Source organism: Tiliqua scincoides, chromosome 4 (assembly GCF_035046505.1).
Source record: "Tiliqua scincoides isolate rTilSci1 chromosome 4, rTilSci1.hap2, whole genome shotgun sequence".
Taxonomy (NCBI): Eukaryota; Metazoa; Chordata; class Lepidosauria; order Squamata; family Scincidae; genus Tiliqua; species Tiliqua scincoides.
The window spans coordinates 8160109-8232197 of NC_089824.1; the positions used below are offsets into that span (position 1 = coordinate 8160109).

Below are 72089 nucleotides of genomic sequence, written 5' to 3' on the forward strand. Positions count from 1 at the left end.
AAGTGATACGCCCGTCGTCCCCCCACCATGGAGACAGTTCACACCTGCAGCAGGGAGTAAGCAAGTATGACGGAATCGAGAAACAAAACCGCATGATGTACATGCATGTGAGAATGCTGGAGAAAGGATGGAGAAGATCTGAAAATGAACCTGGCTTCCTGAATTGGATGTACAATCAGACACGGGAGCAAAGAATGGCAAACATCAATGGTCGCAAAAAGCAGTTATACAATTAAAGTAGTACAGGTGAAAAAAGGTGAGCCAAACAGGCAAATTCAGGGAGACTTTTACCCCACCCACCTCAACCTTTGAGCCAGAATGAACACTGCACTTAGGCTCAAATTCCAACTGGCAGGGACGGGTCTTTTTGTTGATCTTACTCTGCATATGTCGTGCACATCAATGGTGTGAGATAAATAATATATAACACTTCAACTTGCTAAGCAAAACACTCAAGCCAGCTAGAACCTTTTAAATCATGAAACAAATGTCTTCCTGGAACAGTTGTGGTGGTAAAGAATTTATCATGTTTCAAAACAAAATGTGGTGCATTTATAATGATTACCCTTGACAGGGGTTCCCCGGTGATCTTCCCTCAGCTATTCTGCACCCTCGATGGCTTTGATCTAATTATCTGATCTGGTTGTGGATATCTCTGGATTTGCACATGAAGGCTGCAGTCCTAGCCATACATACATGGGAGTAAAGCCAGCTTAACTCAACGGTACTTACTTCTGAGTAGACATGACTAGGACTGTGCTGTAAGAAAGCATGACATTACCTGCTCCAGGAGCCCAATCTGATGCATGTCTACTCGAAAGTGAGTCAATGGGGCTTACTCCCACATTTATGTGGATAAAGATTGCAGCCTAGAGAGGTGGTTCCCAAATTGGTGAGTTGTGACCCACCAGGGGAACCGGAAATCAGTAGGAACCCAGAAATTGGCATCAATGCGATCGCCAGCTCATACTGCTGCCAGGCAGGGAAGGGATTTTTTCACTTACATGGGGGTCGCTATGGCTTTCTGGAAAGTCTGCAACCCCCTCTCCCAAGGCTTGAAAATGTTGAATAAAGGGAAAACCCCATTTCTTGTTTTCATCCTGAAGCAGGAAGTGGGTTTCCCCCCCTAAATTTTCAAGCGTTGTGAAGGGCTGCAGAGGGGGTCGCAGGCTCCCCAGACCCCCTGGAGAGCCATAATGACCCACTGGTAAGTGAAAAAAACCTTCCCCTGCCTGGCAGGGGAAGCAATATCATAACAATCATGTTGCTGCCCCCTCCTGCCCCCCATACAAAGACTTATAGCAGTGGTTCTCTGGGAGAGTTTGAGAGCCAGTAAGTCCTTGCAGGGGCGGGGGCAGGAGGCAGCGGGGGCGGGGGGAAGAGAGCGGCGTGATCCCCAGGATCGCGCCGCTCAGGGGGCTGCAGGGACTTGGGTGCACTTACCTAAGACTCCTGCAGCCTCCTGGGGGTGCGGGGAGCCCGGCGCGACTTCTGGCAGAGCTCCCCACATCAGGGAAAGTGGATGCAGAGCGACTGCGCCCCACCCCCGCTAAAGTGGAAGTGGAGCGTGATCGCTCCGTATTCACTTTCCCTGCTGCGGGGAGCCCTGCCAGAAGTCGCGCTGGGCTCCCCGCACTCCAGGGAGGCTGCAGGAGGCTTCGGTAAGTGCACCCAAGCCCAGGCAGCTCCCTGAGCAGCACAATCCTGGGGATTGCGCCGCTGCCTTCCCCCCGCCTCTAGGCTGCCCCCGCCCCTTAAGGGGGCAGAGACCAGTGTCCTCAGGCTGGGGTGTCGCGACACCCCAGTTTGAATAGCATTGACTTATAGAATTCCCAAAGTCTGAGTAGGACTTTGGAAACCACTAGCCTAGAGAGATCTGAAGGAGGATGCACAGATTTTGTTGAGTACACAGAAGCGCCACTGGTCCAGAGAACCAAAGTCATGCAGTTACTCCCGGAAAATAACGAGGCACAGACACAGCAGTGTACTGCCACCACCAGATGTCCTTTTACTGAAAGTATGTACAATATGCCCAGTGCTAAGGCAGCACAGCAAAGCAAAACAGCAAACACAGAACTTACCACAATCTCTGATCACGAACTCCACCGACATAGCTTCCCGCAGACACTCCACTTAACATCTCCCACACAGCAGCTGGTACAGGCCCAAATATATACTGGCACTGGCCAACGGGAATTGGGTTACAGTCTGGTGACACGATGAGTCATAGTCTCGTGACATGGTATTGCAGGCTATTGCATCATCCACACTATGCCCTGTTGCGTCAGCCAGTTCCATGATGCAACAGGGCTACACTGCATGCACTCAGGCCAAGGCATCAGGGCCTATCCAGCCTTGCCCTATCAAGCCTGTAAATTCACATAGGCCTGGGGCATATAAACAGATTTTGTATGTTGTGAGATAATTGCTGGCTGCTATTAGGCTGTAGAAATGTACACCAAGTTCACTTCTAAGAAGTTGCAAAAGGGCACGAGGGTTTGCTAAGTGCTCCAAAACTACCCCAAATGCACTTTTTGGCCTGATCCTATGATTTAGTTGTTGGTTCACCACATCTTCCACGGGCTCATGCTGGCACAAAAGCACCGCAAAGCACTTTGGGATAGCACAAGGCCTAGTGCTGCCTTGGGAAGACATGGAGCATCACCCAATGGCATTAGTAGTGTAGAGCAGGGGTGCCCAAACCCCGGCCCTGGGGCCACATGCGGCCCTCGAGGCCTCTCAATGCGGCCCTCAGAAAGCCCCCAGTCTCCAATGAGCCTCTGACCCGCCAGAGATTTGTTGGAGCCCGTACTGGCGCGACGCAATTGCTCTCAGCATGAGGGCGACTGTTTGACCTCTCACATGAGCTATGAGATGAGGGCTCCCTCCACTTCTTGCTGTTTCACGTCTGTGATGCAGTAGTAGCAGCAAAGGAAAGGCCAGCCTTGCTTTGTGCAAGGCCTTTTTATAGGCCTTGAGCTATTGCAAGACCTTCATTCATTCATAGAAGTTCATCTTTAATATATTCATTTATGTACACTTATGTAAATTTATTCAAATTTTAAATGTAAATTAATTCTTCCCCCCCCCCCCGGCCCCTGACACAGTGTTAGAGAACTGATGTGGCCCTCCTGCCAAAAACTTTGGACACCCCTGGTGTAGAGCATTGGTCTCTCCAGGGAGCCACATCATAGTTCTAGGGAGCCATGGGAAAAATAGAACATTAGGGAGCCACAGTAAATTTCTAGGCAGCCACCCAAGCTTAACCACTAAGCAGCATCACAAAAATGGGGCAGCCTGCCTATTTTAGATCAGCTTTTTAGAACAGCGTCAGTCACCTGACCTAGTACGTATGGTCAACCATAATTTGCAGGTAGCCCTGAAATATTCCCTTTTATTCTACTACAATTCTTCATTCCTGAGAACCACTAAACAAATATAAAGTCACAGTTTGTATACTCTTAAATGGCCCCGACTGGTGGGTATCTTTCTCCCTCCTGCAATTATTTTGGTAAGAGAATGTTTAGCCTCTGGATTTGGATCTTTACAAATAAATGGCGTATCAGTTTTCTGTCTTCACTTGGGGCTTTATGTGTAGATGACTGGAATGATAATGCAATAATTTACACTCACATTATCTTTATGGCTGTATATTATAATAATTTAATGGAGCGGAAAGGCATCACAGATGGACAGATGAGGGCTGCCTGTGAAAATTAGAAGGGGGGGAAAAAGTCCAATCTCTGAGAAGGAAGAATGTGCCAGGCTAGAAATGGTTCACTTTGGAAGATGATCTGATCACAGAAGCTCAGATTTTTTTCCCACGTCCCCTTTTATACCCTGAGAGTGGGTTCACACATGCCCTGAAATCAGTGGCATTTGTGGGTGAACGGGTCACTGCGGTTTAGCACTGCAAACCAGTAGTGTAGCTAGAGGGGGTGCAAAGCATTAAATTTTGCTGGGAGCCTCACCCATGGCTTGCAAGCAGCCAGCACAAACAGAAAGTGGCTTTTGGTTGCTCTTTGGAGGCCTTCGGAGGAGGCCAGGAGGCTAGCACAACCTCCCAAGGGCCTAGTGCATCATCCTGGTAGGTTAATACTGCACCACGCCCCTCTAGAATTAACTAGCAGTTGAAATGCACCTTCCATGATTTTTTTATTATATATTTTTTCACATTTTTATACCACTCTTCCTTAAAGGAACTCAGGGTGGTGTATATAATTCCCCCCCTTGCTTTTGTCCTCATAAAACCCTGTGAGGTCGACAAGGCTGAGAGGTGGTGACTGGCCCAAAGACACCCAGGAAGCTTCATGACTGAACAGGAATTTGAACTTGGATCTTCCAGATCTTAAGTCCAGCTCCCAAACCACTACATTATCCTGGCCTAAATATTGATTTTATCTAAATTCATTTACCTAAATATCAGTCAGTCCATCCTATTTCTATCCCACCTTTCTCCACTGGAGGGGACCCACCATTTTTTGAAAGGGTTAGTAAAAGTCAAAAGTTAGGTCTATCATGCCCGATCTTGTCTGATTCTCAGACAGGGTCAGGCCTTGTTAGTACTTGGATGGGAGACCGCCTGGGAATACTAGGTGCTGTAGGCTTATACCATAGTCTTTCAAGACTGAAGGTTGCCAACTACTACTAATGGCTACTAATGGTGACTGGAATCACTATGTATATAGTAGCACTTTTGCTGCAAGCTGCAGGAGTTGAACAATGAAATATAGTCTTTACTTTTCCTTTTCCTTTAACTATGAATTTCCCAGGGACATCCAGTTGACTGTTATTAAAGTCAGAATTTTGAACTACAATGGACCATTACCCTTATTTAATATATATATATATATATATATATATATATATATATATATATATATATATATATATATATATAATTTATTTATTTATTTATTTTTCACATTTTTATACCGCCCTTCCTCCAAAGAGCTCAGGGGCAGTGTACACAGTTGCTCCCCTGTCTTCACAACAACCCTGTGAGGTAGGTGAAGCTGAGAGAAAGCGACTGGCCGAAGGTCACCCAGGAAGCTTCATGGCTGAGGGGGGATTTGAATCTTCCAGGTCTACATCCACCTCCCAAGGACTTCATTTATCTTGGTTCATTAAAACATGCACATAGAGTTGTCCACCTGTGGACACTTCACACAGAATATCTTTCCACTATATATGATGATTATGAGCAATAAACATCATATGGGGAAAACACACTCTCACACACATGTACACCATCCTCTCTGAAGTGGATTGAATTATTTATTTTGCTGTTACCAATCCACAGCCCAATCCTAGGCATGTCTACTTAGAAGTAAGTCCCACTCAATGGGACTTACTCCCAGGAAAGTGTGGATAGGATTGGGCTGTCAGGCATTAGAGAATCCGATCCCTGTTTTCTGCACCAGACTCCTGCAATCCCAAGGAAGCGGTCTCTCTTACACATGCAAAAACTCCTAAAATGAAACAGTTCCTTAAGAATCTCGAAATAAATAGCTTTGTTTAGTGGCTGCTAAGAGGGTGGATTGCCAAATGTCCTTCATATGCTTTGTGATGGGCTTTTTATGTTACCATTAGTGACCATACTGGGCTTTCAAGCCCAATGAAGTAGCATTTAGTGGGTGTATTAATTATTTGTAGTTGAATGCAAAGTGGAGAACATGAGTATGTAGGGGGCTAATTTGGAAAGCAGAGTGAATAAATATTGGGCTTAGGAAAACAGCTGGGCTAGTCAGCTGCAACGCCGAGTTCATTATTAATTTATTTCCTGCTCACTTAGTAGCACCTGGGGATGGATGCGAGCCTGGAAGTATTGGATGCAGTTTCCAAGCCGAGAGAAAGAGCGATGCGGGGAGAGCAGATTTCTTCCCAAGGATTTTCCAGCTCAAGAGGAAAAGTGGACCCCAGTCAGGCTGATGAAGCACCTGCGTCTTGGAACGGCAATTCCTTCTCAGGCGTCTTCAATGCAATTTCTTTTTTTCTGAGCATGCGAAGGCCGTGACCATCTGGGAATCAGCTGCCCTGTTTCTGTTTCAGCATCTGAGCACCCCGCAATGGCAAAATTAGACCAGGTTTCTGCAAGAATAATTCATATTAAGTGCAACTCTCACTTCCCTAAACTCATATTTATTTCTGGTCTTTCTACCACTGCATAATATTCAAGTATGGTGCTTCTTAAGGACATTAGCATCTGTTTGCTCATTGCTTACTGTTGGCAGTGGCTTGTTCTGAATAGCCAGCAGACCCTACCCTCTAAATGGCAGGACCAAAGAGCATCTCCCACTTGGCATCTGTTAGTGACTGCGTGGGACCCCGGCTGACACAGAGGTTGAGCAATGTTGCCCTACAACAGTGGTTTCAAACCTTTCTAGCACCTGGACCCACTTTTTAGAATGACAAGCTGTTCGGAACTCACTGGAAGTGATGTCATTAACCTGAAGTGATGTCATGGCCGGAAGTGACATCTGTTTATGTTTCAGAGCTGAGCCGCAATCAGCCAAATGTCACATGACACAGCTTACTCTTACTCTTATTTTCCATAGCTCAGAATTCAAACAGTCCAGTGTGGAAGTCAAAGCAGAAGGCAGACTTAGATCCTTCTCCAACCACCCAGAACTCCTTTCCTTTCCAGCATTCCCTCTTCCCACCTTTTCAGGGCAAAGCACCAGGCCTCTCTCCCACTGGGAGCTCACCCTGTCCATCAGCTCTGTACCCTGAATTTTCAGCTCTGTATTTTCAATGGCGGCTGAGCTCAGTGCTATGCGACCCACCTGATATTGGCTCACAACCCATTTACTGGGTCCTAACCCACAGTTTGAGAAATGCTGCACTACAATATAAAGAGGAGCCTGTTAACCACACATATGTATACACACACATTCTTTTGTGCCTCTCTGTCCCGTCTCAGTCCAGGAAGCAGGCTGCAGATATGGAGGGAAGAGGTTATAAACTTCCTATAATCCCCCTTTATTAGGGAAAAATAATCTCCTTTCCATCTTGGTACTCACAGTTGTGGGCATGAATATCCATCAGGAGTGGACCTGGTTACTATTTCACTGCTAGATCGCCCAGGAATGATGAAGGGAAAGCTCAGGAGTCCATCTGAGGCCCTCTTCCTTTCGTCTTCAGCATTTAAGGAATACTGTAGCTCTCACTCTTTTTTAAAGCAAGGCTCTTTCTGCTTTCACACCTAACATCTCAATTCTATCCTCCTCGCTCCCTGGCTGGTGCAGCCATGCCATTCTATCAGGGGACAGGTGTATTTCAGGAGGTTTCAGAGGCGAAAAGGAATTTAAATCCTTTTGTCTAAGCTGCCCACTGCAATGAGTCTTCTCAGACCTGCACCATATGGAATCCCTTATCCCAGTGGTGTAGCTAAAGATCATGTAGCCCCGTGCTAAGCTCAAAATGTTGCCCCAGAAGTGATGTCACAACCAAAAGTGACATCATCCCCGGGCTTTTTAAAAAGTGAAAATTGGGAGGAAACCACCTGCTCCCCCCAGTAGCTCACCACCCACTTGTTCTGCTGTCTCCCCCAGTCAGCGGCGTAGCTAAGGCATCTATCTGCTACCCGGGGTCAAAGAAGATTTTGTAGAGCTCCTGCATGATAAAAATCAAATTTAATTAAGTAAATGAATAAAAAGTTATTAATTCCATGCCGTATCATAATAACATCTCACTGGCACTCAGAACAGTCTCATCGGTCAGTTTGGAGTTAAGCAAATCCACTTTTTGTTCCACAAGGCAGTTGTGTTTTCATTTTCTGGTTAATTGGCCATAACTTTTGATCGAATGCAGATATTCCAATGCAGTCTATTTCATTGCATTCTGCATTAAATTACCTTTCCAATGATATATAACATGTTACTATTATTCATACATACCAAGATATTCACAAGTTTGGTCACTAGTGTCAAGCTCAGCTTGGTTGGCAACCTTCAGTCTCGAAAGACTATGGTATAGGCCTACAGCACCTGGTATTCCCAGGCGGTCTCCCATCCAAGTACTAACCAGGCCTGCCCCTGCTTAGCTTCCAAGATCAGACAAGATCAGGGATGTGCAGGGTAACAGTTGCAAGCTCAGCTTGTTGCCCCCCTAAAGCTTGATTCCCGGTGCAACCGCTACCCCCTGCACCCCATTAGCTACGCCACTGCCTTATCCCATATTTTCTGAAGTCTTTATATACATCAGTGGATCATAATATGAACTATGAAGACTGTCTTCCTGAACTCAGGTCCAACCCTCAAAACTCCATCTTGACTTCTTGCCACTAAGATGCCAACTCATGCAGGTCACATACTCTGGGGAAAAGGGAGGAGGTTGCAAGTTCCTGCCTCATTGTTTTGTGAATACCTCCATTTCCTGTTGGTACCTGTTTGACTTCTGCCTGTATTTGCATTTCGGCTGAACTTGTTTGTATTTGTTCAGTCTTTGTTTGAACTCTGACCATACACCAAATCACGCAGTAACAAACGAAAGATGGGACCCCTGACAGTTAACCCACAGTAAGAAGATGACCCCCGGAGCTGCATGGATGCAGCATCTCCAATAAATGTGGAGATCTTTTGGCCAGTTAGGTATGCCCTACATTATCATTTTTATAATTGCTACTTTTAGTTCTGCAGGCCACCTTGATTGCCCTCACCAGGAGAAAGGCGGGATATCAATCAATCAATCAATCAATCAATCAATCAATCAATCAATCAATCAATCATGTTACAGCTCCATTGTGGGTTGTTGTGTGAAGTCAAAGTACTCACAAAGGGTAGAGGTAGAGTTTCCGGAGAATGTTGATATGCGCTGGGGATCAAGGCCTTGCGTTTAACTCTTCCCCCCTCCCAAAAAGTAGACTGTGTTCACATGCTGTCTAATTCTTGAAGGTACCTATTCTGCAAGCAGTTGCAGGTGCAGTGTCCTCCCATCTCCACCTGAGGGGAAAAGAACAAGCCTGTCTGTCCACAGGGCCGACATCCAGGAGCGCACGTGCTGTGCCCCATTATTGAATAACCACAGGGCAGGCTTCACACCACCAAAAGATCAATCCACACACACACACACACACACACACACACACACACACACACACACCCACTCCTCTTGATATTGCAAATCTGCCCACTGCAAGATGGGGCAGCTGGAAATATCAGTAATTACACACAGCATCTTCTTCTCCCCAGCCCAAGTGAACTTTTAATCCCACCTCTGACGAATATTTTTGAGTGTCTTTCTTCAGAATGGCTGATCTGGAGCCTTCACGCAGGGGGAAATAATGGAAAGAAAGGAGGCTGACTCCAAAGGAACCCTGGGCCCCGGAGGCAGGATTGCCACATTATCATATGTGCTAGAGTCCACATTTTCTTCTTCTGCTTCCTGCCACCGTTTGCATTCAGGGGAGAGAAACAGGAGGGCAGCTGCTTTAAAAGCCATAACCTTCGGAATTAAAACACGGCTTCACAGCACAAACTGAGCAATAAAAAAAAAGCAATCATATTGCCAAACCAGTGGACCTTATTATTTTAACATCAGCGTGATGGCGCTTTAAAAGCCTCCTGGCGTGCTGAGAAACTTAAATACACATGTTCTGGTTATTTTTTTTCCCCTTTGTTAAAAAAAAAAAAAAAAAACTTCTAACCTGCATTTAAATTGCAGAGCTACCTGTCTCCATGGAGTAAAAGGCGATGGCTCTTTTACAAATGGCGTAAAAAAACTTGCTAGGATGGCACAAAATCTGGGTGGTATTAGTGTCCCACTGTTCATCATGTGCTTGATGTATTGTATTGTATTGGCAACCTTCAGTCTCGAAAGACTATGGTATCGCGCTCTGAAAGGTGGTTCTGGCACAGCGTCTAGTGTGCCTGGAAAGGCCAATCCTTGATGTAACGGCCTTGCAAATTAGAGATGGGCAAGCCATTGTTGGCTCTGCTGGCCCTGTGGTGCTGCGGCTCTTGAAGGCAGAAGTTTGGGAACAAAACTTTTTCATCCTTTGTCTCACAGGTGGAAGGGAAAGGAGAAGCATGGAGCAGTGTTTCTTTAGAATGAACATTTAATATTTGAATAGCACTCATGGGGCCTCACATACATAATCTCTACAACAACCCTTTAAGGTAGTTCAATAGAATTATCATGGCTGAGGAAAGGGGTGGAGAAAGTGGTTTACTGAAGACCATCTGTTGGTGGAGAAGAGATTTGGACTTTTTGACTTCTAACTCACAGTCGAATCCTAACCTGCGCTGACACCAGTGGTGTAGCTAGATGGGGTGCAAAGCACTAAGTTTTTTCAGAGAACCTTACCATAGCATGCAACAGCCCCTACTTCTTCCCTTCGGAGCCATTCCAAGCGCAGGGAGCAAAACGGAGGCATTCGCCTCTCTGCCTCCCTGCATCTGCCTCCAGTTTGCTTCCCCCACCTGGAATGGCTCCAAAGGAGAGTGGGAGGGGCTGCTTGCACGCCATGGCGAGGGCTCCCTGCAAAACTTAGTGCCCCCTCCTGCTATGCCACTGTTTACACCTTCCGGACTTTGTAAGGATTCCATCAAGGCAATGCATGTGAAGTGCTTTAAACACTCAAAAAGGCTTCTTTTTCCCAAGCACTGACAGTCTCACTGCCAATAACTTGGAAATCTTTAGCAAATGCTTAGAAAATTAGTGAAGAATTGGTCTATTAGTGGCCATTCATCCTGATTACTCTGCGGATTTCCACTGCAGAGATAAGATGTGGTTGAATACCAGTTGCTTGGAAACAACAATTAGGGGGCTCTTGTGTTCACCCTCATGGCTACAGCGAAATTTGAACTATTAAAATATTATTATTAAGCATATTTATATACCGGTTTTCAACCAAAAGTAGTTCACAAAGCAGTTTCTGCAGTTAAACAAATCAATAAATGGCTCCTTGACACTTTGCCAACAGTCTGAGGCTAAGAGGCAAAGAAGGAAGGCCCATAGCCAGGGAGACAGACCAGGGACAGACTGCACTTGCTCCCGGTGTGGAAGGGATTGTCACTCCCGGATTGGCCTTTTCAGCCACACTAGACACTGTGCCAGAACCACCTTTCAGAGCGCGATACCATAGTCTTTCGAGACTGAAGGTTGCCAATACAATACACCTAAAGGGCTCACCATCTAAAAAGATACAGCTGAAGAAGCACCACCAACAGTCACTGGAAAAGGTGTCATACTGGGCTGAAGAGGGACAGTTGCTCTCCCCTGCTAAATAAGAGGACATCACTTTAAAAGGTGCCCCTTTGCCCAGTGAACTAGGGACCTTATGGGCACACTCACTTGTCTGCATCACACCAGATCTCAGGGATGAAGCGAACCAAGTCTTCAAAACTCTAAGCCAGGGGTGTCCAAACTTTTTGGCAGGAGGGCCACATCATCTCTCTGAAACTGTGTTGGGGGCTGAATTAATTTACATTTCAAATTTGAATAAATTTACATAAATGAATATATTAGAGATGGAACTTGTATGAATGATTGAAGGTCTTGCAATAGCTCAAGGCCTATTAAAGTTCTTGCACAAAGCAAGGCCAGCCTTTCTTTCACTGCCACTGCTGTATCACAGATGTGAAACAGCAAGCAGTGGAGGAACCCTTGTCCCACAGCTCACGCCAGAGGTCAGCCATCTTCACACTGAGAGCAATTGCGTCGGGCAAGTCTGCAGAGGGCCAGGTGCTCATTGAAGACTGGGGGCTCCCCGCGGGCCGGATTGTGAGTCCCTGAGGGCTGCAAGTGGCCCCAGGGCCGGGGTTTGGGCACCCCTGCTCTAAGCCTATATCTACATCCCAGTGGTCTGTCCTATCCTTCACAAACCCTGGGAATGATACTTCTGTGAGTACCTTTGCCAAACTACAGCCCCCATGATTCTTGGAGGGTACAGGAATTAAACGGGTACCCAAGCTCTATAAGTGTGTAGGGTTGATGCTCTGCATGAATCTTGTTCTCTCCTGAGCTACCCTCCTACAGCTGAGAAGGGTACACCAGTCCCACACTTTTCCCAAGCGCACCAGAACACTTTGCTTCATGGTTAGCAGCCCACAATCCTTTAACCAAGAACCCTGTTACTGTTGCTCCACAATCACATTTGACTGGGGGAAGGGGTGGGGGTGGAATTTAGCCTTCCAAGCATTGAGGCTGCAGACAAAGGCACCACTTACTCAGACTCTTATCAGCACCCCTCCCTCCACTTCTGCTTCATGAAATTGCAGGCAAAGGAGATCCAAGTGCCATCCCCCAAATGCTCTCCTTTCATCTGCTGAATCTGTCTCTTTTGTGCGCTCCCCACACAGCTGTGCTGGCAGCTTCTCAATGCCTCCTCTCCATTCACAAGGGCAGGGACTGTGCCCAGCGCCCAACAAAGGCAATGAGAGCAGTTTTGTAATCTGTTGCATGAGAGCCAGGATATCCTTTGCCACCCTCCCCGATTTCCTTGTCTTTGCAATCACCTTTTATGTTGGTTGCTTTCAGGAAGGAGCGGAGAGGACTTGCATTCATACATTCTCTCTCTCCCAAAGAGGCTGAAGGCACTCAAGACTCTCAGCTGCCTGTTCTAATTGCAGGGAAGGGATTAGAGTTCCCCCTTCTGCACATAAATGGATGCAAAGTGGTGTAAAATATTTCCACTGCTGCTGGGCAAGGATTCCTTTTCATAGTCCTGGATGGTGATTTTGAAAGAGATTCCTACCTGAGCTGGTAGCACCCATCCATCTGAAGTGTATGGGAGGGGGAGAGAGAGACTAAAACCCACGGTCTGCAAGGCACAAGGGAAAAGGAACTGTGTGGAGGGCACACGGGCATATCTAAAGTGTGGCATGATAGGGCATTTGTTCTGGGTACCACTTGGGTGGAACCGGGTGCAGAGATACTGGGTGTTGAGCAGTGGCAGAGATGCACCCCCTGTCCATGGTGCTCTGGGTGGTTCCCTGGTGGGGGGCATGTTCATGATCTGTATTTGGCTTCTGCCAAGTTGTGGCAAAACTCTACGAGCAACACTGCCCTTGGAAGTCTGGCACAGCTGGGCAGAAGACGAGAGTTGGCTGGGAAGCTTCCTGGCTGACTCTTGTCCTCTGCCCAGTCACGTGACGTCACAATGTTGCGTGACTCTGTGATGTCAACACCCTGTGCACCGCTGCCCCTAGGTATGCCACTGAGGGACTTCTCACTGATGATCTGATATGGGGTGATTGGATTTTAGCCCTGGTAGTGCCTCTTTGCCTCTTCATATGGAAATAAGCAAATACCGCAGGTAACCAAAGTTGTTGGCGTTCACTTATCCAGACAAAACCAAAGCTTCCTTGCACAAATAGTTCTTATTGCTTGCAGACATGGAAGACGTGCAACAAAAAGTTGAACGTCTTTCCCTGTGAAAGGTTGCATGTTTACTGGCTTCTCCTAGTGTTTTTGCAAGTGGCTTGATCTGTTACCCTGTACATGCCCGATCTTGTCTGATCTTGGAAGCTAAGCAGGGTCAGGCCTGGTTAGTACTTGGATGGGAGACCACCTGAGAATACCGGGTGCTGTAGGCTTATACCATAATCTTTTGAGACTGAAGGTTGCCAACCATTTTTTGATCTGTAGGTATAGCATATGGTTAATTGCTTATTTCATTGGCTTCACCTGCTGATTGCGACATACCAAAGTGCTGTTGAAGCCAAGCTTGGGGTGGGGGTTTCTGACCAGTTGGAAATGCTAAACTCAGACCACTCCTCATACCGTATAGTCTCTTGGAACCAAAAGGGCAGAAGGAAGCACTTTTTAAAGGATGTGACAAGCCTGTGCTGGAGCTTTGCCTGCCAAGCCAAGATTCCTACTGTTGCTTGTCGTGTTGTCTTGCTGGTCTTAGTGTCAGGCAACAGGGGGTCCCTTTCGGACCACCAGATACCACCTCATACCAGAGGTGTAAGTACCATTGATTGAGAAACACTGAATTAGATCATTAGATAGCAAAGGAACAAAAGGGAAGATTTAAGAAGCCAGGGAAATTGCAGAGAAACAATGAGTTCTTTTAATCTGTCTTCGCTGTAGGTCCTGAACTTAGATCAGCGTTTTTCAACCACTGTGCCGCAGCACTTGGTGTGCTGGGAATGGTCTGCACTTGTGCCTCAGGAGCTTGGGGGAGGGTCATATATTATAGGGCTATTGGAAGATATGAGCCCCCAGCCAGCAGTGCATTGTTCCTTGTTAATTTTCAAAAAGCTGATGGTGCACCTTGACAATTTTAGCACCTTGTCAGTGTGCCATGAGTTGAAAAAGTTTGAAAATTGCTGACTTAGGGCCCAATCCTATTCAATTTTTCAGTGCTGGTGCCATTCAGCTAGTGGAGTGTGCACTACAATCTATGGTGGAGGGGGAGTCACTGGGGCCTTCTCAAGGTATGGAAACATAGAAGTTGAAAGAGAAGATGTTTCAGAACTCATTGTAGTCCTAATTGGATTGATGGATGTAAAGAAGGGTCAACACTGGGTCAATACTGGATAAAAATGATATTATAGCACTCCCTGCTGGCTTTTGAAAACTTTGTAATTCAATATGTTTAATTGTTTAATTTTACCTTTTATGGGAACTATAACCTGAAACAAGCCTATCAGGTATCTCTAAAGTTATCTATAGCCTATTAAGCGTCAGCCCCATCTATGATGTCAAACTTCAGCCAATGGGAAGTCTAAATTTTCCAACAAAGAACTCAGAATGCTATAAAGGGTCCAGTTAATATTGGGAAATTGCTCTCAATGCTTTGGACATGAGTCCCATGAGATGCCCATTGCTTGCAATGAAATAAAGCCTGCAAACTTTCACTCCTGAGTACCGAGATTTCTTGAGTTGCCTTCTTTCTACCCTGCAACAACACCATATCTCCGAATAGAGGATGTTGTGGACAAACCACACCTTCATGCAGTGGCACAGCGAATGATTGTGTAGCCCGGAGCCAAATTCAGAATGCTGCCCCGGGGGTGATGTCACAACCGGAAATGACGTCACGCCCGGGCTTTTTAAAAAAGTCAAAGTTGGGAGGAACCCACCTCCTCCCCCCAGCAGTTCACCACCCACTTGCTCTGCTGCCTCCCCCCAGTCAGTGGCATAGCTAAGGCATCTATCTGCTACCTGGGGTCAAACCAGATTTTGCAGCCCCCTCCCCGCATGACAAAATCAAATCTAGTTAAGTAAATAAATAAAAAGATATTTGTTCCATGCTGTATTATAATAACATCTTATTGGCACTCAGAACAGTCTCATAGGTCATTTTGGAGTAAAGCAAATCCACTTTTTGTTCCACAAGGCAGATGTGTTTTCATTTTCTGGTTAATTGGTCATAACCTTTGATAGAATACAGATATTCCAGTGCGGTTTGTTGCATAGCATTCTGCATTAAATTACCTTTCCAATGATATATAGCATGGTGGTATTAGTCATACATACCAAGATTTTCACAATCTTGGTCACTTAGAGTCAAGCTCAGCTTGTTGCCCCCCTAAAGCTTGATGCCCAGTGCAACTGCTACCCCCTGCACCCCCTTAGCTACGCCACTGCCTTCATGCATTCTAGAGCATTGTGGTGTGGCAGAGAATGCTGAACTCAGTGACCTTTATTGATACATGCAAGTAATTGCTTTTAAGACTGAGACAACACCTCTTAGCTGAGAACTTTTGGTTCCAATTTTTGGGGGAGATCCTCCAGGCAAGGGGAAGGGAAGTCATACTGTTCCCTAGTTCACTCCCCGCCCACCCCCACTGCTGCCAGCGACATTGTGTTGCTCCCATGGGTGACAGGCAACTGCCATTTTTATTTTCCATAAGTCGTTTGCTCATCACACTACAGGATGATGTAGCACTGCTCCCAGAAAAATTCTGGGAAATATAAGTAGCAGTCACCAGGAAGAGAAGCACTGCCGGTGAGTCTCTCCCTTGCCTGCCCCCAGTTATCAAAATGCCCCCTTTATTTTTTCCCTCCTGTGAATGAAGCAGATAAACCATGCTCAAAATCGAGTTTGATGTGTATGAAGCAGGTGGGCACTAGACAGAAAGGGATTCGACGTTGGAGTATTTAGTTCTTGTTTTTCAGTCTAGCACTGAAATATTGTTGAAAAACCAATTAGATTTGAAAGCCAGAAGTGATTAGAGAGGAACGCAAGCATGGACATTGTCCTCAGTATACGTATATTCAGCGTAGTGATGTCATCCGTCAATGGACATAATTATTTGGTTTACTGTACTATACAAATTTCTCCAGCTGGTCATGCTCAGCTGTCACATAAACTGAGTGCTATTTCCCCCAGAAGATTCTGGTTTGGGATGTCAAATGAGGTGCTGCCCATGCACCACTGGCTTCACTAGAGGGGGTTGAAAAGCACTAAGTTTTGCAGGGAACCACCCCACGGCGTGCAAGTGGCCCCTCCCCTTTGGAGCTATTCCAGGCAGTGGGAGCAAAATGGAGGCCCTCTGATTCTGCCACTCCGCTTGGCCATGACTGTTGTTTCGGCACAGATTAATAAACATATGAGCCACTTTTTAAAACGCATCTTCACAAAGCAGCAAATGCAGTTAAAACATTTTTCTAAAGAAATATAATAACTTTTTAAAAGAGAAAAATCAGTGTGTACTGAAACTTTGGTGGACCTCAACAGGTGGGAAACCCTGGCCTCTGAGCGGCCCGCTTGGAGGCAGGCTGTGCAGCATGGCCTTTCCCAGTTTGAAGAGACACTTGGCCAACAGTCTGAGGCAAGGAGGCAAAGAAGGAAGGCCCATAGCCAGGGAGACAGACCAGGGACAGACTGCACTTGCTCCCGGTGTGGAAGGGATTGTCACTCCCGAGTCGGCCTTTTCAGCCACACTAGACGCTGTTCCAGAACCACCATTCAGAGCACAATACCAGAGTCTTTCGAGACTGAAAGTTGCCGACACATAGACACACCAGAAGCCACATTTCTCGCCATGCTTATTTATACCCTGCCTTTCAGCAACAACAACAATCTTATAGTTTTGAACCACATTATTTGAACCACACAATTCCATCTTCAGCCCTCAATTATTTATTAACCCTCGTTTAATCCCACCTTTCTCCCCCTAAGGGACCCAAAGCGGATCCAACATCAGTCTCGACCTCATGATCTCTGACTCCAACATAAGCCTTGTGAATTCCCTCTAGAAACAAAATGTGGCAGTATTTTTGTACAGCACGTTCGCAGAGTTACTTTTTCTTAAATTGCTTTAAAAAAATGTGGTTCTCATCTATAGATGGGAGGGGGACTCTCTGTGCATGCTCAAATGCACTCATGTACGGGTACCAAGGATTTTGGGAAGCCTGGGTCACACTTCCTCTATGCACACATCCTCTACCCCACCATTGCCCTTCTGGAGAGCATCAGACGCTTCCCAACTCTCTCTACCTAGGATGTGCTGAAATGGAAAAATGTGAGGTTTCTGCAAAGCAACATGCTACCTGCTTGAAAATTGCTTTCAAAAAGGTTGTTTGTTTCAAAGGAAGGAGAGAGGTGGGGGAATTTCCCCCTGTTTTTATTGTCCCTCTCTACAGCAGTGTGATATTTTTCTTCTTATCTCCCCTTCTTTCTAACCTTGAAAGCAACTCTGTCTAAATGCTGTGAGTCATACCTGTATGTGCTGGGGGTGTGCGGAGGCTGTAGCATTGAGAGAGTTCCTAAATGCTTATGTACTTGTTGACAAGAGGATGGGGGTTTGGCTGCCTTCATTTTTAGGCAAACCAAACCTTCTCGTCACTGAAGGGATGTTGGCCGAAAGCAAAGTTGGCTGAAAGTGAGACAGTCAAAAGGAACCATAATGGCCTTGGATACCAAAGTATTCAGAAGAAAAGAGCTTGTATGTTAGATTACACAGGCCTACAAAATTGAGGGTCAGAAAAGTTTTCCCCAAACTTTATGGTGGTTTGATATGAATTTGGGGTGCCGATTCCAAAAATGGCATCCGTTTTGCCCTATCATGTCCAGTTTTGGAGATATAGTATAGCCTCATTAGTTAATGGTTCAAGCAGTTTCCTCATGAGGAAGCAATGGTGTAGGCTTCCTCATGAGGAAGCTGCTTGAACCATTCACTAAAGAGGCTATGCAGTGTCTCCAAAACTAGACGTGATAGGGCAAAACGGATGCCATTTTTGGAATCAGCACCCCAAATATACCCAGGAATTGGTGTAACGTTTAAGGAAGCAAAATGTGTGTTGGCCTGTGTTGTTATTTTTTTTTTTTCATCCTTGTGCCTAACCTGACTTCTTCAAGCCCACTTATTATTTTGTATACAGCCTTGCCTCTGGATTTGCATTTCTTACCATTGGTGCTCAAATTTTTTAGTTGGGGAATTAAGGAATGCCAAGGCAGTATGAAGATGACTAGGTGGCTAAACCCACTCCAGCCTCAACCTTTCCTGCAAAGACACCCAGTAGAACAAAAAGATCTTTGTCTAAGCTGCAAGATCTAAGCTTAGATCTTTGTCTAAGCTACAAAGACCAGTGTTGTCAAAGACTGATTCAACTGACTGAGAAGGGAGTATCATAAAAATAGAGGAAAAGAAACGTTTATTATCAAAAATGTAATAACACAGAAAGTAATTTAGGCTGCAATCCTAAACACACTTTCCTGGGAGTATTCTCCATTGATTAGCATAGAACAGGGGTGCCCAAACCCCGGTCCTGGGGCCACTTGCGGCCCTCAAGAACTCCCAATGTGGCCCTCAAGGAGCCCCCAGTATCCAATGAGCCTCTGGCCCTCTGGAGACTTGCTGGAGCCCATACTGGCCCGATGCAATTGTTTGACCTCTCTTGAGAGCTGTGCGATGAGGGTTCCCTCCACTGCTTGCTGTTTCATGTCTGTGATGCAGCAGCAGCAGCAAAGGAAAGGCCAGCCTTGTTTTGTGCAAGGCCTTTTATAGGCCTGGAGCTATTGCAAGACCTTAATTCACTCATTCATATAAGTTCATCTTTAATATATTCTTTTATGTAAACTTATGTAAATTTATTCAAATTTTAAATGTAAATTAATTCTTCCCCCCCGCCCCCAAAACAGTGTCAGAGAGATGATGTGGCCCTCCTGCCAAAAACTTTGGACACCCCTGGCATAGAACATAATTCGGAATGGACATGAGTAGGATTGTGCTGTCAATAAAGCATCTGCAAATCCTAACCAGAAATGTGTGAATGTGCTTATTTTGTGGTAGGTCATGTTGGAAGAATGACAGCATGTGAGCTAAATCTGCACAGTGATAACGGATGTGGGGATATGTGTTTCTCCCCAGCAGCAGGGGAAGCTATTACCTATTCAGTTCCTAGTTTAAAGGCTTCTGTGTTGCACTTTCTTACTTTGATTAGGTTTAACATAAGAACATAAGAACAGCTCTGCTGGATCCGGCCAAAGGCCCATCTAGTGCACTTCCTGTATCTCACAGTGGCCCATCAAATGCTTCAGGGAGCACACAAGACAACAAGACGCAACCTGCATCCTGGTTCCCACCCCTGCACCTGGCACTCTGAGGTAACCTACTTCTAAAATCAGGAGCTTGCACATACCTATCATGACTTGTAACCTGTGATGGGCTTTTCCTCCAGAAATTTTTCCAGTCCCCTCTTAAAGGCATCACCACTTCCTGTGGCAAGGAGTTCCACATGTTTCTAATGCTCTTCTTTTCCTGGCTTGTTGTTTTATGTCTTCCTGTCTAAGCAGCCATGACCATGCACTTCCCTTGTTTTGTTTTCCAGTGGAAAGATGCTTTGCGTAACTCAGTCCCACCATGCATAAGTTGTTTTTCTGCACAGCTCTGCTAACAGATTATGGGCCCATGCACAATGCAGACTGTGAAACAGAGAGCGAAGGGCAAACTTTTGAGAAGCTGGGACCAAGCAAAAGGGGCAGGACATGCCCAAGACTCCACAGAAGAAAAATGACTAGTAGTTCAGAGGCTAACAGCCCAACCCTAAACCCCACCATGCTGGAGCATAGGAGCATGTGCTGCATGTATGGTGGTGGTGGGTGATCAAGAGGCCTGCGAGAAGTAAGGAGGCATATTTTCCCTTACCTCTGCATAGGTTCCCTACTAGCCTCCTGGGACCTGCACTAGAGATATAGCTGGAGTAAGTCTGAGTTGAAAGAAGGGGAGGGACTGAGCAATGAGAAGGGGATAAGGCAGTACACCAGCATAGCTGAAGGGGGAGGGGTCACAAGACCCTGGGAGAAACTCTTCCAGTAGTGGAATGCGACCCCTGCCATGGCTGCCAAGGACCTGCCCCCCCATGCACCCCTACGCTTCCTCTAAATGTGACCGGATCACAGCTCTGATGTTGTTCAGAGGCAGTGCTGGGGCGAATGGGGGGTGGCCCTGGAAGGTGTGCCCCAGAGCAGCACTCCTTCTAGCTATGCAACTGTGGCAGTGCAACCACAATCCACCCCTCCCCTGCCTATCGTCCTCCCCCCCACCACTAACGTACTGAGGATGATACAGCCCCGGGTACATAGCAGCAGACTCTGTTGCTGCCACTGCTCTGCAGAGCCAGCATAGACTGGCCCGGCTGCACTGCACTCCATGTGCCATGACTGGTTGTTTTACATCAGTGAGACACAGATCCCACTGTCGCAAGGGGCGATAGGATTCGACCATATGTTTGCAATAGCCTGAGACCCTCTGAATGCAAAGGAGGTATTCTACAACTGACTGAGCTAGGGCTCTGCTTCAAACTGCAGGTGGGAGATTGCACGTTCAAAGGTGCTGTCCCTCGGACCATGTTCTGTTGCCCTTCCACAGAAAGCTGCACTTGGACCGGGCCACCTCAGCCTCTAGAACAGGCTTAGGAGTTGGCAGGCATCATGCCAACATCTGTGCATGGTGTTCAAATAGAATGGGTCATTATGCTGTTAGTATTCTGTGCTCTAATGGTTGGCAACCTTCAGTCTTGAAAAACTATGGTATAAGCCTACAGCACCCGGCATTCCCAGGTGGTCTCCCATCCAAGTACTAACCAGGCCTGACCCTGCTTAGCTTCTGAGATCAGACAAGATCTGGAGAGAGTGTTCAGTATAGGGAGATGGTTGGCAACCTTCAGTCTCGAAAGACTATGGTATAAGCCTACAGCACCCGGTATTCCCAAGCGGTCTCCCATCCAAGAACTAACCAGGCCTGACCCTGCTTAGCTTAGCTTCCGTGATCAGACAAGATCGGGCATGTGCAGGCAATATATGGGCCCTGCATATGACTGTTCAGTGATGGAGTGGGCTGAAGACAGGTTCATTCTCTAATGGCATCATATTTGATATTTAAGCCAGAAACTTTGCAATTCTCCTTCTGGAACTTTTTTTTTGGTAATACTTATCTCTAATCTAGTTGCTCATGGGGAATAATGTAAATTGAATTTTTTTATATGATTGGAGCTGTTCAATGAATTACTTAAACCTTAAAACAAATCTTCTTTGCAATCAGATGGTTGGAGGATTACTTTAGCAAAGTAGTTAGGAAATGAGCAAAAAAGAATATAGATCTATATATTTGCCAACGTGAATTATTTATCCAAGAATGCAATTTCTAAATGTACAGTTATGTTCCCAAAGCAATACCACTTATGTAAGTGGCATATTCAGGGACAGTATTTTTATTTTTATTTCCAAATTATGCAGTCTAAATTATGCATTCATTCAAATGCCGCACTTCAAAAGACAGATTGTCACTGCAGACAATAAAGCTTTGCAAGGAACACAGAGCAAAAAAAAATAAAAACGTATAGCCTTTTTTTTGTTGATGGTATATTTAAATATAGATTTTATATTCATGCACACATTTTTGCATACTTGTAAAAATTCACATAGCAGAAGTATGACAGAGAAGCTCACGCTATTTCACACATGAGCGAAATTTAGTCTAGGTCAAACTGTCCTGAGATAAAGTAAAACAAACAATACCTAGAGTTATTTATTCATTCTGGGACATGCAAAACTTTCCTTAGATAATGCTTGGTTTCCATCAAAATTCTCTTATATTCCCCCCCCCCAAAAAAAAACAACCTCTGAAAGTTTATTTAAAATACTATAACCAGCATTCAACCAAGATTGTCTCCCAAGAGTGGCTTACTAATAAAATCCACCCAAATGTATATTAGGGATACCTGAGCATAATCTCTCTCTCTCTCTCTCTCTCTCTCTCTCTCTCTCTCTCTCTCTCTCTCTATGTGTGTGTGTGTGTGTGAATCTCTTCCAGTTCTTGGAAGTCACTGACATGATCCAGGTCCCAGGCTTTTCTCTACTAAGCAAGAGGGCAGGAGAACCTGTAATAGACTCTGGGTTGACAACCCATAGAAGCACCCCGCAGAATCTCCTGGTCCCTGGTGTTGACTGTTTATATGAAAAGTGCAGAAGGAGTTTTGTTTTAGATGATGTCTTGTGGCAACCCAGGTGCATAGAGACTCCCCTGCAGAATTCCATAAACCTTCTTGAAACTCTGTCAACTTTCCTCAACATTTCACAGTTGTTTTGTGTGAAAAGAACTCTCCCAAATAAATTTCATTTTAGATAGAAACCAGTTGATCAATTTTCTCTATAAAAGGCTTTGTGAACTTTTTCTGTTGAAAAGCAGTATATAAATATTCAATGATGATGACAGCACTCCTTTTCATTTGGTCAATCAATGAATTTGCTAAACAGCTCTGAGATACAGCAAGAGACCCTGGCTTGCAGAGTTCACCGTGTCCATTTTTATTCAGAAAACTGACCCCTTCATAATTGCTCCCACTTCTTTTCACTAACGAATCTGCAATCTCTAATGGAATTATTGTGTATTATTTGGGCAGCCCACATGCCAGGCCCATTTTGTTCACACAGAAGTCTTGGGTCTCTTGTTGTCTGGTGTGCTCCCTGGGGCATTTGGTGGGCCGCTGTGAGATACAGGAAGCTGGACTAGATGGGCCTATGGCCTGATCCAGTGGGGCTGTTCTTAAGTCTGTATAGAGTTCTGGAGTGATCATTTGCCCAGCAAACACAACTCAGCTTACTATTGCCCATCATTAGTGTTAATCAGCTTCCCTCCACTCCATGACTGCCACTGGCTGCTCAGCATCAATGCAGTCATGGCAAGATGGACTTATCTTCTACCCAGAACATAGCAAGGGAAAAAAATATATATTTGATCCAGGTTGAGTTTAATCAAGAAAAAGAGGAGGAAAAATGTGGTAGCAGCAGCATCTATGTAGTCTGTCCACAGAATGAGCACAAAATGCTGGAGAAAAAGCAACAATAGGCCATCATCTTTGTAGTTTATCATCTTTATAGTTTGCTTCTGGCTTCCCCAGGCATCTGGCTGGTCATTATTGAAAATGGAACGCTGGGCCGCGTGGACATTCAATCTCATTCAGCAAGGCAATTCTTCACCAATGCCAAGCTCTCAATGAACTTCACAGACAAGCCCTGTTCAGGCATCCTCCCCAATGTGTTCAGTGAATGCATGTGGGGGAGGGTTAGATAGTCCTCTTCTAGGCCCAGGGATTTGGAAGGCTCTTCCTAGGCCCTGTCCTTATCCCAGGGATTTGGAAGCTCAAGCGTTCCAAATCGCACAGGAGAACCTTCGCAATACCCTTCGCAGACAACATGAGTGAGGCAAACACCAGGGGGTGTGGTCAACTGATATTTTCGCATAGAAGGAGTGGCTAGCCAGTGCACTCCCATTCCCATGTGCTAACAACATGTTCGTGTGGGACAGTGACGAAGAACTACGTTGTCTCTGTAACCCTTATGACAAGCCGCTAACACGGTCCAATATTATTCCCCGAGAGATAATGAATGATCTCTGGAAGTGGCAGAAATGAGTGCTACACCAGCTCTTTTCATGAACACCTCCCTTTTAAACTTCAGGCAACATTTTATGAACATTAACCTAGACCTTCGGTTTTCAAACTCTCTGGGAGTTTGAAAGCTGCAGTAAGTGCTTGCAGGGGAGGGAAGGGAGGCAGTGGGGGTGGGGGGAAGGCAGCGACGCGATCCCCAGGATCACGTTGCTCAGGGGGGCTGCAGGGACTGGTATGTACTCACCAGTCCTTCCACTCACCAGTACTCACCAGTCTCAGCTCCTTCCACTGCCCACCACTCCACTTTTCCTTCTGCTCTTTCCTCCCTTAAGTTTGGCTTACTTCCTTCTTCTCTCGACAGTTCCCCCCCACTTCTGCTCTGGCACCTCTCAAATACCAGTGCCAGCTAGCTATATGACAGCTCACTGCCAATCAGCTGAGCCACATCTGGCTTTCCCCACTCCGCAGTACCCAGGGATGACATCACTGGCCAGTTCCACCAGAGTAAATCACTTGTCACTGCAGCTCACAGGAGTCTGTGCCAAGTCTCAACTGGCTGGGTTCATTCACACCTGGGGAAAACCCAAGGGAGCCATGGCCATCATGGCTAGACAGTATTGAGCGAGCTGGACCAATAGGAATGGACTTGGCATACGGCAACTTCCAATGCTGGCTAATGGAGGTTTGGTTTGGTCTCAATTTTGGGCACGCTGAGCTCATTCAGCCACTCACAGTGGAAAGGCGCAACAGCCCAGAGGAGGTTGATCTGAAGGAGACACTTCCAGAGCAGCAACTCATGAGTTGATTTCATTTCTATTCTGCAATTCCTCCAAGGCAGTGGTTCTCGCACATTTAGCACCAGGACCCACTTTATTAGAATGAGAATCTGTCAGGACCCCCCTGGAAGTGATGTCATGACCGTCAGTGACATCATCAAGCAGGAAAAATTTTAACAATCCTAGGCTGCAATCCAACCCCCACTTACCCAGGAGTAAGTCCCATTTACTATAATTGTTAAAAGAATATACATCTTAGCTTGTTAAAAGTACAGGTCTGTAACATTTCCCCAAATGCAGTCACATACCATGGTAGCATCAAGTCTAACATATTAAAAATAAAATATTGAAATGAGTGGGGACCCACCTGAAATTGGCTCTCAACCAACCTAGTGAGTCCCAACCCACAGTTTGAGAAAGACTGCTCCAAGGAGCTTGAAATGGGATGCAATGTCAGTGCCAGGTTCTGGGGTAATGCCCCAAACTCTCTCTCTCTCTCTCTCTCTCTCTCTCTCTCTCTCTCTCTCTCTCTCTCTCTCTACTTACTTTACTTACTTACTTACTTATTTTTTTATTTAAACGATTTTTATACCACTTTTCCAAACATCCAAAGCAGTTTACAATAAGGCATAAATACATAAGAATGTCAAAATAATTATTAAAATTAAAAAACAACAACATTAAAAACCATAAAAAACAATTTAAACAACAATAAAGAGCAGATAGGAAATAAATAATATATTAATAATAATAATAATAATAATAATAATAATAATAATAATAATAATAATAATAATAATAATAATAATACAGGCATTTATATACCACCTTTCTTGGTCGTCAGATTTCTCCTCAGACTTTATTCAAGGTGGTTTACATGGGCAGGCTGTTCTAAATCCCCGTAGGGATTTTTACAATTAAAGAAAGGTTCTGTCTTTCACGAACCACAACATTTCAGATGGATCTTTCTGATCTGGTATCACATTCTGGCCTCCAGTTTCCTTCCACGCAAGCTGACAAGCAGCTCCTTCATCTCTCACATGGAGGGCAGCCAAGACGCTTCTTTGCTCACAACAAAGAGCAGGTGGAATAACTCGGCTTGTCAGCTGCTTCAAGGTCTCACCATTCACGGTGCTGGTGGCCTCGAACCGGTGACCTGCGGATGTTATCTTCAGGCAAACAGAAGCTCTACCCTCTAGACCAGACCTCCTGCCCTCCTATATAACAGCATAAAAGTTTTAAAAAGTGGCATCCTCTGTCCGCCACCTGATGTTATATTGAGCACAACTACCAGTAGTGAGGGCTCAGGATCCAACGTGTCAAAACGGGCCCTTGGACACTGCCAAATCTCTGTCTCACCCCTTTTATTCATGTGACAGCCCTAAGAGGTACAGTATATTCGGCTAAGGGTATGGGACTGGTCTGAGTTCACCCAGTGAACTTTATGACCAAGTGGAGATTTGAACCCAGATCCAAGTTTTACAGTCTATGCACTGCTACACATAATCTCTAAGGCATGCACAGTAACTTCTGCCTCAGTGGGAGGGTGCTTGGAAGCTCATCAGAGTCTTTAATGTCCAAATTAATTTGCTCCTCATGACATACTACCACACCTTTGGGAACGAGTGCCATACTCCCCTCTGCAGCTTTGCAGCCTTACAATAGGACTGGATCATTAACTCCAAAGATGCCAAGGACGCTTTGACAATGCGGTTTATGCAGGCTGTGTACACATGACCTGGATTTTCTCTAACTTATAGCTTAGTATCACCAAGGAGCTATTTAGCAGTGCATTTTCCAGTTAAGAGTTTACAGCCCGGCACATGCACCAGATAACCAGACCTAGTTAAAATTAGCTCTGTTTTTCCCTCTGTCTTTCGCACTGATGTGCTTGTGCTTTAGTATAATTCCTCTGACACCGAGAAGTGTTAGTGAGAATTTCATGCACCAGGCTTTCATCTTCCACATTAAAATAAGATCACCTTGTTAATACTTCATTAATGGAGAGGAGCGGAGGCACTAGAGATTTTCCCCTATTAACTTGGGGTCTGAATAAGTTTTAAATGAATACTTTCAAGATAACAACTATTCCTCGCAGGAGAGTTACTCAATAATATATCCAGGGCTGCACATGATGTTCTATCTTTTAATACTTTTCCCCATCTCATTTTTCTCATCTTAAAACACACACACACATATGAAAATCAGCAATCAAGGAGATAAGTTTTTTTTTTCTTTTTAAATTAAACTTTTAAAAGTGCTAATTCTTTAGATCTCTAATGTTCAGCTCAATTGCAAAGGCCCGCCCTGAGATCAGAAAGTGACACTGGACTCTGTGATTTATAATTCTCTGCAGGAGAGCTGCATCAGCCCACCTCATTTATGGTCACAAGTGATCCAAGGTCACCTTTGTCATCACATGATAATTGGAAAGGTTGAACATCATGCATGGGGTAGTGGTGTAATGAGAATGGGTTATGGGGAGAACTGACCTCCCCACAGTCGCAGCTATATATTGCATAGCATTGCTTGGGAAGGGGTGTCATAAAAAAAAATGTAAAGCAAGAAGGTTACTTTGAAGAATCTCTTGTGTCTATCCTCCCCCCATCCCCACACAAATTCATAGGAACATAGGAACAGCCCCACTGCATCAGGCCATAGGCCCATCTAGTCCAGCTTCCTGTATCTCACAGCGGCCCACCAAATGCCCCAGGGAGCACACCTGATAACAAGAGACCTCATCCTGGTGCCCTCCCTTGCATCTGGCATTCTGACATAGCCCATTTCTAAAATCAGGAGCTTGCACATGCACATCATGGCTTGTAACCCGTGATGGATTTTTCCTCCAGAAACTTGTCCAATCCCCTTTTAAAGGCGTCCAGGCCAGACGCCATCACCACATCCTGCGGCAAGGAGTTCCACAGACCAACCACATGCCGAGTAAAGAAATATTTTCTTTTGTCTGTCCTAACTCTCCGAGCACTCAATTTTAGTGGATGAACCCTGGTTCTGGTGTTATGTGAGAGTGTAAAGAGCATCTCTCTATCCACTCTGTCCATCCCCTGCATAATTTTGTTTGTCTCAATCATCTCCCCCCTCAGGCGTCTCTTTTCTAGGCTGAAAAGGCCCAAACGCCGTAGTCTTTCCTCGTAAGGAAGGTGCCCCAGCCCTGTAATCATCTTAGTCGCTCTCTTTTGCACCTTTTCCATTTCCACTATGTCTTTTTTGAGATGCGGCGACCAGAACTGGACACATTACTCCAGGTGTGGTCTTACCATAGATTCAAATCAGAAGGTCAAATTCAAATCAAAAGGTCTCACCTGAGCACATTAATCTCAGCCTTAAAATAAATCAGTTGGTGGAGATGGCAGCAAGAGTTACAACCATTGGTAGGGATGCATGGGGAGCTAAAGACAAAATGCTCCTTGAGCTTTTTTGTAATTTATACACATCAGTTCAGAAAATGGTAACAGAAGCACCAGAGAAGCATCAGACCATATTGGGGGTGCCTCCAGCTGTAGCAGTCACCCATCCAAAAACATCCCTCTACCCCTTTTGCTACCCTACCTCCAAGGAAAACAATGGCATAGTTTGATACATCACAGGAAATTAATTGTCAGGCAATCACAGTAGATTAATGTCTGGGATTTAACTGAAAAATTTTGACGCCTGCAGGTGGCTTTTAATCAAAACAAGAAAAGTGTTTCATTCCCTCTCTCCTTCACCCTCTAGTCTAGCAAGGAGGAGACAGTGAAGTGACCTGGGAGGAATGCAGCTTCACAGGCGGCAGACCTGAGGCCAGATCCTGCCAACAACAGACTGACCAGTGCAATAGAAGGCAATAGAATCTTTGTTCCCCAGTAATGGATTTTGACATCCCCTTGCTCCCCCAACTGAATTTGTCATCCTTGGAATAAACAGCTCAGTGGACAATGTGTGTGTATTGGCAACCTTCAGTCTCGAAAGACTCTGGTATCGCGCTCTGAATGGTGGTTCTGGAACAGCGTCTAGTGTGCTGAAAAGGCCAATTCGGGAGTGACAATCCCTTCCACACTGGGAGCAAGTGCAGTCTGTCCCTGGTCTGTTTCCCTGGCTGTGGGCCTTCCTTCTTTGCCTCTTAGCCTCAGACTGTTGGCCAAGTGTCTCTTCAAACTGGGAAAGGCCATGCTGCACAGCCTGCCTCCAAGCGGGCCGCTCAGAGGCCAGGGTTTCCCACTTGTTGAGGTCCACTCCTAAGGCCTTCAGATCCCTCTTGCAGATGTCCTTGTATCGCAGCTGTGGTCTACCTGTAGGGCGCTTTCCTTGCACAAGTTCTCCATAGAGGAGATCCTTTGGGATCTGGCCATCATCCATTCTCACGACATTATGAAGGCAATGAAACACATAGCATTTCTCAAACTGTGGGTCAGGACCCATTAAGTGGGTCATGAGCCAATATCAGGTGGGCCATGTAGCACCTAAATCAGCTGCCATTGAAAATATAGGTCTGAAAATATAGGGTACACAGCTTCTGGGCAGGGCAGGCTCCCGGTGGGAGAGAGGCATGGTGCTTTGACCTTAGCAGGTGGGAAGATGGGTCGCTGGAAAGGGGGGGACTATGTGATTGGAGAAGGATTCAAGCCTGTGTTTTGCTTTGACTTCCAAGCTGAACTTTGAGCTAGGCAAAATAACAGCATAAGCATGCTATGTCATGGAATCTGTGACTGATTGCAGCTGAGGTTGGAAACCTAAGTTGATGATGTTGCTTCTGGCCATGACATCACTTCCAAGTTAATGACCTCACTTCTGGTGGGTCCCAAAAGATGGTCATTCGAAAAAGTGGGTCCAAGTGCTGAAAAGTTTGGGCAGTCCAATCCTAACCTATACTGGAAGAAGTAGGCTAGCTGGCCTGTACTGTACTCAGCTCAGGGCTGGGGCTGACTACGGCACAACTCAGAGTAAGGAGAATCACTTCCCCTTACTGCATGCTGTAGGGCAGCTGCCCCAATGGGGCTACTTGGATCTGTGCCGCTGAAATAGGTGGTGCAGATCCGAGCAGGCTGGTGTAAGGCTGGGCTGCTCAGGATGGGGGTTAGGATCTGGCTTAAGTGCTGGATCCTGGCACCCCCTCCCTCCCAGTACTGGTCTGCCCACTAGCTCGCCCACTGCCTGCCCCGGAACGCCCCCATTTTGCCCTCCCCAGACCCTCCCCCACCAGTGGCTTAGTAGTGGCACCAACTAACCTTCGTCCGCACCATAGAGACTGGTGCACACTTGCATGACAGCCTACCAACTCCACAGTCATTTCAGACTCATGCTTGCTGTATGTTCTTATAAGAAAATATTTCTTTACTCAGCGTGTGGTTGGTCTGTGGAACTCCTTGCCACAGGATGTGGTGATGGTGTCTAGCCTGGACGCCTTTAAAAGGGGATTGGACAAGTTTCTGGAGGAAAAATCCATTACGGGGTACAAGCCATGATGTGTATGTGCAACCTCCTGATTTTAGAAATGGGCTATGTCAGAATGCCAGATGCAAGGGAGGGCACGAGGATGCAGGTCTCTTGTTATCTGGTGTGCCCCCTGGGGCATTTGGTGGGCCGCTGTGAGATACAGGAAGCTGGACTAGATGGGCCTATGGCCTGATCCAGTGGGGCTGTTCTTATGTTCTTATGCTCTTGCGACACCACTGGGGTTTAGGATTGCGCCCTATGTTTCTCAAGGGTGTCTTGAAACAGAAGGAGAAATGCCCTACCAACGTTCAAGTTGGTAGAGGGCAGGCCATTGTAAAATACATAAATACAGCAAGCAGTGAATGGAGCACCACCTCTGTGTCCATATGGTGTTGGCTGAGCAGGTATTTCAGAGCGCATAGAAAACTGGCCTTGGAATAGACTTGAGTGGCTGCAACTTTCTGAGGGTCTTTCCCAGCTCTGCTTTTAAATTCTTTTTTAAGTGGATATATTTTGGCATTCCGCAGTGCTACGGCACCTTCCTTCCCTCGAATAGTCCCCACCCTGAAAGGGGAGAAGCGTCAGTTCAATTAAGGACATTTCTCGCTTCCTGCCAGAAAGTCAATTTTTTACAAAGCCTGTTGAGAAGATAAACATTTCACTGAAAGTACATCTAAGGGACCAGCAAAATCCCTTCTCTCTTGTTTCAACAACTTCCCAGAGTAATTCTGTAAAGTTACTGGGAAGTTTCTCAAAGAGCTAAAGCAGAAGGAGTTCCCAGAAACTCTCATAATCTGCAGAAATACATGCAGTGGCATAGCTAGAGGGGGTGCAGAACACTAAGTTTTGCAGGGAGCCTCACTGCAGTGTGTAAGCAGCCCTCCTGCTCCCCTTCAGAGCCAGGTGTACACCTCGGTTTTGCTACCACTGCCTGGAATGACTCCAAAGGGGAGGGTGAGGGCCCCTTGCATGCCATGGTGAGGCTTCCTGTGAAACCTAGTGGTTTGCACCCCCTCGAGCGACGCCACTCTGTATAAATCCCACTTTGTTGACAACTCTCCTTTTGAAATTTCCTTTTTACTTTTGCTTTGAAAAATGTTTAATGGGAAAAGGTTTTAACTGGGCCTCAAATGCCAGAGTTGCTGTCTGTCTAAGCCAATTGCCTACAGAATCGGGGGGGGGGGCATAAACACCACAGCAGTCAAGAATTTCCCCCACCTAGGGGATCGATAAGCTCAGCTGGGTTTGGCCCAAGATCTCCTGGATCTTTCATGCCACCTCTCCTTGCTGAATGATGCACCAGCCTTTGCTCCTTCCATCAGTTGCAGACCTACCATAAGGTCTGATGGGGCAAAAGCCCCAGGAGCAAGGCACTAAGACCCCACGGAAGCCTCTCTGAGGCTCCTGACGGGGGCAGAAACTGTGCTTCCAGTTTTCCAGAAGCACAATTTGTAGCGCTGGGGAACCTCAGAGAGGCTTCCCCAATGCAGCCCTGGGTTGTGCGAGGCTCCGTGACCCTCAGGTGAGTGGGGGGGGGGATTTTTGCACAGGAGGGTGGCGATAGCCCATGGGGGGCGCCATCACGGACCTTTGCCCCGGGCTGGGGAGGTCCGCTGCTGCCTTCTGTTACCTTGATTGGAAAAAGAAGGAGATGGAGCAGAAGTGTTGAGAAGAGGCCAGAGAGTGCTTCACATTCGCACCCTCCTCTCCCCACACTTCTGCTCTGACCCACTATCATAGCTACAGGGGGGCAAACCATAAGTTTTTTTCAGGGCGCCTCAACATGCAGTGATAGCCATTGCCGGCTATGAACCCCGCAGTGAATTCCTGCAGTGAACCCCATTGTAGCCATTCCCGCCCGCAAGAGCAAAACAGAAACTTCCAATGCAATGCTCTGCCCGGAGAAGCTCTGCTGACCTCCACTCTCAAGTGTTTTCAACACTGCTCAAGGACCGCTTTAACAGGGTCTTTTTTCCAGTATTGCTTGGACTAATTTTAATCTCATTTGCTGATCTGCTGGTTGTAATAGTTTTTTAAACAATTGGCTTTATTTTGAAGGGTCAATCTTGTTGACAGGCAGACAGACAGATACCTTTCAGTGTGCCTAGCCTAGCATGTAGCACATTTGCATGTGAAGGAGAGGAAGGGGCTGCGATCTGTAGCACATGTTTCCCCTGAACTGTGTGCAAGATGAGCTTGACCATGTGCAAATTCAGGTCCGCTGTCAGCTCCTGGATGTAAGAGGATTTGATGCCGCCATCTCTCCTTTGGTTTTGAAGGCAGGCTGCCACTTGATTATGTTAAGATATGGTGGCAATTTGTCTTTGTTGATATTCTTTGCTGGGTAGTTAAATATTATTTCGACGAAGTCACTTTCCACCAAAATGACTCTCCGCAGGGGGCTGGAAGTGGCAAAGTCAGAGTCGGGACCAAATTTGGAAGCTGTGCAACATTTCATGCACGTGAATAGCTGAAAGCAGTTGGTTATGGAATTTTAATGGTTAGATTATAACCTCTATCTCCAGAAAGAAAGTATAGTTATTACAGTCTGGAGTATGTGGCACTTATTTCGGTTCCCCCCGCCCTTTCTTTGCCTGTTTGGTAATTGCATCTGGGTTTGCCTAAAACAATAATACATCTCAGGCTGATTTCTGACGCATTATGTATAACTGGGAGGGCAAAAAGTCTAAGCCTGCCGAAGAAGCTTTCAGAATCTGAAGGAGGCAGAAAATGATATCTGCTGGGCTGGAGAGTTTGTAATCCTTAAATAGAGATTGCCGTCTTTTTCTCCTCCCTGCTGTATTTCAGATTATTAGTGGGCAGAAGATGCTTTCCCACAGCTAAAATTGGTCCCTGGATCAGCGCAACATCCGGCTGTTTGGGAGCTCAGGGCTTTTTTTCCCCCCTTCCATATTTATTTTTTTGGGAGCTGTTTACACTGTACTAACCTGGCAAGAAACAAATGGGGAGATGGCTTCCAAATGGATGTGACTGATGGCAAACCCTTTGTGGCTGGTTGGTTGGCAACCTTCAGTCTCGAAAGACTATGGTATAAGCCTACAGCACCCGGTATTCTCAGGCGGTCTCCCATCCAAGTACTAACCAGGCCTGACCCTGCTTAGCTTCCAAGATCAGACGAGATCAGGCATGTGCAGGGTAACAGTTGCTGGGCTATTTCTGTGAGTCATTAAACGGATTAGGCAAAGTCCAAGTCCAGTTACTCCGAGACTTGGAGTGAGACCTTCTTCATTTTCTTGAGCTGACCTCTGGTCTCAGTCGGGCTCTCAGGGTTCCATCGCTTTCACCCAGAGGGCCAAACTACATGCGATGTGAACCATGTAGTTTGGTTCTGTGGAGCTGTTTTGGTTTTTCCCTTCCCCAATTAATTAGCAGCCATAGGGGAGCTAATCAGAATTGGGGGTCGTGCTGCACAAGGAGGGGGCATTGAACTCTTTTCACTTATGTGGCCAAAGATTACATATTCAAAGCTATAACACCCATGGAATCTTCCATTCTGGGGCAAATAGCAGCTGTTTTTGTCAGGACTGCAGTATGACAAGAAAGGGTTTGCAGTCTCTTCTCTTCTCTTCATGCCAAGGTCCTTAAGGGGTTCCCCTTACCCCGAGGAGAGTTGAAGCAGCCCCAATGGGTCTATTCGGATCTGCCCCACCTGATGAGCAGAACAGGGCAGCCAGGAGTCACTCCACACTGCCCTGAAATGGGCTAGGATCAGGCATAACTGCCAGATCTGGCTCCACCTCCCACTCCCCAACCGCCAGCCCACGGTCCCACCCACCACCCGCCCTCCCCCACCCCAAAATGCCTCTTCCCCACCTCTTCCGCGCCCTCCCCATGACTCCCATGCCCCCCGACCCCTGCACCGCCACAAAGGCCAGATCCGCTGAAGCGGCTTACTCAGAAGGAGATGCAAACGTGCTTCATGGCACATGTGCGGCCCTCCCAGGCTGGCCCAAGGAACTTGCATCAGCCGAGAGCATCTTTAGGATTATGCTCTAAGCCATTTCTGCCCAACATCGCATATATGCAACAGGGACCAAATGTGTACACCTGTGGGCCAGTCAAAAATGGGTTAATGTAATGCATAAGTTGACCATACATTTCCCGACCTTCATGAGTGCATATGGGGGGTGTGGCATCATAGTAGCATGTTCCTCGCCCAGGGCCCATGTGTTGATTAGAAGAAAGGAGGAGTCACTCTCTACATTACTATTCTTTGCTAAACGCAAAGATTCAATTGCAGGTAGTATCTAGGACAGCGATTTTCAATCTTTTTCATCTCACGGCACAATGTCAAGGCACTAAAATGGTCGAAGCCCACCATTTCTTTTTTTGACCACTGAGCAGGCACACTGCCGGTGTGGGTGTTCATTGCCCACATTCCCCAATGGCACTCCTAATTCATGACCCTCCCCCACACTCCTACAGCATACCTGCAGACCATTTGCAGCACACCAATATGCTGTGGCATGCTGGTTGAAAATCACTGGTGTAGGGGAAGGGAGAAGGGCAGCTCATCCAGCACGGAGCCATTGACTTTGGGGTGGGGAATGCAGGAAAGGCTGCAGTAGTGTAGCCAGAAGGGGGGTGGCACAGTAAATACAGCAGGCCCTCCTAAATACAGCACTGCAACACACCGTGTAAGCAGCCCCTCCCTCTCACCATTTGGGACAGTGACGGCAATGCACAGCACCTCACGGTGCCTGCTGTATTGACTGCGCTGCTCTCCTCTGGCTACACTACTGAACGGTTAGAAGGTGGAGGATGGAAGAGCTCTCTTTTCCCAATCCATTTTGCTCAGCCATCTGTAGAAGCCACTCAAATGAAGCGCATCCATTGTAAGAGAGCTGTAGTGTCTTGCTTTCAGCATCCCACACTCAGATGTTTCTGTTGTGTGTCACATGCCTATGTAAATATTAGGTAGGTCATGTGTGAATACAAGCCCCCATCCCTGCCACTACCCTGCTCACGATTAGGCAACAGTTCTCAGCATGCTGGTTGGGGCGAGGGAGAAGGATATACACGCTCATGGCATGCTTACTTTTTGACTATCAGGAATGGGGTTTGTCATGTGTCATGTGTTGCCTGAACCACCCCCATTCCATGATTCTCCTGCAAGGTGAACTTGTACTGCTGTGCCTTTGATTCTGCTATTTCAACATACATGTGTTGATTACTGTTGTGTGATGTTTTTTGTTGTTCTGCTGGTGAGTGACCCTGAACATTCTTCTATAAAGGCAGTATATTAATTAATTAGCTAGTCAATTAATTAAATGGCACACAATTCTGATGAGATTGCTCTCTCTCTCTCTCTCTCTCTCTCTCTCTCTCTCTCTCTCTCTCTCTGCCAAACTCAAGGGGACTAGGCATTGTGTTAAATGTGTCAATGTCCAGTTGCACATTGATTTTTCTTTTTTAAAATAGTAGCTAGGCAGGACTCAATCTGGATGGGGCATGGGGGGGGGGTAAGAAGGTATTTATTCCTCATACTGTTTTCCCCCAGTGCCAGCAAAGCTACTATGGATGCCATTTGCTGCATCAACAATTTCAGGGTCACATGGAAGCATAGGGAGGGGAATTTTGAGTATAAAAATGGTCTGAAGAGAAAAGACTAAACACTCTCTAGTTTTTGCAACAAGGTACTTGCATGCCTGCTGTTTGAAAAGAAAACATGTGACTAGATGAGGATGCATTTAATTTCTCATCCTTGGCTGCCTTTGGATTTTCTTGTACCAGGTGCTTCCCTCTCTTTGCTTTTCCCTTTTCTGTGTTTCCAGCTCTCTGTCCATCTTGCTTGTCTTAAAGAAAATGAAAATGAAATGAAAAAAGCCAAGCACTGCCAGTGAAAATGCCACCCACCTTAGGTTAGCGCTCAACATGGTCTTTGGTTCTGACCTACCCATTTAAGACCAATGGATTAGATGACCTTCATGCTGCTTTCCCCTCTGTATTTTGATGGTCTTGAGTAAAGAGATGAACGTCGGCTGTGTACATTCATGCATTTTCACACAGCCTGACTGGTATTTGAAGTCTCAAGATCAATAAGGAAAAAAAAAATCCCCTGTCTTGGGAGGTACATGAGTGATTCATCACAAACAAAAAGGTGTTAAAGTATTCCTCCACTATAACTAAGAGTCAGTTTCTTTATTCTTAAAGAAAATGAAGCAACTAACTGGAGAATGGTTTCCTTATTAATGCACAGATCCATGCTTTACTTTGTTGATCTTCCGGCTTTTTGGAGTTGGGATAATATGTAATTGATGGATAAAAGGGCCATGGTTTGAGGCAACTTATTGCTGAGAGAGAGAGAGCACAATTAACACACCACCTCAATTTGCTCTGCCCCACCTACTCACATGAGGCCTCCGGTACTGTTGCACTGCTTTAAAATGCTGTTAGTTAATAAAATGACCCAGTTTATCCCAACAGTATGTTCTCGTGTGGATATTTTGGGGGAGGGGTGCTTGGGTAAATGCTATATATAATGATCTATATAAATGAGCCACTTTAGATTTACAATCGTTCTGCGACATGGAGGTTAGTCCTCAAACTCTGGCAAGAAGATCTCACAGAAAAGACTTCATGGAAGGAGCATTAAAAGAAGGCGGAGATGAACCTTCTTCTCCAGGATAATCCAGATGGAGAAGACCATCTTCAAGGGTGAAGGCCACCCTTGCAGCCAGCATTTTTGGTTCCTTGTTTCTGGGTTAAAGAAGATAACTTTTAAGGGAAGCAGGACAAGTACCAAAAAGGCTCATGCAGTCTGCAAATGTCTGGCTGCAGTGCTGTGGGATTGGCTGAGATAAGAACATAAGAACAGCCCCACTGGATCATTCCATAGGCCCATCTAGTCCAGCTTCCTGTATCTCACAGCGGCCCACCAAATGCCCCAGGGAGCACACCAGATAACAAGAGACCTGCATCCTGGTGCCCTCCCTTGCATCTGGCATTCTGACATAGCCCATTTCTAAAATCAGGAGGTTGCGCATACACATCATGGCTTGTACCCCGTAATGGATTTTTCCTCCAGAAACTTGTCCAATCCCCTTTTAAAGGCATCCAGGCCAGATGCAGTCACCACATCCTGTGGCAAGGAGTTCCACAGACCAACCACACACTGAGTAAAGAAATATTTTCTTTTGTCTGTCCTAACCCTCCCAACACTCAATTTTAGTGGGTGTCCCCTGGTTCTGGTGTTATGTGAGAGTGTAAAGAGCATCTCTCTATCCACTCTGTCCATCCCCTGCATAATTTTGTATGTCTCAATCATAATGCCAGGCTAAGACGCAATGTGGCTCATGGTTAGTTCATGTGTTAGATGTGGATTGGAGACAGTAGTGTAGCTAGAGGGGGTGCAACACACTAAGTCTTGCAGGGAGCCTCACTGCAGCATTCAAGGGACCCCTCCCCATTCCAGGCGGTGGGAGCAAAATGGAGGCGTACGCATGTATCTGAAGGGGAGGGGGAGGGCCCACTTGCATGCTGTGGTGAGGCTCCTTGCAAGACTTTGTGCCTTGCACCTCCTCTAGCTGTGCCACGGATTGGAGAGACCTGCTTTTGAATCCTCACATAGCTATGAGACCGATGCGAGTCTGAGCCAGCACTCTCTCTCAAACCACCCCAACTCATATAGTTATTTCTTTATATAAATATTTCTGTGCCATCTTTAGGACCCTTAAGGCAGCTCCAGAAATCACATGGGGGGTATTGCGTGATGCAAGGAGGGGAAATGGAGCTACATTGCTGGAGGGGGAGGTGAAAGGGGGGAGGCAGGAGACATGTCAACCATCAGGACTACAAAGTTTCGTTTCCTTGGCAGCCCTAGCAACATTTAGCAAGTTGCTTTTTGGAGGCCAAGTAGGAAATTTTGCTCTTTACCTGATGGACTTATGACTAATCCCAACTGTTTGAGAGCATGTGGTGCTTCAGTCAGGTTAGTCACCGTTGGCAGACGCAATGCAGAACAGAATTAAGAATAGGATTCATGTGCAGCCAGTCAGAAGTGGATTGGTCAGAGGGACCCCTGCACTGATCTCCAGAGGCTGCTGGCTCAGAACTGGGGGAGGGATCGCTTGCATGCTGTGGTGAAGCGCCATGCAAAACTTAGTGCTTTGCACCCCCCTCTAGCTATGCTACTGCTGGGGATCTTGGACCGCTCCCCTCCCCTCTTCCTCCCTCTTCTTTCTCCACTCCAGTGAATCAAAGGAGAAGGAGAAGCATACAAAATTATGCAGGGGATGGACAGAGTGGATAGAGGGATGCTCTTTACACTCTCACATAACACCAGAACCAGGGGACATCCACTAAAATTGAGTGTTGGGAGAGTTAGAACAGACAAAAGAAAATATTTCTTTACTCAGCGTGTGGTCGGTCTGTGGAACTCCTTGCCACAGGATGTGGTGATGGCGTCTAGCCTGGATGCCTTTAAAAGGGGATTGGACAAGTTTCTGGAGGAAAAATCCATTATGAGTTACAAGCCATGATGTGTATGCGCAACCTCCTGATTTTAGAAATGGGTTATGTCAGAATGCCAATGCAAGGGAGGGCACCAGGATGCAGGTCTCTTGTTATCTGGTGTGCTCCCTGGGGCATTTGGTGGGCTGCTGTGAGATACAGGAAGCTGCACTAGATGGGCCTATGGCCTGATCCAGTGGGGCTGTTCTTATGTTCTTATGTTCTTAAGCAGAGGAGGAACATAAGACAGAGATGGTCAACCCTCACCCCACCAATCTGCTTCATGAAGCAACCTCTTTAGTTGGTCTCATGAATGGACTGGCCCTGGCTCCTTTTTGGGATGTGAATCCATGATGACATTCTCAAACCTCTGCCTGTTTGGAACACTCCTCTCCAGCACCAAAACTTGAGAGTTTTTGTATTAGAAGTAGAAGACATTGGATATTGGCAGCATCCCTGCTGCAAATTGCTTGGTCCTGAATTAATCTGTTGTATTTTCCATGTGTAAAGATATATCCCTTTTACATAAAAGAGATTAAAGTTGGATCATATGTAGCAACTTTCTTCTACTGCATTTTTGGTTAAAACAAACAAAATCACTCTTAAAAGCTTATGGAAATGACTTCCTTTTATGTCTTTTTTTTTTAACAAACAAACCAGAGAAACCTGTTTTATTTTGAAGGAAATAATGCTGAGAAAGAATCAAATTAGCAGCAATTTTCTTTCATGTCAGATCATTTCCTTGCAAGCTACTGATGATGAGTCAATTTATATCCCTGCCAATTTTAATTCCTAATTATTCCCTTTAAAAGCTTTATTCCTAATAGCCTGTTTCAGGACTTAGCATTTCCAATTTTCATAAGATCATGAAAATAATCCGAAATAACATTAATTACGAAACAAAATGGGGCAGACATTGGAGAGGATCAATGTCAAGGCTGGGTTTGTCTTTGAACCAAGGTAATTCAAGTTGTGTAAAATCTATACACTACCGAACAGCAAGGCATGCAAGTATTTTGGGTGTGCATGGTGAAGCATAACACAAAGGACCCATTTAGTTCTGTTGGCTTGTCCCCAAGACTGAGTGCAATGGCCATGAAGTGGTCTTCAGAGAACAGCAATCAATTTGAGACTAATTGGAATCAGCTTCGCTTCCTCAGTCCTGGGTTCAGTTCCCACCATGGCCACAGTCACAGAGAGAAGGGACATTGACAGCATCAAGTCTTCTGCCTTGAATTCAGACATAGAACCAAACCACATTACACATATTTTGCAGTACTGTATACAACATTTCACTCTTGGAAGTAAATTTGTTTTGGGGGAGGGGGGCAGAAAAATGAGAACAAAATTTAGCAAATGCTTAATTTCCTTCTCCTGCTAGTACAGGGACTTTGAATGCCCCAATCAGTTGTAGCTTGAGAGAGGTGGTCATGTGTTAAATAGCCAAAATGCGAAATTGACGTTGGAGCTATGACCGGTAAGCAACTGAACTATTCGTGTAGGCTGAAAATGATAACTTTTCACACTCCTGTTGGTTGAGATGATAGCGGAGATGTTGTGCAATGCACCCCTCTAAAGTTTTGGAGAATGGTCAGAAAATGCCCCAGCTGTCCTTGATAGTCCCTTAGAAAGAGCTGGGCCCTGAAGCTGGGCCATATCACTGGGTATTTCCTTTAGCCTGCATCAAGACAAAGACAATCTCTTGCCTTCTGCTTCTGGATTATTTTGGGGTCTTAGGGTTTGCCTTGAAGTTTCTGATGAACAGTGCATCATTTTAGTCTTCTGTTTATTGCACCAGTCTGGACTCGAATGACATTTTGAATTGCATAGAACATTTTCCTTAACAAAATAACAATTCTTAGTTTGACACTTGGTCTTACACATGCACTTATCAAAGCCTTGCACAGTTCCCGTGGACTGTTGTATTGTAGCTGACCTAAGTGATGCCTATTGCATATTTTGCCAGAAAAAGGGTAGGCATTCCTTAAAATTCCTAGGTAAAGTACGTAAAGTCAGAACAAAATAAGCTTCTTTCATATTTCACCGGGGATTCTATAGTTCACACAATGCCTATAACATATACATTAATGGAAAAATGCGTTATTCTACCCCATGAAATCCAATGAATATTGATAATGAAGAATATAAACTACTCCAATCCATAGAATGATGAAGTGCAGAATTTTTGCACATGAGTTGGAGAATGTGCTTGAAATGTGTTTTCTGCACCCAGAATGATTGCATTGCTTGCTTGTTGCAGCAAGGCAAAAAGAAGCCCACACAGAGCCCTAGGACTTCTGCCCATTGCAACAGAATCCTATCCACATATATGCAGAAGTAAATTTCCATGCGCTCAAAGGGATTCACTCCAAGACAAGTATCTATCACCAAAACAAGTATGTGCTTTCCCTGAAACCACTGTTGTAACCATTATACAAATGTATGCAGATTCAATCAACCAATCAATTAAAACTCATTTGATTGATTATTAAATCAGGTGACCGTCCTAGGCATACAAAGCATCATGAGACAATGTGATCTAGTAAGTTGATAGTAGAGTATTCCCCATAGCAAAGAGGAAGGCATGACTGGATAGATCTGAGAGTCTTGTCAGGATTTTCTGTCCAATCCTATCCTTACACCCCCCACCACCACGACCAGTGCAGCTGTGCCAAAAAGATGGCACACACTTTATCCAGGATGGGGCACAGGGCAAAAGACTTTGGAAGGGGAAGGGGAATTAATTGCCCCTCTGTAAGTCTGCTGTCCGCAATGGGTCTCCTCCGACCAGCGACTGTGCGAATGGAAGTACAAGAAGAGACTGGGAGCGAGGAGGCGGCAGGTAAGGAGGACAGGATATGGCCTTAACCCTGGCCCTCCTTCAAATTGGCAGTCCTCCTGCTGGCCTTTTGGGAGATGTCCTTGGGTAGGAATCGGATAACCTTGCCCTCAGGTTGATGTGTGATTGTGCTGGCTTTATGGGCCAGCCATAAATATGGATGACAGGTGACCTGCTCAATTGGTGCTTTCTGGGTGGATTTTAAATCCCTTTTTTGACATTTGAAACATTTATAAGGCTTTTGACAATATCCAGGGAAAGATTGTTTTGCAAGTCACTTTTCTCTCCTCCGGCATTGCCCTTCAGAGGTGTCCGGTTTGTTCTTGATTTATGACTGCGGGCTTGTTAATCAGACACTACACAACAATCAGTGATAACAATATTGATGTGTGTTTGTTTCTTTGTTTTATATGTGTTTCTCCCCCCTTCCCCTCAGCTACTGCCATTTCAGGTTCCATAAATCTGACAATTAGAGATGCTGACTTTCTCATCACTGCCACCTCTAATGACAAATGAGGCAACATGTTTTGAGCTTCTATCATTTTAGTGCCTTCATTAAATGCAAGAGGTACAACGGGCAAAAACTCTTTTCAAAGACATGAGAGAGTTTTCAACCATTCTGACTCATTTCCCCCTCCCACAGGATTGGGTTGCAGCTTGCTTTTTAAAATTTCTTTATAGAATTATCCATTCATATCTGTCATTATATACGATGGATCTTATGAGAGGCAGGGTGATCCTGGAGCTCGAACACTGAGCCCTTACCGAGCCATTCTGGATCTAAGCAGTGATGCAGACAGAACCTACAGGGATTGGCAACTTGACTTGTAACACTCTGACTCGAGTCGCCAAACACACATTGCCCAAACTCCTGCGGACTCGAGACACGCTTGTTTTGAAATCGGAAGTGAATTGGGACTTGGGAGTTTTTCTCAGGCACAATTGGGCTACCTGGAGGTTGCTAGGGTTCATAAGGAACCAATTAATGCTTTCTGTACTGCTGCCCTCACTCGAAGAACAGCAGAGCTTTTGTTTACAGATGGGATGGGGACATCAGGGCAGTGTTAACTGAGAACTCCAGCACAAACACGCTGCCAGCAGCTCTGTTTTTTCTGCAGAGCCTCTCCTGACTCATTTATTGAAAAGACTCTGACTTGAGTCAGAGTCCAAGAAAGGCTCTGGCCAAATCCCGAAGGCTGGCCATTAAGACTCGTGCATGAGTCAAAGGGGGAAGGGACTCGAAACTGAACTCAAGTCTCACTGTGGTGGATCGGCACATCCCTGTTACCAACCCTAGAATGCAAACTGAGCTTATATGACCTTTTGTGGCTGGGTTGGATTTTTTTGCTCTTCACCTGATTGGTCTTTCGTAGGGAGTTTTTTTGTTCTGTTTTTGCCTACCCCAGATTGTCTTTGAAGATGAGGATTAACCAGGGAACCACACTGGCAGGAATAGTGTGGAGTTGAGTAGGGATTCTGTGTGCACCCTGAGGTTAGCAATAGTCACTGGGGAAGCAGCACAAGTCTCAAGAGGATGCCTTCCTATGGAATGCAGGCTATGGTCTCATGGGCTTGAGCTCAGAAGCCTGTCTCAAAGGCTCTCTGGCTTGGGATGGGCTGAACAATTTGGCTGTCTTGAACCCCTTCCAAGGGTTGGTGTAGAGTAGCTGGACTGGGGCTGTATTTGGTGACCCTACATCTCAGCCAGGGTGTGAATGCCCAGGTGAGAAATGATGGGCTTGCTGTGGCCTCCAGGAAAGGTGCCCACACTTATGGGCGAAGGAGCCCCTTAGTCAGGTCCCTCTGCATATTGATTGATGTCTATTAAAAAATGGACCATTCTCTTAAGTATAACTGGTGTCATTCATGGGGGGTCCCCAAGAGATCATTTGTAGTGGGTGTCACTAGCGCAATTTTGGTTTGCCACTAGGGCAATTCACCTCAAACCCTGAAGACCTGCTGACATCCAGTGAAGACAGTGAAGAGCCAGATGGCCCAATGGTTGGACTCAGAAAAGGCCACTTCAAATTGTCATTTATATAACATTTTCACGTGTCCATAGTGCCTTGCAGACATTTTTCTCCCTGGGCTGGCATGCTCTCACTAATTCTTTCTTTTGGTCCTCTGTCTGTCTGGCTTTTTTCTTTTCTCTCTTCCCCACCAGACTCCCCCCACTTGGGCATCTTATTTTGGGTGATGGCTGGCTGGCTGGCTGTTTTCTTTCCTCCCCTTCGCTTCAGGGCTGGTTCTTACTTTGGGTGATAGCAATGGTGATGGCTGGAACTGCTGCTCCTTTCGTTGACTGATTCCTTCTTCTCTTGCTGTGTGCCTTTGGGAACTCTGACCAAAGAGGGCCCTTGAGTTCAGTCTCTGTTTGTGGCTACCTAGAGGTATCTGGTTGGCCACTATGAAAAGCAAGTTACTGGGTTAGATGGATCTTTACCCCGATCCAACAGGGATATTCTCACATTCTGAGAACAAGGGCTGGATGATGCAGTCCACTGGATGTGCGTTGACCATTCCTGGTTGAGGGTAGGAAAGATCATATCCAAGCCCTTCCAACAAGCACAAAGCCAGTGTGGCAATATGAGACTTGCAATGTATGTTGGTTAATGGACAGCTGTGCAGTTGCATTCTGATTGGCTCAGGCCAACCTCTTTTGGTTGACTTCTATAATACTAATAATATACTCAACTGAGGAATAACCCTGAGCAAAGATTACCTGGAGAGATCTTCTAGTCATCTGTGAATGCAAAGCAATTACAACCTAGCATGCAAGCCTCATATTTTATTAAAAAATATAAACTAGTGATTTTTATTCAATCATTTGCTAATCTTATTTGTAATTCCCACTTATATGCACCTTACTGAGGATTTTTTTTTAATGCTTTTTTTTTTAGACAAAACACTCAGGCAGATTCAATTACAGAAGCCTCAATAATTTAAGACGTACCAAAGAATGAGATAAAAATTTGATAAGCAGCAACTAAACATAGCTATATGAGATGCTGGAACTTTCCTTTAAATTCAGCAACTGCTTGCCCCTGAGCGGTTTTGTTAGATTAAAAATAATGTTTATGCATTTCCCAAAATTGAATTTTCCCTACTTCTTTGATTTTGGTTATGCTCCAATTTGCTTCTGTAATGAACTCTGTTCTGTGGAAGTATTTTCCTGGCTGGCCTTTCACCTCCAGCACTTTTAAGTTTGTAATGGAAGAACCCACATCAGCAAAAACAATTTTGCCAGACGGGAAAGAGTAATAAGCAAACCAAACCTCATTGTTGCTATGGGCTACCCTAATGCAAGCCTGCATATTGGACAAGTTTTCTGGTGAGGCGGATTGCATGGGTTCTATTCACCTGCTCTTATAGTACTTTTAATTAGTGGAATGCTTACCAATGGTGGGAAAGTGCGTGGAAGTACAGTTACGTCGACTTTTGTGGGCTCTTCCTCATTGTTTACTCCCCTTTCTCCAACTCAAACTTTGACAAATGGATTCTCCAACACACTTGCAAAAGAACTCACGTTACTCTCCCTTCCTCCTTTTCCCAACAACATTGCATCCCCCCCAATCTTCTGCAAAGGTTCATTTTGTTTTCTGTTTCTTGGTCCCACTATAGTGAGATCCAATTTTGGGAATTTGCTTTTATTATATAGGGCTACATTTCTCAAACTGTGAGTTGGGACCCACTTGGTGGGTTGTAACCTGATTTATCATGGGTCCCAAAAAGCCTCCAATAAAAACACAAAGATAATGGAAAGATCAGATATCCAGTTGCCTCTAGCCCTGAGGCTATTAAAAAAATCAGATAGCTGCTAACTGCCCTGCAAAGGGCTGAGATCCTGCAGTTTGCAAGCCTGTGTACATATAGGGAGGTAAATTCAGAGCATCTTTTTTGGATTTTGGATTTCCATGTCCGTCAATGACAAATAGTGGGGGCAGGTGAAGGCTGGGCCATATAAATCTCAAACCTTGAGGCTATTCATTAGGGCTGACTCATTACGAGAAATGGATCAAGTTTTTGCAAACAAACAAACAGGCCAAAGGTGACTGTAAATAAATAAATATTATTTCTTTCTAGAACACCTTTTTAAAATCTCATAAAGCTACATGGGTCATGATAGAGTGTCTTTTTGAAAAAGTGAGCCCTGCTACTAAAAAGTTGAAGAGCCACTTATATAGAGTGGTATAGTCATAGGTTAGGTTTGGCTACATCCCAAATACATGTATATTCTTCCTAAAGTGACTCTCCTCCTTGCTTTTTTCTCATATCCATTTCCACCTCTCCTTCCTTCTTTGTGTCTGACATTCATGCTTAAAATGAGAAGGATATTCACATTAAAATTATCTACTGATCGTCAGAGAAACAATGTCAGGTGCTTTGGTTCAGGGAATTAAGTGACAGGGGAATTCAGCAGCTCCCTTATCTTGCAAGTTGGAGAGGTCAGGGCTTTTCGTCTGGACTTACCAATCATTAACGTCTGGAAAATAATCTGGAGTGACACAGCCTTGGGCAAGAGCAAATTGACTTCATACAGGTACCCATTTTTTTTTTTTTAAAGGAGAAAACAGCTTTGGAAATGGCTGCAGTACTCACTATGATCCCCCAACAAGTTTCACCTTCGATCAAGACAGTATCTGCTAAACCCAAAATAATATGGAATTGACAGTTGGAGCCAGAGTAAATGATTTTGCTACTATACAATGAGATGGCCACAAGAGAGAGTCCAGCATCTTGCACTGTCTACATATACCTGCCATGAACCATACTATCATTATTAGTAAGAATTATTATAATTAGCAAAAATAATAATAACAAATATATACCACTTTTCAACAAAAAAGAAGTGCCCCAAGAAGGTCCAGCAGGTCTTCCACTCAGGAAAAGATCCGAGGCATCCATGGGATGTGGCAGGGGAGTACAGGATCCCCTGTGCATGTGGGAAAGTCTACATTGGGACAATGAAGAGATTGATTAGAATGAGGCTGAACGAACACAAAAGATACTGGGTCAAATGGAGAAGTCAGCAGTTGTGGAACACAACCTGAGTATAGGGGCACTATATGGGGTCTGCTCAAACTTAATTGTTAGCTAGAGAAGAGCTTTTATCAGACAAGAATTTGCAGGGAGGCGATAGAAATACAGAAACAAGGTAGGAATATAAGACATAAGGAGGAGGCAATCTACTTAAGTGTAGTTTGAACTTGACAAATGCAAAGGTTGTATTGGCAACCTTCAGTCTCGAAAGACTATGGTATCGCGCTCTGAAAGGTGGTTCTGGCACAGCGTCTAGTGTGGCTGAAAAGGCCAATCCGGGAGTGACAATCCCTTCCACACCGGGAGCAAGTGCAGTCTGTCCCTGGTCTGTCTCCCTGGCTATGGGCCTTCCTTCTTTGCCTCTTAGCCTCAGACTTTTGGCAAAGTGTCTCTTCAAACTGGGAAAGGCCATGCTGCACAGCCTGCCTCCAAGTGGGCCGCTCAGAGGCCAGGGTTTCCCACTTGTTGAGGTCCATCCCTAAGGCCTTCAGATCCCTCTTGCAGATGTCCTTGTATCGCAGCTGTGGTCTACCTATAGGGCGCTTTCCTTGCACGAGTTCTCCATAGAGGAGATCCTTTGGGATCCGGCCATCATCCATTCTCACGACATGACCAAGCCAACGCAGGCGTCTCTGTTTCAGCAGTGATTACATGCTAGGGATTCCAGCACGTTCCAGGACTGTGTTGTTTGGAACTTTGTCCTGCCAGGTGATGCCGAGGATGCGTCAGAGGCAGCGCATGTGGAAAGCGCTCAGTTTCCTCTCCTGTTGTGAGCGAAGAGTCCATGACTCGCTGCAGTACAGAAGTGTACTCAGGACGCAAGCTCTGTAGACCTGGATCTTGGTATGTTCCATCAGCTTCTTGTTGGACCAGACTCTCTTTGTGAGTCTGGAAAACGTGGTAGCTGCTTTACCGATGCGCTTGTTTAGCTCGGTATCGAGAGAATGAGTGTCGGAGATCGTTGAGCCAAGGTACACAAAGTCATGGACAACCTCCAGTTCATGCTCAGAGATTGTAATGCAGGGAGGTGAGTCCACATCCTGAACCATGACCTGTGTTTTCTTCAGGCTGATTGTCAGTCCAAAATCTTGGCAGGCCTTGCTAAAACGATCCATGAGCTGCTGGAGATCTTTGGCAGAGTGGGTAGTGACAGCTGCATCGTCGGCAAAGAGGAAGTCACGCAGACATTTCAGCTGGACTTTGGATTTTGCTCTCAGTCTGGAGAGGTTGAAGAGCTTTCCGTCTGATCTGGTCCGGAGATAGATGCCTTCTGTTGCAGTTCCAAAGGCCTGCTTCAGCAGGACAGCGAAGAAAATCCCAAACAAGGTTGGTGCAAGAACACAGCCCTGCTTCACTCCTTTGTGTGCATTTGTGTGCATTTGTGTGCATTTGTAATGCAGGAGATGGGTCAAATTCAGTTGGCATGGGTCAAATTCAGTTGGCATGAAATCAAAGTCCTGTTTCTGTGGCCCCGTTGTTCACTGGCTGCTGATCTCAGCCCCATCAGTGAGAGCCATTGTTAAAACAACCATGAGTAGAGAAAGACACAGATGACATACAGCCCAATCTTATGCATGTCTAATCAGAACTGAGAGCCCGGTCCTGTGGTCCATGGCATGGCTCCGCGCCACGGACCACAGTCGCAAACATGCCATAAGGCACATTTGTGGGGCTTACCGCCGGGCTCCCGCCGGAGCTAGCCCAGCGCCGGCCAGAGTTGGGCTGGCGCACGGAAGACACCCGGGTTCAGCGACTCGGTGGTCTCTCGGACCGCTGGGCTGCAGAACAGGAGGTGGAGGCATGGCCAGTGGTGTGGGGGAGGCGTTCCGGGGAGGGGGAAGGTGTTCCGGGGAGCGGGGAGGTGTTGCCAGGGGCATGGGGGGAGGCATGTCGGGGGGGAGAGTCGGATCCATGGAGCCAAGCTCCACAGGATCCAAGGCGCTTGGGCAGGGCTACTCACCATACACAAGCGCCTTTACTTTAGCGGCGACCAAAAGGTCGCCACTAAAGTGAGTAGCCCCATTGCGGGGCTGCTTCCCTTACTCGTGGGAAGGGGACAAACGTCCCTTTCTCCCAAGGAGCCTCTCACAGTAGCTCGGGAGGCGCAGGATCCGGCGGAAGCCTACCATGGAGCCGCCGGACCTGGGCACTGCGGGCAGTTCAGGATTGGGCTGCCTGTCCCTTCCAGTTCAATGTGATCTACTCCCAGGTAAGTGTACATAGGATTACAACAGATACCAGAGTGAAATTGAACAAGGACAAGGATGTTTATTTTGAAACGAGAAACGAGTAAAGCTTTTTTTGTTACATAAACGAAGATGCCCCTAAGCTAGTGGTTCCCAAACCTTTTTTGACCGGTGGCTCCCTTGACCGACCAGGCCATTGACTACGGCTCTCCATTAGGGCTACAATCCTATACATTGTAGCCACCAGTCAAAAAGGATTTGGGCATCCTTGTGAAAAAGATTTTTTAACGCCCTATAGACTAGGATTCCATGGCTCCCCTTGCAGGTTTCCACAGCTCCCCAGGGAGCCATGGCTCACAGCATGGGAACCACTGCTTTAAGCATATACATATTAAATCTTCCCCTCCCTGAACCACAGCTGGGCAGGTTTTTGGAAGAGAAGGGGTAAATGGGGTATTCAGCTAACAGAGAGCTAAAGCTGGATCTCTGGACAGGAACAGTCTCTGGGGGGCAGGTGGAACTCCTGATGGATGAAAGTCTGGGTCCTGGTTGGAGGTCCTTCCTTTTGCTCCCAGACCAACAGTCAGCCCCCAGACCTCAGAGAACTCTCCACCCTGAGTTGCAGTGTGCTCCTCTTTTATACTCTGGCTCAAGAGACCCTTCAGCAGAGTAGCCAATTCCCTTCTGGCTCATCTGCATAACCATCAACCATCTGCTAACTGGGAAGGGCAGAGGAAGAGATTTTAACTCCTTATATGCTAATTACCCTCCTTACATAGGTTTTCTGCCTTGTGTTTCTGAGAAGCACAAAGATACTTTTTATAACATTGTAATCTTAACTGGTCCAACAAGAAGCTGACGGAACATACCAAGATCCAGGTCTACAGAGCTTGCGTCCTGAGTATACTTCTGTACTGCAGCGAGTCATGGACTCTTCGCTCACAACAGGAGAGGAAACTGAACGCTTTCCACATGCGCTGCCTCCGATGCATCCTCGGCATCACCTGGCAGGACAAAGTTCCAAACAACACAGTCCTGGAACGTGCTGGAATCCCTAGCATGTATTCACTGCTGAAACAGAGACGCCTGTGTTGGCTCGGTCATGTCGTGAGAATGGATGAAGGCCGGATCCCAAAGGATCTCCTCTATGGAGAACTTGTGCAAGGAAAGCACCCTACAGGTAGACCACAGCTGCAATACAAGGACATCTGCAAGAGGGATCTGAAGGCCTTAGGAGTGGACCTCAACAGGTGGGAAACCCTGGCCTCAGAGCGGTCCGCTTGGAGGCAGGCTGTGCAGCATGGCCTTTCCCAGTTTGAAGAGACACTTGGCCAACAGTCTGAGGCTAAGAGGCAAAGAAGGAAGGCCCATAGCCAGGGAGGCAGACCAGGGACAGACTGCACTTGCTCCCAGTGTGGAAGGGATTGTCACTCCCGAATTGGCCTCTTCAGCCACACTAGACGCTGTTCCAGAACCACCATTCAGAGCGCGATACCAGAGTCTTTTGAGACTGAAGGTTGCCAACAATGAATCTTAACTATTTTTCAAGCACCCCTTTAACACAGCTGTCAATGGGATAGGAGAGTGATGGGTGGTTTGAAAAGTTGATTGATCACCTGATCAGTCACTTGAAGTTGATTGATCAAGCTGATTAAGGTGTTTTTTTGGAAGCTGTACAATGAATTAGCTGCCCTTTATTGGGATAGAAAGGCAGGATATAAATGCTATAAATAAATACATAAAGATAAATAAATAATTGAGCAGAGACTCGCCTATGATCTCTTCCTTCCTGGGAGCTCTGGCTGGTAGGTTGTCTCTGTGATGTGGGAGCATGCTTTTAACTTCATTTAGTAGGTCTTTGCTTTCTATTTTAGGGCTGATTTTAGGTCCTGTGAGTTTTAGTGTTTACCAGCTTTTAATTTCTTTTACCCCGCACCCACCAATAGGACTCCAGGCTGCGGCTTGGGTTTTAACTGGGTCACTTTTATTGATGAATTTACAACAAATGCAGCAGGGCGGTTAGACTGTAAAATGCCAATTCCCAACATGTGGGGCCCTATGTAAGATTTTAGTCATCTACCTCCCCTGTAAGCATCTTGGGAGTACCACCCGTCTCAGTACAATGCCTGAATCAGCCTGTCCTCATCGCCCCCAAAGGCAGCTGAACGAACGGCTCAGCCGGCAGGACAAGCCTTGCCAAGCTTCTCCAGTTCAATTAAGATCTTGCCAGCCAGCCTCTTCAAGCTGGTCAGGCATCATAAGAGTGGTCATGGCCCGCCCCGATCTTGCTGCCTCAGATTGGACACCAAATTTGACACAATGTATTGATTAGGCTATTGGATTTTGCAGGCATGTGATTGAGTGGGCTTGCAATTCCTTGTTGAGATATATAAAGTTTTGTTTGTTACTGGCTGGGGGGGAGGGTGGTCCGATGCATGCAATTTCTGCGTGCATCTCCCCTTGATGCATCGCCTACACCTCTTTTTGGGACTATTTTCATACCCCTACTTATTGGGCCCCAGCAAGGGGTAAAAATTCCCCCACAGGCAAAACACCAGGGAGATCAGACTTGCATGGAACGTGAACTAGAACTTCGGAAACTTGCAATTACAAACAGTTGAACTCCAACCATGAAAGCCTTAGTGCATACAACAAAAAATTAGTTCACAAAGCGGTTTGCGTGGCAAAACAAATCAAAAAATGGCTTCCTGTTCTCAAAGGGCTCACAGTCAAAAATAGATGGAGAAGAGAGAATAGATGGAGAAGACAGACCGAAATTAGATGGAGAAGAGGGACCCACAGAAAAGGTATTGAGAGTAAAACAGCTAATATAATAATGCCATTGTAGAAATAGATCGTAAGGCCACAGCAAGTGCATTGGGTCCAGTTCTGGTTGCCACATCTCAAAAAGGATATAGTGGAAATGGAAAAGGTGCAGAAGAGAGCGACCAAAATTGTGTCTTACGTTTAGAAGCAGGAGCTATCAGACTAGAGACAGTGGCATGGTTTCATTCTTTCCGGTTTTGGATTCGGATCAGTTATATATCAATGATCCCTTCCTTAAGGGCATGTTGTCAGATCCTTTTCCACTTTTGGAATCCAAATTGTTTTTACAGGAAGTTAAAACCATGGGTATTGCTCTGGACTCCTTGGAAGCTCTTCAATCATTCCAGGTGTTTAAGCTCCTCAAAGAAAGACTACTAGATATTGAACAACAAACATTATATGTTGCAGCACAAAGAACCTGTTCTCCTTTATATATTGATTTACTACCAACAGTGCTGGGAATGGCTAGCTAGCTATCCTGCCCTATAGGACTCCTGGGGTCCCTTCCCATTACTTGTATTATAGCACAATCCTATCTTGCACTGAAACAGGCAGACCAGGAGGCCTGCACTATATCCAGCACAAGTTCTCTTACCCCCACGTAAACCACTGCAGCCACAGTGGTGGCATAAGTCCTAGGAGAGCAGAGTGACTTGTAGCTGCTCTGTGCTACTCGGGAACGGGGACTAGGATCCGGCATACCTACCAGGTCCCAGTCCCACCTCCTGCTCCCGCCCACCTACCCACCCCCAGGACTGTCCTCCACCCACCCTCCCCATGCCCCAGAATGCCTCCCTCCTGCCTCCTCCCCGTTCTCCCCAGATCCCTGCGTTGGCCGAGCTTGGCTGATGGGGCAAGACACAGCAGGGGCTGGATGTAGCCTTCATGCTCCAGTGCACCTCCATGCACTGGCACGGCTTGCTCCTGAGGAGGTGCAAACATGCTTTATGGCACATTTCCAACCCTCCTGGGCTGGCACAAGGGACTTGCACCAGCCCAGTGGTGCTTTAGGATTGTGCCTTTAGTGGTACAAGTTGGTGGCTGACCAGGAGAACTCCTTAGAGCATCATGGCAGGGACCAAAGTCCTTAGATTCCAATATGTGGGGATGATGCCCTTTCTTCCAGAAAAGCATAAAGCTGGTGGGAAACACAGAAGGTGAACCCTGAAAATGCTGAAAAATAGTGCTACTTGATAAAATAATTCAGATTATCATTGCTGTGCCTGCCACACGTTGAGCCCTCTCTGTCTTAGAAGAGCTAGCATCTCCTGATTTTCTGTGCATAAAATTCCATTTCTTCCTAGCCTGCAGCCCATCAGTTTCTGAAGTACCTGCATGTTTGACACGAGCACCTGATAGTAGGGAAGAGTTAAAAGCTTGGGTAGCTGGCATATGGTAGGTATCTCCACACCTGGAATGGTTTGGAGATGCCTGTTATCCTATTTAATCCTCCTGGATCTGTGGCTTCCAAAAGCTAATCTGCATAGAAGTACTTGCAGCGTGGTGGGGACATAAGTCCACTTAAATGAATAAAGAGGACACTGGTGGCGCATGCCATCCTATCTTCTACAGCCTGATTGCCAGACTGCGACTGGTGGAGAATCACCTTCTTTGCCTTATAGGCAGCCAAGCGGACCTGAAAATGACTTGCTTGTTCAGCGAGGCAGGATGAGTAAGCTGCTCTTTCCGTGAACACGGCACTTGCCTCATTTGTGTAACTGTGTTTTGGACATCTTGAAGGACACCGTCAAACGCCTGGCACTGAGGGTAGAAAACAAGGTGTCCTTAGGCGTTCTAAATCAAAACGAGCCAGAAAGAATAAAGAGTTCGTGTCTTGTGGCTAAACCTCCCCAGCACAGCCATTTATCCTGGAGGGAGATACCAACAGACCTGCCTGCTGCTGGTCTTATGAGCAAAAGAAGACTGGGGGGGGGGGTTTGTGCTGGTGGCATTCATCACGTTCAGTGAGCTCAGCTCGACTGAAAGGGGGCTTTTCATACATCTCAGTCTATTTATTTCCTGTCCTCTTCCACACTCCAAGCACCTGTCATTCTGCCCCTTCCAGCTCACCCACCTGCCAGAAAACAGACATCATTTACAACATGAAGATATTTTTACACAGGATACACAACTCAGGAATTCCCAGCCTCACCTCTAGCTGTTATTAATATCTCCAACTTCTCCTCCCCCCACCCCCAACATAGCTGTTTTGGGACCACAAAGAACAATCACTTATGACAAGCTATCCATTTTCAGTTTATAGTGATCTGCTTTTATTGAAGAAGGAAGACCCTCTTGTAACTAACGGGTGCCCTATGAAATGTTTGCCTCTGTTTTGTTCCCACCACCTGGAATGAAGGGGAGGGTGAGACTGTTACGTATGCGAGTTATGCAGGATTGAAATCCTGCATAAAGGATTGGCCCAGTGTTATGGCTGGCCAATCGGGTGGTGGATCAAAATCCTACCATCCGATTTGCCCTCTAGTTAACCTGCCAATCAGGTGGTCTGAGACTCTTTCATCAGCACCAGCCATTGGGAATCTGGGCAGAGCTGAGAGGTATAAAGCAAGGAGTGTTTGCTTTGTGTGTTCATTGCTAGGTTCTGTTCTAAAGATGGAATAAATGTGTTGAGCTGCTATCTCTTGGCCTTCATTCATTCACATGGACCCACTATTTAGCAGAGGCTCCCTGCAAAACTTTTCTCAAAGTCTAAGGAAGAGATCGACAAACTTTTCTGAACTGGGTCCCATATCACCGCTTTCAAAACTGCAACAACTGTCTATAATGTGCCAAGACTATAGAAAAAGTGGCATCCAACTGGTCATAACCATAAGAACAGACATATCTTAGCCGGTTACTGTGTCACTGGATTGACTACATTCCCTGAAAATGCCTTGAAAATGCACAGGAGACATAGCATACCATTAAAAATTTAGCACCCTCAAACACTATCTTTATTGCTTATTAATTATACGGAGGAAGCACTACTAATTAGTTTAATGGGCAGCATTGTGTATGCAAGTAGCATTAAATAGATAACTAACATATATCACCAGGCAACATTGCTGTCTCACTGTGGCCAACAGAAGTGATCTATGGCAAGGAAAGAAATATTGTCTTTCCAAATGACAATAAAAAAGAAAAGTTTTTTTCTACTCGTTTCAGTTTTTACTTATTTCCTTAATGATTTTTTCAGTGGTTTTAAATTTGTTTTCCTTTCTTTCTTCCTTTTTTTTTTAACAAACAAGTTTTTTTCACCCCTCTTTTTCTCTCTCTTTGCTTGATCTCCCTGAGCTGGATTTCAAGAACTTTCAATCCTATGCAAAGTCATGATGCTATCTTCATGATAGCATCTTACCAAGACATTCCACTAGGAAATTCTCCTGCATAAGCCCCACAGAACTGAATAGATTCTATATTAGATTCAGTGGCATAGCTAAGAGCGTTCGGGGGTAGCAGTTGCACCGGGCATCAAGCTTTAGAGGGGCAACAAGCTGAGCTTGACACTATAGACCAAAATTGTGAAAATCTTGGTATGTATGAATAATACCATCATGTTATGTATCATTGGAAAGGTAATCTAATGCAGAATGCAATGAAACAAACAGCATTGAAATATATTTATTATTTATTTATCACATTTTTATACCGCCCTTCCTCCAAAGAGCTCAGGGCTGCCACTTCTGCATGACCCCCTCCCCTCCAAAACAACCCCCAAACCCTTATTTATTTATTCACATTTTTATACCACCATTCCTCCAAAGAGCTCAGGGCGATGTACGCAGCTGCTCCCCTCCTTTTTTCCTCACAACAACCTTGTGAAGTAGGTGAGCCTGAAAGTGACTGGCCCAAGGTCACCCAGGAAGCTTCATGGCTTAGGGGGAATTTGAACCTGGATCTTCCAGGTCTGAGTCCACCTCCCAAACCACTACACCACCTCTATCAAAAGTTATGGCCAATTAACCAGAAAATGAAAACACAACTGCCTTATGGAACAAAAAGTGGATTTTTTTAAAACTCAAAACTGATCAATGAGACTGATTGTTCTGGGAGCCAGTGAGATGTTATTATGATACAGAATGGAACCAGTGAGGTGTTAATATAAGTCACCTCTCATTTCCACGTATCATAATACAGTTACCCCTGCTAATTGGGTAAAAAGGCACTTTTTCAAATGGTGCTCCTCTTATGTTTAGCAGGGGGAGAATAACTGTCCCTCTTCACCCCAGTGCAGTGCCTTACACCAATCAGGGACACACTTTTTTATTTATTTACTCAATTAACTTTGATTTTGTTTTGGAGGGGGACTAAAAATCTTCTTTGACCCCTAGGTAGCAGATAGATGCCTTAGCTATGCCACTGGCTGGGGGGAGGTAGCAGAGCAAGTGGGTGCTGGGGGGAAGATGGCAGGTTCTTCCCCCTACGATTTTCACTTTTTCAAAAGTCCAGGTGTGACATCACTTCCGGTTGTGACATCACTTCTGGAGCATCATTTTGAGCATGGCACCAGGCTACATGATCATTAGCTATAGCTATCATTAGCTAGAATAGATTAAATAGAAGATGCTCAAGAACATGGTGGTCCTCTGGGAAGTTCTCTCCCACAAGCCACCACTGACCTGAATGGCAACGGTCAAGTACATGATGTTCTACTGGGAAGTTCACCTGGGCAAGCCCCATTGCAACTCCCTTTCAGTTTAATAAGGCTTGCACAGGAGAACATTCTGTGGCATTCTACTTATGTATTCAGCCCCTTGATGAATGGTAGGGTTATCCATCCAACTTGCCATTCCAGACAAAACTGTGCATAACCTCAGATACTACCTCAAGTGCTACTGAGGGAGACACCATTGACCTTTGGCAATGCAATCACAATTGACAAGGAGCCAATACACCCAAAAATATTTTTTCAAAGTATTTTTTACACTTTGAACAGAATGGAAGAGAGTGTCTCTGCAAGCATTAACATTTGCAGGAGGCAGAATTCTTCCCATTGCAGTAGAGAAAGCCATTTACAGGAAAGAGAAAGTCCATATGCTCTTACCTTTATACAAATTGGGAATGTGCGTTCAGTGTTGATGGAGTGAGTTGCACCCACGGCCCTGCGCATAGTGGGAAAGGTTCAGCTTCTAATTCTATAACAACCATTTTCAATCTAGCCACTTGTATGGCATACATTGAATTACATGACTGTAGGGAGCAATGTAAAAGTGTTTACCTTCCTACATGTGCCAGTGCGCCTCTGACTGATCATAAAACATGGTCTGAAGCAGTAGCGTAGCTAGAGGGGGTGCAAAGCACTAAGTTTTGCAGGAGCCTCACCACGGTGTGCAAGCAGCCCCTCTTCCTCCCCTTTGGAGCCATTCTGGGCACAGGGAGTAAAACAGAGGTGAATGCTCCAAAGGTGAGGGGGAGGGCTGCTTGCACAGAGCATTCAGGCGCCTGCAAAATCTAGTGCTTTGCACCCCCTCTACCTATGCCACTGGTCTGAAGGTATGAATTTGGATATCGTATGAGGTTAATAAGAGCTACTTTCAGTATCAGGCATCAGCTGTTGCAAAAGCCAAGAATGCAACAGTAAACTTCACTGTTCCAGCAAATTCACCATCTCTCAGCTGCACATGTTTCAGGGCTGATTTAATTTGAGAATTAACAAGCTTGATACAAATGGTACACAGCTCACCTGGAGACAAAAAAAAAATTATCCACTCAGATGGTATTGTAATGACCCTAGACTCCAAATCTCTTCCAAGAGGTTCACTAATGACAACCACAATAGTTGCACATCATGCAACCTAGCACAAAAACACACACTCCAAAATCATGGCACAATTGTCAGAACACAGCTGAAAGCTTCCATAACCCATGGATGAGTCAGATTCTAAATAAGTACATGTTGTCTGAGTTTGTAACAGGGTTACAGGGACACAGCTGCGTGGATCCTGAGCTGACAACATGTTGGAGAGTTTAAATCCATTAAAATTGAAAGTTTAAAGAAACCCACACACTCCCAGACCGATCTGAGTTTTGCTATTACACTAGAAAATGGATTGATGGCAAAAGCACTCCAAGAGGCTCAATAATGGCAACCACAATAGTTGCCCATCCTGCAACCTACTGCAAATAGAAAACACAATTTTTTTAATAACACAATCCTATGCAAGTGCAATCCTCAAGTCTACTCTGAAGTAAGAACCTCTGCATTCCATGCAATGGGGCTCACCACAACTGCACAAGTAAAAGTATAACTTTACAGGACAAAGGGAAGTACAGAATCCCCCTAAGAAAAGTCCCTTGTCTTTCAGGAACTTCTTTGGCTTCTCTCGAAAAAAATCCTCAGACATTTCTCCTTGAAAAGAAACTGGAAATTCACTTTGAATATCACTTTTATGATGCCAAAACTACTTAGAAGTGAGTCCCAGCAAGGCTTCTTCCCAAGAAGTGTGCCTAAGGGCACAAAGTGGATAGAGAGATGCTCTTTACGGTCTCACATAACACCTGAACCAGGGGACATCCACTAAAATTGAGTGTTGGGAGAGTTAGAACAGACAAAAGAAAATATTTCTTTACTCAGCGTGTGGTTGGTCTGTGGAACTCCTTGCCGCAGGCTGTGGTGATGGCATCTGGACTGGATGCCTTTAAAAGGGGATTGGACAAGTTTCTGGAAGAAAAATCCATTACAGGTTACAAGCCCTGATGTGTATGTGCAACCTCCTGATTTTAGAAATGGGCTATGTCAGAATGCCAATGCAAGGGAGGGCACCAGGATGCAGGTCTCTTGTTATCTGGTTTGCTCCCTGGAGCATTTGGTGGGCCGCTGTGAGATACAGAAAGCTGGACTAGATGGGCCTATGGCCTGATCCAGTGGGGCTGTTCTTATGTTCTTAACTACGATTCCCAGGAAGCCTTGCAGGTCTCTTGTTATCTGGTGTGCTCCCTGGGGCATTTGGTGGGCCGCTGTGAGATACAGGAAGCTGGGCTATATGGGCCTATGGCCTGATCTAGCTGTTCTGACCCTGCATAGGTGAGGCAATTTCAACCCTCTGAGGCTAAGAGGCAAAGAAGGAAGGCCCATAGCCAGAGAGACAGACCAGGGACAGACTGCACTTGCTCCCAGTGTGGAAGGGATTGTCAGTCCCGAATCGGCCTTTTCAGCCACACTAGACGCTGTTCCAGAACCACCATTCAGAGCGTGATACCATAGTCTTTCAAGACTGAAGGTTGCCAACTAACTAACTGGTTGACCTGGTGCCAAGGGAGGGCACCAGGATGCAGGTCTCTTGTGGTCTTGTGTGCTTCCTGGGGCATTTGGTGGGCCGCTGTGAGATACAGGAAGCTGGGCTATATGGGCCTATGGCCTGATCTAGCTGTTCTTATGTTCTTAATCCTAACCAGGTCTACTCAGAAGTAAGTCCTATTTTGTTCAATGGGGCTCACTCTCAGGAAAGTGTGGTTAGGATTGCAGCCTAAGTTTCCAAGAAGAAAAGAGCTCAATCCACCAGGAAGTCTCATACAGATTGTATGAGCTGTGGGAATCCAACACTGACAGTGGAATCCTTGGTTTGGTTATAGAACTGTGACCTTTTCTTCTAAGGGTCTTGCAGGCAATGGATGCTGTATGCAGAAGCCATCTGGGCTATGGAGATGACTGCCTGTTGCAGTTTGACTGGCAGACTCTCTTTGCCAGTGTGGACTTGGTTTCTTTTCATCGCCAAAGGATCTTGTCCACTCCCCAGATTTGGGCTCCCAGGTCACTTGAATTTGTGTGCAAGAGGTCCCTGAGTTTGTGGCCACAGCAGGGACTTGGCAAACCGCTCTCCAAAGACTCCCTCATATCTGGAATCCTTTCATGGTGGTTACCCCGGGATGGGATAAAGGACGTGACAATGGACCAATAAAGGGCCCGATCCTATCCAACTTTTCAGTGCTGATGCAGCTGTGCCAATAGGATGTGTGCTGCATCCTGTAGTGGAGAGATAGTCATAGGGGCCAATTCAAGGAAAGAGAATTTTTGTTCCCTTACCTCAGGGTGCACTGGTGCTGGAAAGTTGGATAGGACCAGGCCCTAACTCTCTTGGCTTATAGAGTTGCTCCAGCATCACCACTGCACTTACCCTATGGAGCTAGAGGTGGTCTCAGGGATTGCCAATGGCCCTCCTGAGAGCCCCAGGCCCTTGGCAGCTACTTATATCAACCCTGGACACTGGCCCAACTGCAGCTGTCACTGGCTATCTTCCTAATCTTTTAGTTAATAGGTAGCTTCTAACTAGAGAGGCATTTTGGGCCCTCAGGTTTCTGGTACATTGTATGTGGGAGGTTGTGTGGGTGAGGCAGGATAATGACATCACAGTGTCTTGACCCTTGCTGCATGATGATTGGAGTCTTCCCTGCTTGTCGGACACTTGATACCTTGCTTTCATGTAGAAAGTGGTGAAGGTTACATGATTGCCCTTGAAGGCTGGGGCTTCTCTTCCCCATTAGCACATCTCTCACTTTTTCCCTTCATGTGGTCCCACAGGATTTTTTGTTTTGGCAGTGGACAATCTTCCTGTGTGATCACCAGATGTGTTAGACATGTCCTGTGTACACCTTTGAGGGTAATAATATTAATAAAGAAAGATTCCTTGATGCAAATATCGTGCTCTTGGGGAGGATACCCTGAATTCATTCGAGAAGAACAAAGTTTAAACTCCAGTGGCTGGAAAGAAGTAAATGTTCCACAGATAACAAATTAAACTGGAATAGACATTATGGCTGCTACATTTGTATAGGCTTAGAGAAATATCTGGGGAGGAAGGAGGTGAAGGAACCTTAAATGGAAAACTGTATTTTGTACGCAGATATTTATTATTTGCTTCAACCTTAAGCATTGTGGCAGGTCAACACAGTGGCATAGCTAGAGGTGGTGTAAAGCAATAAGTTCTACAGGGTTCCTCACCATGGTGTACAAGCAGTGCTGCCCCTCCCTTTCAGCACCATTCCGGGCGGTGAGAGCAAACAGTGGGAGCAAAACCGGGTACAAAGATTGGGTTTGGACATTTCTGGTCAGAAATACATATAGAGGTTACGAAGGTACTAAGGTATACAGTTTATAAAAGTCCAGAATTGTTTCTGTTAGGTTTAAATCTGGAGAAAATAGTAGTTAAGGATAGAGCCTTATTATGGTATATGGTGACTGCAGCAAGGATGGTATATGCAAAGTACTGGAAACAAGATAAAGTCCCCGATATAGACAAATGGTTACAAAAGATGATGTATATAATGGAAATGGATAAGCTCTCGAGAAGTTTGAATGAGGAAATGTCAGAGAAATTTTACTCGGAATGGCATAAATTTAAAGTTTATTTGGAGAAAAATTGGGAGGTTAGGGGTCTATTAAGGTTATTTGAATGATAATAAGAGCTATTTAATGAACAAGAGTTTAGCTTGGTAATAAATAAATTTGGTATAATTTAGCCTGGTATAAATAATTAAATTTGCAAATGGTAAAAGACGCTGTGGGAAGTCCGAGGTGGGGAGGGAGGTGGGGATTGGAAATGGGATAAAGGTGATGATTGAAATGAAAAATTGTTGATTTGGATTTATTGACGATACAATGTATTGTGATCATCTCAATAAAAATGTTAAAAAAAAACACACAAAGATTGGGTTTGGAGAGGAAAACAGATCAGTCCCAAGACTGGGTTTGGCAGCAGAGCACACTAAATCCTGAAACACTTCCCCAGTCTGATCCACCTTCTTGGGTCATAGTATTGGCAACCTTCAGTCTCGAAAGACTATGGTATCGCGCTCTGAAAGGTGGTTCTGGCACAGCGTCTAGTGTGGCTGAAAAGGCCAATCCGGGAATGACAATCCCTTCCACACCGGGAGCAAGTGCAGCCTGTCCCTGGTCTGTCTCCCTGGCTATGGGCCTTCCTTCTTTGCCTCTTAGCCTCAGACTGTTGGCAAAGTGTCTCTTCAAACTGGGAAAGGCCATGCTGCACAGCCTGCCTCCAAGCGGGCCGCTCAGAGGCCAGGGTTTCCCACTTGTTGAGGTCCATCCCTAAGGCCTTCAGATCCCTCTTGCAGATGTCCTTGTATCGCAGCTGTGGTCTACCTGTAGGGCGCTTTCCTTGCACGAGTTCTCCATAGAGGAGATCCTTTGGGATCCGGCCATCATCCATTCTCACGACATGACCAAGCCAACGTAGGCGTCTCTGTTTCAGCAGTGAATACATGCTAGGGATTCCAGCACGTTCCAGGATTGTGTTGTTTGGAACTTTGTCCTGCCAGGTGATGCCGAGGATGCGTCGGAGGCAGCGCATGTGGAAAGCGCTCAGTTTCCTCTCCTGTTGTGAGCGAAGAGTCCATGACTCGCTGCAGTACAGAAGTGTACTCAGGACGCAAGCTCTGTAGACCTGGATCTTGGTATGTTCCGTCAGCTTCTTGTTGGACCAGACTCTCTTTGTGAGTCTGGAAAACGTGGTAGCTGCTTTACCGATGCGCTTGTTTAGCTCGGTATCGAGAGAAAGAGTGTCGGAGATCGTTGAGCCAAGGAACACAAAGTCATGGACAACCTCCAGTTCATGCTCAGAGATTGTAATGCAGGGAGGTGAGTCCACATTCTGAACCATGACCTGTGTTTTCTTCAGGCTGATTGTCAGTCCAAAATCTTGGCAGGCCTTGCTAAAACGATCCATGAGCTGCTGGAGATCTTTGGCAGAGTGGGTAGTGACAGCTGCATCGTCGGCAAAGAGGAAGTCACGCAGACATTTCAGCTGGACTTTGGACTTTGCTCTCAGTCTGGAGAGGTTGAAGAGCTTTCTGTCTGATCTGGTCCGGAGATAGATGCCTTCTGTTGCAGTTCCAAAGGCCTGCTTCAGCAGGACAGCGAAGAAAATCCCAAACAAGGTTGGTGCAAGAACACAGCCCTGCTTCACTCCGCTTCGGATGTCAAAAGGGTCTGATGTGGAGCCATCGAAGACAACAGTGCCCTTCATGTCCTTGTGAAAAGATCTGATGATGCTGAGGAGCCTGGGTGGACATCCAATCTTGGGGAGAATCTTGAAGAGGCCGTCTCTGCTGACCAGGTCGAAAGCCTTTGTGAGATCTATGAAGGCTATAAAGAGTGGCTGTCGTTGTTCCCTGCATTTCTCCTGCAGTTGTCTAAGGGAGAATACCATATCAGTGGTGGACCTGTTGGCTCGGAATCCACACTGCGATTCTTGGGTCAATGCAGTCAGATTTGAGCTGGCGCAGATCCACATTGATGCATAGCAGCTGCTGGGGTTTACCATGGGGCAAAGGGGACTTTCATCCCCTTCCCCTTGGTAAAGCGAGCAGCCCCGCAATGGTCGGCGTAGAATCAAAAGCCTCTGTGTTGGACTTTGCTCCACCGGTCCCGCCTCCCTCCAGCCCCACTCCCTCCCCCCAGAACACCTCCTCCCCATCCTCTCCCCACCCTCCGTCTGCCTCCCTCCTCCTCGGAACGCCTCCTCCCTGCCTCCCCCATACCTCCACCTAGCTCTCCACTGCTCAGCGGTTCATGCAACCGCCGAGCGGCAGAGCTCTGGCACTCGTCCAGTGCCGGCCAGCGCCGGGCTTGCACCAGCAGAGCACCGGCACTAGGGCCCGCAATATGCCTTACGGCACATTTGCAACAGTGCGCACCAGCGGTGTTGGACTCTAATACATTTCACCTGTTAGGCTCTAATACATTTCATCTAAAAATTTAGTTCGTTTCAATCCAAGTTCTTAGAATGGGGTGCAATAATTTTAAAAGAAATGCATCAAAACTGGAAAACGAAATTTAAAAAGAAAATCCCACATACATACTTGAAAAGGTATTTCAGATTGCTGGCCTCTGTGTGCCTAATCAGGTCCCTCTATGTTCAGTGGAACTTACTCCCGAATAAATTTGCAAGAAGCGTGGTCTTAATGTAACACTTTCAATTTACTCTTCCTCAGGGAGCCCTTTGGAAAAACAATGACCCATACATTAATGCATGCTCCTAGACAAATATCTCAGTTTGCCTCCTACTCAGTGGTGTTGCGAAGAGGTGTGGGCCACATGGACATACATAGGGGGGGAGTGACACCACTACTCACCCAAATTATTGTATTTTTAAATAATTCCATCCTGTTATACATCAAGCGATGTATAATTTCCTGACAAATGCAATGAAACAAACCACGTTGAAATGTGTCTATTCTATCCAAGGTTGTAGCCAAAAAAACCCAGCAGGGACAGAGTGATGATACATCCTACGGCCCCAAATGCTTCTTCTCTTCTTAAAAAAATCCCCTCTTTGAGAAATCTGAGCACTCCTGCTGATGTTGTCAGTGCTCCTGCTGGAGAAGTCCCACTTCGTACATGATTCAGCTTTTAGTCTAGTTTATTTCCCAACTTTTCCCCTGGGGGCTGGGGATAAGAATAGGCCCTCAGTTTGGCTGTACTTGTCATAAGAGGCGACTAAACAGCCACCGGGTAGATGGGACTCGTCAGCTTGGGAAGGGAGCTCATCTGAGAGAAGGAAAACTCTGATCCCAAACCTCCACTGCCCTTGTGGCTACATCCAGTTATGGAAAAGGCTTCAGGAGTCAACCTCGAGGCAAAATCCGGAGTCGGAGTCCCTGAGGCAGTTCATGGCTGAACACAGTCACGTTCTGGCAACTCCTGCAACGCCGCTGGAACCAACCGTATTGGCCTTTGCCTTTCCATTGGACCATTTCAGCGATGTGGAGAGGGGGGATTTGCTGCATGGGTAACAGCCTATCCTCCATACCTACTTTACCCAGGCTTCACGCACTGGAGAGGACACTCTGTTCCAGAACCACCATTCAGAGCGTGACACCATAGTCTTCCAAGACTGAAGGATGCCAACAATGATTTCCCAACTGCAGCTCTCTTTCTGAGAGCATCTTGTCCCAACCCTCTCTTTCTCAAACAGCAACACTCTCTGCTCTGTTATGGCAAGCCTCTTTCTTTATGGCTCAACCCATGTCTTTTCAAACTGGGGCGTTGCAACACCCCAGCCTGTGGGTCCTGGCCTGTGCCCCCTTAAGGGGCAGGGGCAGCAAGGAGGCAGCAGCGTGTTCCCCAGGATCACACTGCTCAGGGGGCTGCAGGGGCTTGGCTGTACTCACCAGAGCCTCCTGCAGCCTCCCGGGGGTTCAGGGAGCCCTGCGCGAGCATCTGCAGGGCTCCCCGATGCTTTAGAAGTGAAAGTGGAGTGATTGCGCCCCGCCTCCGCTAAACCAGAAGGGGAGCGCGATCGCTCCAGTTTCACTTTTGAAGCTTCAGCGAGCCCTGCAGAAGGTTGCACAGGGTTGCCCACACCCCCAGCAGGCTGCAGGAGGCTCAGGTACATGCAGCCAAGCCCCTGCAGCCCCCTGACCCTGGGAATCGTGCCACTGCCTCCCCCTGGCCCCGCAAGGACTTACAGCAGTTTCAAACTCCCAGAGAGTTTGAAAGTCGCTGGCTTAATGAAACCCATATAAGAAACCAGACAACCTTTCTGGTTTTTCCTAATCAGAGGGCCAGTTTTACGTTTCATTTCTCCAAAGCAAAAGTTCTTTTGCTGCTAATTTTCTCCTCCAATTTTTCTCCTGGCCAATACGTTTCATTTCTGTTTTTGCCTACAGCAAAACTGAAACTACAATATGAGGTATGACACACAAACAAAATGGAAGAAGCAGGAACATGCCCACAAACAGCCAATGGGAACTCACATTGTGGAGGCAATGATATCACAGTGCTACACAGCTAATCGGATTTGATGCTGCCGCTGCATCTTGTGTCACTGCATCCTCCAGTCACTGGAGGTCTCCACAGGGGAAGTGACTTTTGTCACCTTTTCCTGGGAAAAGCCCCAAGCCCTGTAATGGGGCTTCTCAAGTCTGTGCAAGCTACTTTTCCAGTGCAGAGTGGCAAAAAATTCCATGTCAGGCAGAAAGCCCAACAGGGGGTTCTGAATCCGCTTGAGCAGAGCTCTGCCAGTTTTGCCCTATCCCGTCCTGCTTCCTCCCCTGCCTCGCCCTCCCCCCGGCCTGGAACACCTCCCCCCCACCCAGACAAACATTACCACTGACAAGAGTTCTTCCTTTACAGTTCATAGCGGTTGGCTATGGGCTTAGCACCGACTGCCACTGGGCTGGCGCTAGCACTGACTTAGTACAGGGTGTCATGGATGTGACTTACAGAATGTTTGCAACACCCAGCACCAGCGGTACGCTCGTACCGCTGGTGCTGAGGAGCTTGGGATTTAACTTTGAGGTCACCGCTTCCTGGATGACAGTGCCATCATTCTGAATAGGGCGCGATCCTAACCCCTTAGGTCAGTGATTTCCAGCAGAGGTCTCTTGTTATCTGGTGTGCTCCCTGGGGCATTTGGTGGGCCGCTGTGAGATACAGGAAGCTGGACTAGATGGGCCTATGGCCTGATCCAGTGGGGCTGTTCTTATGTTCTTATGACATAAAGGCAATGCAGCTCTGAAGTAAGGGAACAAATATTCCCTTACTTTGCGGAGGCCTCCGTGAGTGACACCCAACTGCAGGAGGCAGTGCGTGTCCCATTGGCACTGCTATGCCAGTGCTGGAAAGAACTGACATAAAGGGTTAGGATTGTGCTCTAGGTCTCTTAACTCATGCCTCACTGTGATTTATTCCCTTCCAAACTGCTGAACAAAATGCTGTGCTTTGGCTGCTACCTAATATTTTAATGAAAAGTCTTCCCTCTTTCAGTTCAGTCCTGTGAGACTTGGAGCAGGGGCTTATTTTATTTTACTGAATTCTGATAGTATGCCAGTCCCAGAACAAGCAATGTGGGATGTTAACATGGTTACGGTAGCATCTCATGTTACAAGACCGTGTCTTCTCCAACTTTGTGAGCATTTTTATACAGACACTGTTCTTTCTAACCCACAGGGACTAGAACATACTGGATTCATCATGTTTCATTTTCGGCCTTACAGATTGGTTTATTTGATTCCTTGTTATAGTTTTGTCTTTTATCCGCACATCAGAGTGTCACATTTTTGTTTCTGGCTACACTCCTGTGCTTTCATCTAGGGGTGCAGAAACACCCCACTGCTGACTCAAAATGGGGTCAAACAATGGTACAAGTTCCAAGCAAACACTCGCAGAAAGATCAAACCTCTGCAAGTGGGTTTATTAAAATACTTTCAAAAGCTTAAAAGTGATCACAAAAGCTTGAGCCTTTTACACAAATCTGGTTGCCCACAAAGGCTCATATGTAAAGCATTTACAGTCTTGGGCATAGCCACCTTCCAGTTCCCCATTTTAAAAATGGCAAGGAGGGGGTGAAACTTGGTGGGGGAAGGAGGTGATTCAGGCCTAGGAGTGAGGCCGGGACAGCAGTAAAGGTTATATACAGATAGTCCAGTGATTTTCAATCTTTTTCATCTCGTGGCACACTGACAAGGTACCAAAATTGTCAAGGCACACCATCAGTTTTTGGACAATTGACAAGGCACCCCATGCAGATGGTGGGGGACTCATATCCTCCAATGGTCCTATTAATAAATGACCCTCCATCAAACTCCTGCGGCACACCTGGGGACCATTCACGGCACACCAGTATGCCACAGCACAGTAGTTGAAAATGGCTGAGATAGTCCATGAATCCCCCCTCCTGGAACTCAGAAACCGACATGGGACACTTCAGTTCTGCTCTGAGTAGACTCATCAGGGCTGCCGGGTTCTACATGGGGTAAGGGTGACCTCTGGCTGCTTCCCAAGCCCAGCGGGATGGTTGGCAACCTTCAGTCTCGAAAGACTATGGTATAAGCCTACAGCACCCAGTATTCCCAGGCGGTCTCCCATCCAAGTACTAACCAGGCCTGACCCTGCTTAGCTTCCAAGATCAGACGAGATCGGGCATGTGCAAGGTAACAGTGTAACCATTTTGTGTGGCAGCTGGGGATAGGATTGAGCCCTTAGTCCCAGTTCCTACCAGGAAAAGATGCCATTAGTGTCCTTTTCCTTCCCCTTTCTCAAAGGAAAATACTGGGAAACAGGATGCAGTAGTGTAGTGATGGTGGATGCTCTAGGCATGAGGGTATTTTTTCCCCCTGAGCTTTCTCAGGTAAGGCTCAGATTAAACCTTTTTTTAATAAAGAAAATTCTTTGAGAAAACTCAGAATGGTGGAATGGCTTCAGAGGAACACTGTAGGAGAACCTCCTTATCAATACATCCCTGTGATTCTGGAAGGACATGATGTAGAAAACCTGTATGTAAGTCAGGGACTACCTGTATAAACATATAGGCATATGAATATGGAGCTGTTCTGATTCTGGGAGGTAGCATTCCGACTGGTTTTCAGGGACGACTTTCAGTTTCTGGAAGGGGGGCCAAAATTGGAAACAGCCCCTGAAATCCAGGAAAATGCTGGTCAATTTTAGAAGCCTGGAGGGCTTACAAGTGAGAGTGGGCTTCTTTCTGCATCAAAAGTTAAAACACAGCCACTCCTCAGAGTGATCACATCTGCTGGGCACCAGCTTCTCTGCCAAGGTGCTCCAGAATATCGTGCAAAGATGCAGTGTAGCAGTGGCTAAGAACATTCTCACCTGCTAACACTCTTCCAAAAGCAGATCACTGAAGTTGGTGACAGTACCATGTTGTGGAGGCAAAGCCTTACTCCGGGCTGCCCTCATGCATCCACCTGGTGGCACATTGGTGGCAATTGGTGCCACTAGTACTGATGGTTCAAGTGTCAGCTTGGCCAGGGAGCCCCTGATGATGGGGTGGATCACCGATGAGGCCCAATAAGGGGCCCAACTGCAGCTTTGAGCAATCGTTTTGAGAGGGAGTAAACTGGCACAGGGTGTTTATACCCCACACCCACCCACTGCCTCCCACAGTTTGTGGCCTGCCCAGCCATTGCCACATCCCCTTCTCACTCAATCAAACGAGATTGTCCACAACATGTGGTGATGGCATCTGGCCTAGATGCCTTTCAAAGGGGATTGGACTAATTTCTGGAGGAAAAATCCATTATGGGTTACAAGCCATGTGCAACCTCCTGATTTTAGAAATGGGCTATATCAGAATGCCAGATGCAAGGGAGGGCACCAGGATGAGGTCTCTTGTTATCTGGTGTGCTCCCTGCGGCATTTGGTGGGCCGCTGTGAGATACAGGAAGCTGGACTAGATGGGCCAATGGCCTGATCCAGCGGGGCTGTTCTTATGTTCTTATGAGATGGATAGGGGCAGGGCTTGCTTCCTTCTCCAAAGCTGTTGCCAAATCACAGCAGCCATGCTGAAGGAGGAAGGACCACTGAGGGCTCTAGCCCACCACTTTTCTCCCCTCCAAACTTCTGCTCTGTCCCCTCTTGCATTACCTTGTCAGGGGGGGCAGCATATGGCCTGCTGCCTCAGGCATGAGGAGGTTTGGCCTGCAGTAACAGTAGTCAGTTCCCAAGCGCCTCAAACCTTACATTGCAGGCCTCTCATCTCCACTTCCAAATGATAAACGAAGCCAAATTTATCTACTCATCTTGTAATTTGCCACTGTACTTCGGAGAACTGTCAAGTTAGCTTTACCCCCGTTAGCCATTTTAGATCGCTATCAAGCAGACCGATAGCGTCCCACTGAGGCTACTTAATTTTGAGCAACATTTCATAAAAGCTTATCTGCAGACGCCAACTTGATTGCCCCCGGGGGAACAGAGCATATCCTCCAGCTTGATTTATGTAAGCAGGACACAGCCGCGGCGGATATAGGATGATGAGGCATATTCAATGCTTTCTTTAAGCATGCGATTGGAGGTTCTGCATAACCCTAATTTTAGCCCATGATTGATATAAAACATGCCAATCTGATTGCCTGCTTTGATTCTGTTAAATGCCAAGATGGGTTTTCATCATGATGGTGAAGTCTGAGGCCAGATGATGGAGTCCACGTGATGGAGACATTTGGTAAAGAATATAATCACTGATTGCATCAGTGATCATACTGAGTTTCCAGAGTTGGGGGGGCAGTCTTTTCCCTGCCATGCCTAGAGGTACTAACAATTGATTCTGGAATCTTCTACATGAATGCACATGTTCTATCACTGGGCTAAGACCCTCCTCAAAAGTAGCATCATTTTGTATCGGCCATATTGGTACCAACCATAATTTCATCTGCATTTCATGTGCAGTGCTTGCAGTGAAGATCCATGTGATTGTTTGAATCCCCATTAAGGCACATATCTCTGGGCCGCATGCAGCATGTATAAGACATGGAGGCAAGTTATGATTTGAAATTATCTGAGAAACTTGTTGGAAAAAACAAATTTGTGGTATTAACATTGGAATCTGTAAACCTCTGAGAGCGCAATCCTAAGATTGTGCTGGCCTGGCACAAGTCCCCTGTGCTGGCCTGCGAGGGTCACAAATGTGCTGTAAAGCCCTTTGCACCTCCTCGAGTGTCAGCTGGGCCAGTGCAAGGGCATGTGCCAGGCTGTGGAGGCAGCATCCAGCCTCTGTGCCAACGGACAAAAGTCTGGGGCGACACAGGGAGGGTGGGGAGGAGACATTACTGGGTAGAGGAGGGTGGGCCTGTGGGCAGGCAGCAAAAGAGTGAGGCGTGGAACCAGGAACTGGCACTTGTGTCAGATCCTGACCAATTCCTGGGGCAGCTTCAGGTTGCTCAGATCTGCACCACTTTTATAAGTTGTACAGATTTGAGTAGAACCATTGGGGCTGCAGTAGTTCTCCCTGGGGTAAGGAGAAGTGATTCCCCTTGCCCCAGCCTGAGCTACTTTCAGCCCCAAACCCGCGCTGGATATGGGGCAAGCCTTCTGGCCTCCCCGTTCCAGCGCAAGTTAGCATCGCACAGTGAGGTACAAAGGGCAAAGTCCTTGTTAGAACATAAGATAGTGATATGTCAGGGGTAGTGTTGCGCTGAATTTTTGTGACGTTCAATTTTCATTTATGGTCACTTTTGTAGTGACCACGATGATGTCCCAGCACTACAGAGCAATTGGATTTGGCTTGCAGTGACCTCATTGAAGTTCAAAAGCAAATTTTGAACAGTGGTGAAATCTGAATCCGAATTCTGAAATGCTGACAAATTCACATATTTATTGGACGTTTTATTTTGGTTCCAGCTCGGTCTGTGCCATCACCCTTCACCAGCAGTAGATGCGGAAGCTCTGTAATTGTGCGAGCTTCATTACATAAGAACATAAGAACAGCCCCACTGGATCAGGCCATAGGCCCATCTAGTCCAGCTTCCTGTATCTCACAGCGGCCCACCAAATGCCCCAGGGAGCACACCAGATAACAAGAGACCTGCAAGGCCTCCTGGGAATTGTAGTTTAAGAACATAAGAACAGCCCCACTGGACCAGGCCATAGGCCCATCTAGTCCAGCTTCCTGTATCTCACAGCGGCCCACCAAATGCCCCAGGGAGCACACCAGATAGCAAGAGACCTGCAAGGCTTCCTGGGAATTGTAGTTAAGAACATAAGAACAGCCCCACTGGATCAGGTCATAGGCCCATCTAGACCAGCTTCCTGTATCTCACAGCGGCCCACCAAATGCCCCAGGGAGCACACCAGATAACAAGAGACCTGCAAGGCCTCCTGGGAATTGTAGTTTAAGAACATAAGAACAGCCCCACTGGATCAGGCCATAGGCCCATCTAGTCCAGCTTCCTGTATCTCACAGTGGCCCCCAAATGCCCCAGGGAGCACACCAGATTAGAAGAGACCTCATCCTGGTGCCCTCCCCTACATCTGGCATTCTGACATAGCCCATTTCTAAAATCAGGAGGTTGCGCATACACATCATGGCTTGTACCCCGTAATGGATTTTTCCTCCAGAAACTTGTCCAATCCCCTTTTAAAGGCGTCCAGGCCAGTTGCCATCACCACAATGTATGGGAAGTGCCCAGTAGTTGTGCAGATTTCCATTGTTTTCAGACAACGCTTCCTGCCAAGGCCTTCATGCCTGAGCAACCTTCGTACACATGAGTACCTCTTTTGACAACACAAGCTATGAAAGTGTTGGAGCCAGTTTCTGAAAGGAGAGGAATTGGAAAAGGAGAATTACTTTTCCATTAGCAATTTAGCTGCAATGATTTTATATAACTCTGTCATGCTGAATTAACCTACTTAGCAACACTGAAACTGGGATTCTCAGAAGCACCTGTATGGTCCCAGTTCAAGTGGGGAAGGAAGCCTACAGCACCTATTTCCCATGTACATCATTGGATAATGGACCATAGGAAGCTGTGCTAGAGCAAACCAACAGCCCAGTCCTACCTTAATTATCTTCCATCTTGCAGAGGCAATTTCAGCCGCTGGAGGTCTCCATGGGATAAGAGGATGTTTATCCCATTGCTCCAGAGTAAGCCCCAGCAGTCACAACAGGACTATTAGATGTCACTGGTGTTAGTCCGCATTGCCCTGTGTCGGTGGATTAGGTTTGGAAAGGGGGATAGCATGTGGTACATGCTGGTGCTGCTGATTCCCCCTTCCTGGACCAAGTGGGTCCAGCTGCACAAGTGACCGCCCAAACCCTTTCTTTGTATTCTTTGATGGAGGCCCTCTTCCAAGTTTTCCCACAGTTGAGATCAGGCAAGAGAGGCTTCCTTCCTTCCTTCCTTCCTTCCTTCCTTCCTTCCTTCCTTCCTTCACGCCCTATATGTGGAATGCCCTCTCCAGAAAAGCTCTCCTGATGCCAGCATTGATTACTTTTGAGTGCCAGGTGAATACTTTTTTTATTTGTCCAGGCGTTCCAT

General features: G+C 46.3%; 4 pseudogenes; 1 reads left to right on the forward strand and 3 right to left on the reverse strand.

Annotated features, from left to right (window-relative positions):
* Positions 1-7976: 7976 nt before the first annotated feature.
* On the reverse strand, positions 7977-8093 carry LOC136649910 (5S ribosomal RNA; annotated as a pseudogene).
* Positions 8094-13421: 5328 nt separating this feature from the next.
* Positions 13422-13538, forward strand: LOC136650306 (5S ribosomal RNA; annotated as a pseudogene).
* Positions 13539-33050: 19512 nt separating this feature from the next.
* Positions 33051-33167, reverse strand: LOC136649841 (5S ribosomal RNA; annotated as a pseudogene).
* A 33978-nt stretch (positions 33168-67145) lies between these two features.
* On the reverse strand, positions 67146-67261 carry LOC136650101 (5S ribosomal RNA; annotated as a pseudogene).
* Between the last annotated feature and the right edge of the window lie 4828 nt (positions 67262-72089).